Source organism: Macaca thibetana, chromosome 17 (genome assembly GCF_024542745.1).
Source record: "Macaca thibetana thibetana isolate TM-01 chromosome 17, ASM2454274v1, whole genome shotgun sequence".
NCBI lineage: Eukaryota > Metazoa > Chordata > Mammalia > Primates > Cercopithecidae > Macaca > Macaca thibetana.
This window is the reverse complement of record NC_065594.1, coordinates 89,333,067-89,405,155: the sequence shown is the minus strand read 5'-3', so window position 1 is coordinate 89,405,155 and position 72,089 is coordinate 89,333,067. Positions and strand designations below refer to the sequence as shown.

Below are 72,089 nucleotides of genomic sequence, written 5' to 3'. Positions count from 1 at the left end.
GAATGTTTATGACCTCAGTTCTCCTACAAGGACACGTTCTGCTGAAGGTTAATGGGGCCAGTGACCCAACCCAAGTAGGGGTGTGAGACGTGGATGGAGGAGGAACCACATGTCTTAGGTTTTCGGGGCTTATGGTTATAGCAAATTGTTTATTCAACCAAAGCTTAAGCAAAATAATAGAACAATTCTGGAGTGGGTATACTAAAGTTTCAGCACATTCTCATCTATATCTTCTGTTTTTTCTGCACTTCATTCCACAGTCTTTTATTTAATCTTTTGTCTGTCACCCATGCATATGCTTCTTACTCCTCTAAGGATTTAAACATCCCCCACAAGGACCCTCCCGCTACACAGGCAGGATTGTGCGGTGTTCACCACCAGCAGCCAGACTAGAATTCTCGAAGAATGACTATCAATGTGTTAACATGTCTGTGTACAAGTTTGGAAGGAAATATAGAATTCTTCTAATCTAGAACCATCTCTGGTCATCTATAACTTGCTTGATTTAAACATCAATCAGCTTAAACATGACGGAAACAAATTTGAAATGCAGTTCTTTCAACATGTCACCAATGTGTCTACTAATGATTATTTAGGACAGTTTGTTTTACAGAGCACATTGTAAGCATCAGGAAATATTAGAATAAAAAGTAACTTTATTATTATATCTATGTTCTATATAAATGTACTTGTCTTTCTCAAATTATACCATAAAAAGAAAAAAAAATCTACATTTTTAAATGTCTTTTAGTAATTTGGCAAAGACACAGTTACCAGGCCTAGGCGATGGAGGAGAGAAGGATGGGTGTGGTGAGAAGACATTGCATTCCCATACAGTAATTTGCATTCAAATGTATGCCAGATGCTTGGTGATAATGTATGGACACTGCATTCCCTTGGTTGTCAGGCACCAAAAGAGAAAGTATTAGTCATATATGGGAAAGTGTGCACTACTGGCCATATCTAATGTTCAATTTTATGTTTCAATAAGCTGATTTGGAGTGATTTGGACAGTTCCAGCATGGCTAGGCTTGCTGTTGGCCTTCAATACACTCTTTTTCTCAGCAATTTATCTATCTTTAAAATGTAAATATAAGCTTCATACTTTCATTTCCACTCCACTGAGACCACTGCAGCTGTAGACACCAAGAAACAAAGGCTAAGGAGGAGGTAGGACCTCATCTCTGCGCCTTGGAAGATGGCGGCAAGATGGGAGCTGCCACCTGGCAGTACTTCCGCCTCTTTGAAGCACAGCCCGGATCCTGGCATGCTCTGCTCTCCCACATCTGGCCCCACTGGCACCTCTGCTTGTGTTTCAGCCTCCAGTTCATTCATCAGGTCTCCTCGCAGGAGACAAATGTGATTTGATTGACCTGACACTTCTCTTTCCACTGGAGCACGTTTCCCTGTCATCCCACATGACTCTGGCTGAGCGACTCCTCTCTGGGACCCCCTAGTGTCCAGCCCCGGAAGGAGGTGTGCGACTGAGCCTGGTAAATCATGTACCCCATTAACCCTCCCCAGGATGGGCTCAAAGGGTGGAGACAAGACCAAGCAGGACCAGTCAGGTGAGACTCCATCTGTGAAAGCTGGCATGCAGGTGCTGGAAGAATAGGCTGCTTCTCCCTTGGGACCGCTCACAGCAGGAATGAGCGTAGTGTGGCCAGCAGCTGTCTTTCCACCACATGGGACAGTCCTTTTGTGGCAGCAGACAATAGAGCCAACAAGAAAAGTGAAACAGAAATAAGTTCAGAAATGAAGGGGAGACAGAGAGAGAGAGAGAGAGAGAGAGAGAGAGAGAGGAGTTCTGTTACACCATTATTTCAGCTCTGAATCCAAATATGTGTGAAGCCCACCCAACTGCTGACTTTGTGCTCAGGGCACAGGGTCCTCTTTTTGGACTGAACTGCCTTAGCTGACGGAACAGACCAGGGTCAGCAGGCACCTCTGCCTTCAAACCTCGTCTGCTTCTCATCCTTTCTCTGTCTCCTGAAGATACCTTAAGCTGTTCCCATAACATTTCTGGTCATGTTTGATTATTGGAGCACTCACAATCTCAGACATCAAAAATCCCACTCCAATCTAAATTAAAACATTGTTATTTTTTCTTGTTCAAAACACCTCTTCTTCCTAGTTCAGGAATTCCCTGGAACTCCAGGCACCAGCCAGGAGAGAGGGGCCGGATCTGTCCTCCAGCTTTTGGAGCTCCAGTCGAGCAGGGAGGAATGTCTGACTTGGACGTGCTTTTCTAATTTGGCTGCTTGTTCCTTCGGTTTGGCACATATCTGGATGCTGGATACTTCTCTCTGTACCTCTGGATCTCTCAGGATCCCCTTCCTCAGCAGGAGTCCACACTTCATTTTCCCTGTGGCCTTCCTAGGAGCAGCCTTGGAGCCAGGCTCCATCCCCTTTCATGGCATCCACCTGGTCAGTGGGGAAACCCTGTGTCCCTGCTTCCCCACCCCCACCCCCAATTCAGGAATAGCAAGTCTCTCTCCCTGACACCTTGTCTTTTGGTCCTGTCACTAAGGGCCACTCCAGTCTTTCTGCTTTTCTACTTTGTTAGGTAAGAGTCAGTCAATGGTCTCTTTGTTCAAATGTGCCCACCAATCCCAGGTGATATCCCCATCCCTGCACCCCTCCACCCCTCCCTACCATCTTCCATGAGCTCCTGGCCATGCACTGCTTAACCCAATGCAAGTCTGGTGAGATCCACCGCTCAGGATATCTCCTCTTGGAAGCACATCCTATGTTGCTTGATGATTCTCAAAGACACCCATTCTTGATTTGAGAGAGGGAGTGCCATAAACTCCTAACTCTCCAAACTATATCCGTAACTCCCTTTAAGGAAAGTTTCCACAATAACCAATCTCCTTTCATTCATTTTCTTTTTTTATATTGACTGGTGGTGAGTAATGGGCAAAGGATCTTAGGAATGGTTTTGGCTACTCTTTGCAAGTCCTGTGGTTTTTCCCATTACGGGAAAGGGCGATCCTGCCCCACTGTCCCCAGCCTCCAAGCCTCCACTGAATCTCTGGGGCACCGGGGAAGCTCAATTTATTTATTTATTTATTTATTATTTTTTTTTATTATACTTTAAGTTCTAGGGTACATGTGCATAATGTGCAGGTTTGTTACATATGTATACTTGTGCCATGTTGCTGTGCTGCACCCATCAACTCGTCAGCACCCAACTACTCGTCATTTACATCAGGTAAAACTCCCAATGCAATCCCTCCCCCCTCCCCCCTCCCCATAATAGGCCCCGGTGTGTGATGTTCCCCTTCCCGAGTCCAGGTGATCTCATTGTTCAGTTCCCACCTATGAGTGAGAACATGCGGTGTTTGGTTTTCTGTTCTTGTGATAGTTTGCTAAGAATGATGGTTTCCAGCTGCATCCATGTCCCTACAAAGGACACAAACTCATCCTTTTTTATGGCTGCATAGTATTCCATGGTGTATATGTGCCACATTTTCTTAATCCAGTCTGTCACTGATGGGCATTTGGGTTGATTCCAAGTCTTTGCTATTGTGAATAGTGCCGCAATGAACATACGTGTGCATGTGTCTTTATAGCAGCATGATTTATAATCCTTTGGGTATATCCCCAGTAATGGGATGGCTGGGTCATATGGTACATCTAGTTCTAGATCCTTGAGGAATCGCCATACTGTTTTCCATAATGGTTGAACTAGTTTACAATCCCACCAACAGTGTAAAAGTGTTCCTATTTCTCCACATCCTCTCCAGCACCTGTTGTTTCCTGACTTTTTAATGATTGCCATTCTAACTGGTGTGAGATGGTATCTCATTGTGGTTTTGATTTGCATTTCTCTGATGGCCAGTGATGATGAGCATTTTTTCATGTGTCTGTTGGCTGTATGAATGTCTTCTTTTGAGAAATGTCTGTTCATATCCTTTGCCCACTTTTTGATGGGTTGTTTGTTTTTTTCTTGTAAATTTGTTTGAGTTCTTTGTAGGTTCTGGATATTAGCCCTTTGTCAGATGAGTAGACTGCAAAAATTTTCTCCCATTCTGTAGGTTGCCTGTTCACTCTGATGGTAGTTTCTTTTGCTGTGCAGAAGCTTTTTAGTTTAATGAGATCCCATTTGTCAATTTTGGCTTTTGCTGCCATTGCTTTTGGTGTTTTAGACATGAAGTATTTGCCCATGCCTATGTCCTGAATGGTACTACCTAGGTTTTCCTCTAGGGTTTTTAAGGTATTAGGTCTAACATTTAAGTCTCTAATCCATCTTCAATTAATTTTCGTATAAGGAGTAAGGAAAGGATCCAGTTTCAGCTTTCTACTTATGGCTAGCCAATTTTCCCAGCACCATTTATTAAATAGGGAATCCTTTCCCCATTTCTTGTTTCTCTCAGGTTTGTCAAAGATCAGATGGCTGTAGATGTGTGGTATTATTTCTGAGGACTCTGTTCTGTTCCATTGGTCTATATCTCTGTTTTGGTACCAGTACCAGGCTGTTTTGGTTACTGTAGCCTTGTAGTATAGTTTGAAGTCAGGTAGTGTGATGCCTCCAGCTTTGTTCTTTTGATTTAGGATTGTCTTGGAGATGCGGGCTCTTTTTTGGTTCCATATGAACTTTAAAGCAGTTCTTTCCAATTCTGTGAAGAAACTCATTGGTAGCTTGATGGGGATGGCATTGAATCTATAAATAACCATGGGCAGTATGGCCATTTTCACGATATTGATTCTTCCTATCCATGAGCATGGTATGTTCTTCCATTTGTTTGTGTCCTTTTATTTCACTGAGCAGTGGTTTGTAGTTCTCCTTGAAGAGGTCCTTTACATCCCTTGTAAGTTGGATTCCTAGGTATTTTATTCTCTTTGAAGCAATTGTGAATGGAAGTTCATTCATGATTTGGCTCTCTGTTTGTCTGTTACTGGTGTATACGAATGCTTGTGATTTTTGCACATTAATTTTGTATCCTGAGACTTTGCTGAAGTTGCTTATCAGCTTAAGGAGATTTTGGGCTGAGACAATGGGGTTTTCTAAATATACAATCATGTCATCTGCAAACAGGGACAATTTGACTTCTTCTTTCCTTAACTGAATACCCTTGATTTCTTTCTCTTGCCTGATTGCCCTAGCCAGAACTTCCAACACTATGTTGAATAGGAGTGGTGAGAGAGGGCATCCCTGTCTTGTGCCAGTTTTCAAAGGGAATTTTTCCAGTTTTTGCCCATTCACTATGATATTGGCTGTGGGTTTGTCATAAATAGCTCTTATTATTTTGAGGTACGTTCCATCAATACCGAATTTATTGAGCGTTTTTAGCATGAAGGGCTGTTGAATTTTGTCAAAAGCCTTTTCTGCATCTATTAAGATAATCATGTGGTTCTTGTCTTTGGTTCTGTTTATATGCTGGATTATGTTTATTGATTTGCGAATGTTGAACCAGCCTTGCATCCCAGGGATGAAGCCCACTTGATCATGGTGGATAAGCTTTTTGATGTGCTGCTGAATCCGGTTTGCCAGTATTTTATTGAGGATTTTTGCATCGATGTTCATCAGGGATATTGGTCTAAAATTCTCTTTTTTTGTTGTGTCTCTGCCAGGCTTTGGTATCAGGATGATGTTGGCCTCATAAAATGAGTTAGGGAGGATTCCCTCTTTTTCTATTGATTGGAATAGTTTCAGAAGGAATGGTACCAGCTCCTCCTTGTACCTCTGGTAGAATTCAGCTGTGAATCCATCTGGTCCTGGACTTTTTTTGGTTGGTAGGCTATTAATTGTTGCCTCAATTTCAGAGCCTGCTATTGGTCTATTCAGGGATTCAACTTATTCCTGGTTTAGTCTTGGAAGAGTGTAAACCAGGAAATTATCCATTTCTTCTAGATTTTCTAGTTTATTTGCGTAGAGGTGTTTATAGTATTCTCTGATGGTAGTTTGTATTTCTGTGGAGTCGGTGGTGATATCCCCTTTATCATTTTTTATTGCATCTATTTGATTCTTCTCTCTTTTCTTCTTTATTAGTCTTGCTAGCGGTCTGTCAATTTTGTTGATCTTTTCAAAAAACCAACTCCTGGATTCATTGATTTTTTGGAGGGTTTTTTTGTGTCTCTATCTCCTTCAGTTCTGCTCTGATCTTAGTTATTTCTTGCCTTCTGCTAGCTTTCGAATGTGTTTGCTCTTGCTTCTCTAGTTCTTTTAATTGTGATGTTAGAGTGTCAATTTTAGATCTTTCCTGCTTTCTCTTGTGGGCATTTAGTGCTATAAATTTCCCTCTACACACTGCTTTAAATGTGTCCCAGAGATTCTGGTATGTTGTATCTTTGTTCTCATTGGTTTCAAAGAACATCTTTATTTCTGCCTTCATTTCGTTATGTACCCAGTAGTCATTCAGGAGCAGGTTGTTCAGTTTCCATGTAGTTGAGCGGTTTTGATTGAGTTTCTTAGTCTTGAGTTCTAGTTTGATTGCACTGTGGTCTGAGAGACAGTTTGTTATAATTTCTGTTCTTGTACATTTGCTGAGGAGTGCTTTACTTCCAATTATGTGGTCAATTTTGGAATAAGTGCGATGTGGTGCTGAGAAGAATGTATATTCTGTTGATTTGGGGTGGAGAGTTCTATAGATGTCTATTAGGTCTGCTTGCTGCAGAGATGAGTTCAATTCCTGGATATCCTTGTTAACTTTCTGTCTCGTTGATCTGTCTAATGTTGACAGTGGAGTGTTGAAGTCTCCCATTATTATTGTATGGGAGTCTAAGTCTCTTTGTAAGTCTCTAAGGACTTGCTTTATGAATCTGGGTGCTCCTGTATTGGGTGCATATATATTTAGGATAGTTAGTTCTTCCTGTTGAATTGATCCCTTTACCATTATGTAATGGCCTTCTTTGTCTCTTTTGATCTTTGATGGTTTAAAGTCTATTTTATCAGAGACTAGTATTGCAACCCCTGCTTTCTTTTGTTCTCCATTTGCTTGGTAAATCTTCCTCCATCCCTTTATTTTGAGCCTATGTATGTCTCTGTGTGTGAGATGGGTCTCCTGAATACAGCAGACTGATGGGTCTTGACTCTTTATCCAGTTTGACAGTCTATGTCTTTTAATTGGAGCATTTAGTCCATTTACATTTAAGGTTAATATTGTTATGTGTGAACTTGATCCTGCCATTATGATATTAACTGGTTATTTTGCTCGTTAGTTGATGCAGTTTCTTCCTAGCCTCGATGGTCTTTACATTTTGGCATGTTTTTGCAATGGCTGGTACCGGTTGTTCCTTTCCATGTTGAGTGCTTCCTTCAGGGTCTCTTGTAAGGCAGGCCTAGTGGTGACAAAATCTCTAAGCATTTGCTTATCTGTAAAGGATTTTATTTCTCCTTCACTTATGAAATTTAGTTTGGCTGGATATGAAATTCTGGGTTTAAAATTCTTTTCTTTAAGAATGTTGAATATTGGCCCCCACTCTCTTCTGGCTTGGAGAGTTTCTGCCGAGAGATCTGCTGTTAGTCTGATGGGCTTCCCTTTGTGGGTAACCCGACCTTTCTCTCTGGCTGCCCTTACGATTTTTTCCTTCATTTCAACTTTGGTGAATCTGGCAATTATGTGTCTTGGAGTTGCTCTTCTCGAGGAGTATCTTTGTGGCGTTCTCTGTATTTCCTGGATTTGAATGTTGGCCTGCCCTACTAGGTTGGGGAAGTTCTCCTGGATGATATCTTGAAGAGTGTTTTCCAACTTGGTTCCATTTTCCCCCTCACTTTCAGGCACCCCAATCAGACGTAGTTTTGGTCTTTTTACATAATCCCATACTTCTTGCAGGCTTTGTTCATTTCTTTTTCTTCTTTTTTCTTTTAGTTTCTCTTCTCGCTTCATTTCATTCATTTGATCCTCAATCGCTGATACTCTTTCTTTCAGTTGATCGAGTCGGTTACTGAAGCTTGTGCATTTGTCACGTATTTCTCGTGTCATGGTTTTCATCTCTTTCATTTCGTTTATGACCTTCTCTGCATTAATTACTCTAGCCATCAATTCTTCCACTTTTTTTTCAAGATTTTTAGTTTCTTTGCGCTGGGTACATAATTCCTCCTTTAGCTCTGAGAAGTTTGATGGACTGAAGCCTTCTTCTCTCATCTCGTCAAAGTCATTCTCCATCAAGCTTTGATCCGTTGCTGGCGATGAGCTGCGCTCCTTTGCCGGGGGAGATGCGCTCTTATTTTTTGAATTTCCATCTTTTCTGCCCTGCTTTTTCCCCATCTTTGTGGTTTTATCTGCCTCTGGTCTTTGATGATGGTGATGTTCTGATGGGGTTTTTGTGTAGGTGTCCTTCCTGTTTGATAGTTTTCCTTCTAACAGTCAGGACCCTCAGCTGCAGGTCTGTTGGAGATTGCTTGAGGTCCACTCCAGACCCTGTTTGCCTGGGTGTCAGCAGCAGAGGCTGCAGAAGATAGAATATTGCTGAACAGCAAGTGTACCTGTCTGATTCTTGCTTTGGAGGCTTCCTCTCAGGGGTGTACTCCAGCCTGTGAGGTGTGGGGTGTCAGACTGCCCCTAGTGGGGGATGTCTCCCAGTTAGGCTACTCAGGGGTCAGGGACCCACTTGAGCAGGCAGTCTGTCCCTTCTCAGATCTCAACCTCCGTGTTGGGAGATCCACTGCTCTCTTCAAAGCTGTCAGACAGAGTCGTTTGCATCTGCAGAGGTTTCTGCTGCTTTTGTTGTTATCTGTGCCCTGTCCCCAGAGGTGGAGTCTACAGAGACAGGCAGGTTTCCTTGAGCTGCTGTGAGCTCCACCCAGTTCGAGGAAGCTCAATTTAATACTGCATTACAATGATTTCAGCTGAGGTTGTGTCTGTTGCAAGCAAAGGAGTTCGGACATGTGGCCTCCTGTTTTTCATTCATTCCGGAGGCCTTTGGGTCCATTTCTATAGATGCTTTTTTCTCCCTGGAAGGCCCCTGTAAATGCCTGGTTTATTACTGCTATGTTTTGATTCCCTGCCATTCACTTGGCATCCCCCAGGAATTCCCTTCTGCATATGCAGAAGTCCCGAATATTCTCTTCCCCTGCTCCCTGGCAACAAGCGTGTGCATGAGTAAACAAGTCCACACAGGAATCAATATGCTGCCTTCTCCTGATGGACGCAGGCCAGTAATTCTCCATGTGAAAGTTCATGACCAATTTTCACCTTTGCTAATAATCAAACCACTTTCCCTACCCACACAGACAAGTGTGCATCTGTCCCTACAAAGACATATGCAGCATAAAGAGGTGAACCATATTAAACAACAATTAAAAAGATGGTGGGAACCCTCAAAGAAAAACAAAGGAGAAGAAAATATTCTTTGAGACAACACAGCTCCTACAGTAAACAAATGTAGAGCTCAGTAAATTGTTATAAAGCCAATGCATTTGCAACAGCTACTAGGTCCGTGTATTCAACTGTACCCGCTGCCCAGAAGCCTCTCTCTGTGTCCATATCCCAACCACATGCTCTTTTCTCCCTCCAAAGTAACCAGTACCTTCTTTTATACGAATCGCTTTCTTGCCTTTTTATTGTTGCACTTAGACTGGACATGTTTTTAAACCTATACCCACTCTATGCCATTATTTTTCTCATAGTTCACCTGTTGAGGAATTGGGCCATTTATCCTCTAGCGTTTCCCTCAGACTGGATCTTCCTGATTGTTGATAGCATGCAGCATTATCCAGTGCTTTCTCCGTGCAGCTGGATTCCGAGGTTTGATCAGATTCGGGTCCATTTCCTTTGGCAAGACGACAGGTGGCATCGTGCTCTCCCCTCAGGAGACACGGGATGTCTGCTTTTTCTCCTTTCTTGAAATAACAGCCATCGGTGCTCAAAGTCAAGATGCATAGATTCATCAGGGATTGGGAAATGCTTATATTCTAATTCTGTGTTTGTTGTTTTTATTTATTAGCTGGAATAAATATATAAGGGGACCTTTCCCCTCATCTAGTTTTTTGTTTCCCTATGGTACAGTTAATATAAGATAAGCAAAACTGTGCTTTATTCTTCCTTTTATTTATAAATATTTCAAGACAATGAACTCATTTCTTATGCTTTTCTGAAAGCAATCAAAATTTTAAGATATCATTACAAACACAAGGATGTAACCCTATGTGACATATGTCAGTCCATACCTTCTTGGACCTGGTACAGAGTTTGCCTTTGCTCTGAAGTCCACTCGAAATGGTAGTTATAAGAGGCACCATATATATGGATCAGAACCATTCCCCATTTGGACATATGCTGCTTCCAAAACCCAGAGAGCTGTGCTGATTTTAGCAATAGGAGGTGCAATTCCAATCTTACTCTCTATCTTAGAGTGGATGTCTAGTAGCATGCCTTAGATGACCGGACAGGAAGAGCTCTGCTGATGTGAACTTTATTGTCTGAGTCTTTGTAAGGGCTATCTTACACGCATGATTCTAGAGTGCCACTTGCCGCCCATGTTGGCAAGTCCAATGGGCAAGTCTGTTGTCATCAATATGGTAGACCAGCATGACATCTGCATGTACAACATCAAAATGATAGTGGTTCCTGTAGATTACGTCATAACAAAGACATCAGTATTAATGCAATTCTTTGATGTGACAGTGAACACACAACTATGTTTCCATCATAAAAGCAAACTGCTTTTGATCCTCCTTCTAATGGGGATTATGAAAAATGCATTTACCAGATCAATAGCTGCCCACCAAATAACAGAGATTCTGATAATCTGTTTCTATAAAGTGACCATCTCTGGCACAGGTGCTGTGATTAGGAGCCTGGTGAGTTACACTGTGGCGGTCCATTCACTATCACCTGCTGCTGTAGGGGCCACAGCAGTGAATGTGTTGGGAATGTAGTGAAGGCTGACATATCCTCATCCTGTCAATCTTATGTTGGCTTTAATTTCTCTAATTCCTCCAATCATGAGGCATGGCTTCCGGTTTACTATGGAGGCCAAGAGGAGGATGAAGATTTAGTGGCTTCCATTTGCCTCTTCCTACCAAGATGGTTCTTTCTCTACAGGTCAGGGTGCTAATTTTGGGGTTCTGTCAGCTGCTAAATCCAGGGTTTCTCAACACCAGATCAGTTGAGATTTTGATCTGAATAATTCCTTGTCCTGGAGGCTGTCCTGTGTGTGGAAGGATGTTTAGCAGCATCTCTTACTTCTACAGCAGGTGCCAGTAGCACCCCATCCCCAAGTCCCCAGGTGAGAATCAAAAATGTCTCCAGATAATGCCAAATGTCCCCTGGGGGACAAAATCACCCCCAATTGAGAACCACTGTGCTAAATATAGCTACCCCAATTATACACTCGAAAACGGGGGTAATTAACACAATGTGTGGGTCCCTGTAGCCACTAAACTTGCAGGGACTTTGGTGAAACACCTGGCCTCACTACCCCCACTGCAATCACATGGGCAAGATTGTGAAGTGACTTCGCTTTCCTGGCAGCAGTGTCTGTTAAACCTCTATAACCAAAAGTTATCAAAAGAGCAGAGCATTTATCTTTTCCCAGTATGTCATTGCCATTGAACCACAGCTGGTGACTTAGGGATTATTTATAGAATATTCTGGTGTTGGGGAGGTCTTTTCTCAAAGGTGCACTGTCTCCCCTTCAAATCAGAGGACTTTGGGTCAGTGGAAGTGGCCCAGACCTACAGCCTGCATTAGGGCCACTACTCTCCCCTGCAGAGGCTGATGTGAGTCTGCCCCTCCCCTTTCCCTTCTGGTTATGAAGCCACAGCCCTGCGTGGCCTGTCCATCATCATCCCTCAACACCATGATCAGTTACCCACTGTCACTTTGCCTTTCCATTCAAGGCCTCTGCTTGCCACCTGGCCCCACTGCCCATTCCCTTAATTATGTCTACTTGGTGATTAGGTGTCACTGCTTGGTTTCTGCCATTCCAGGATTTTAGAGTCCTCTCTGATGCAGGTGGGATGGTGGCGTCACCTCCTGTGGACTCTGCCTGGAGGAGGCATTCTACCCTGAGCTCCTCAGGGAGGTCACGTCCCCAACCAGTGCCTTCCTTGGTGTCTCATGAAGCAAATTCCCTTTGGTTCTCCTTGAGGAACAATAATCAGATGATCTACCCTTTAGTTCCAAGTAAGAAACCCATTCCAGTATTCCTACAACTCTGAGCCTTCTGAATACTCTCTCCTCCTCATTCACCGCAGGGATCACACAGCCCCAGATGTGAGAAGCTGTTCCAGCAGCTACTAAAACTGGCTCCAGGGTCCTTGCCAGTCATTACGTCCTATTTCATAGATGAATGTTCTCATGGAAAAAGAATCCCCCTGTATACCTCTATCATCCATAATCCCTTCCAACACCCTGAGGACCCACTCCATGTTTCTGCATCTCAGACAGGTGCATTTGCTTCCAGAATGGAAACTATTTCTCAGGTTTACCTGTTCAGAGCTCTGGCCCTGGTTATTGGCCTGGAGGTAATGCATGGAGGCGGTGGTGCAATTTGAGGAGGATGGGCACCACCTCGTAATAGATTCCCTTCTGGTGATGTTTTCACAGTGTCTAGGAAAGGGACGCCTGCTCTCCTCCGGTGAAGAGAGGGGTTCTGGAGGCAAGGAGCTCTAGGGAGCCTGAGAGTTCAAGTTGTTCAGGCTTATCCACCAAGGGTCTCCACTCCACTCCCAGGGACCCTCTGTTTCTCACCATGGCCTTGAATTTGGTGTAGGATAGCTGTGTCCCTGCTGCAGATTCAGTCTGCTTTGTAGTTCAATTAAACCTGGTGCCTAATTTTCAGCACAGTCTGCTCTGAGGCTGTAGGGAGCCCAGGCTCTTTGAAGTCTTGCATGGCAGCCTTCTGGATTTCCCAGTATAATTTAGTTGACAGTTGGCAAAACTGAGTTTGCTCAATCTTTTAAGGCTCCCATAAAAGTTAAACAAAATACAACCAACTCTATAAGAGTTTTAAATAACATTGCTTCTATATTGTTTAATAGTCATAGTTACAAAAAATAAACATTAAAAACCCTCACTGCTTTCCCTTCTCCTTGCTCTCAAATCAGAGGGCTGTGGGTCAGCGGAATGGCCCAGAGGTGTGGTCTCATGCCCATTCCACATAAGGGCGGTGACAGGAGAGGGGCAGCTATTCGCACACCCTCAGCTGGAACTCAGCGACTCAGGCACATCTAAGTTCCAAAGGCAGCAGGCGAGAGCCTCAGTCAGCTTAGCCAGGGGCTTGTGTGCTTTCCTAACATCCTGAGAAAGAAAGGACGGGAGAATGGATGTCGGTGGACGCAGACGGCAGGATCTACAGCTGGAGCAAGGCTGGGAAGGAATGCTGGCAGCAGGCACCTGCCATTCTGTGTCCAACAGGGGAGGGCTCTTCGACAGCTTCGGAGGGCAGTGATGCCAGTCCTGCTCAGACAGGGAGGACTCGAGGGAGTTAACAAATCGGGCTATGGACCTTTAAGATTGATGGAATCCCTTCATTTTTATCAATGTGGTCTCATTGCAAGGGAATTGGAGTTCTCTCTTTTCCATACTCAGCTCAATCTTTTGCCTGTTGACACTTCTCATCTTCTCTCAGGCCAATCCTCCTTTTGGGTTATAGCAGAATCTCATAATCATTTTTCTTCCATTCTACCAAATTGCCTGTGCAAGATAGAGTACCTGTTCCAAAGACCTCAGACAAAGAACAATAGCTTAAAAATATTTATACTTGAGTCAATTTTTAAAATAAATGTGAAGCCAGGCATTTCCAGGAACCCTCTTAGCCCAGTCATACTGGGTAGCAACAGACCGAGCCAAATGCTGGAAGCAGGGTATGGATGGAGGGAGGGGCTGCTGGAACCCACAGGCACAGTCAGACCAGACATCCAGTGGCTTTCCGCAGGGGACATCTGTCAGGTGCTTTGGAAGGATGCAAACGACAAGCCACATCTGTGGACCGGGGCGTCTGTGAGGCAGGATCTTCTGTGGTCTGGTTCTGGATCTGATTACATCCTGCCCTCAAAGAGGATGGATCATTCTCTAAAACCCAAGCTTGCCTGGAGCCAAACTCAGTGCCTTCGAGAGCTTAGGGCTAATGGTAGCCTCAGGCTACCCAGAACTGCCTCCTCCTGTCCTTCCTGGTAAACATCTTCACTCAGAGCTTCTCCACAGAGGACAGCAGGGAAAGGCACTAAGCAAGAACCTAATGCTCTGGGTCCTCGGTACATCATAAAACCATGATTGCGCAGACTCTTATGTCTATGTCCGATTCGACTGTAAGATGGCTGAGGGCAGAGGCCAGGGGTTGCTCTCACACTCCTCCCTCCTCCAGGACAGGGCACAAAGTGCCACACACAGGAGGCTTGCTGCCACTCTCTTTGCTTAGCTAACAATGGGAACACGACAGGAGTGAGTTTTGGGCCAGATTTCCTGATTAGCAGCTGCAAACGTTCTGGAGCTGCTGCATGCCTGTGTGCACCACATCACTCCACACATACACTGTGCACTCCCAGGTATCCAGCCTCTGCACAGCCTGTTCCTTCTGCCCAGGTGGCAATTCCTTATTTCCCTCTCTTAGGACAATTCCAGGCTCCTACGTATCTGTGGCCTGATCTCAGTATAGATAGAGCTTCTCCTAGGAAGCATATTCTAAATCCTAAGCCCCAGGGAAGGGCTTCTCTGACGGTCTCCCATGGCTTTTCATACCCCACTCCTAAAATAGATGTGTAATCACACAGCCACTTCTCCAGGACCTCTGACTGAAACCTTGTCAAGTCAGGGACCACATTTGTCTGCTCTCTGCGGTACTGGGCACCCACACTGTGCCTGGGCACAGCAGATGCCCCATAGATGTTTGTTGGATGAACATAAGAAATATGACGGCTACCACTTAGTGAGTGCTTATCAAGTGTCAAGTTCTGTGCCGGCCTCTCCACATAAAGCATCCCAATGTTTAAAACAGTCTTGTTAGGTAGACATTACCATGACATATGTAAAGACAAGAAGAACAAAGCCCAGAGAGATTTTAAAACTTTTCCAGAGTCACATGCCCAAGAAATAGTAGAGATGCAATTTTGACCTCGGTCCTTTGAAAAAGAAGTGTGTTCCTTCCACCACTGGTGACTGTGTAAGCTATGGAGCCAGTAGCCAGAGCAACTCATCCCTGCTGCTTTTTGAGAGATGGGCTTAAGTAACCTCCTTCCCTTGTGGTCCACACTGATGTTTCCAAAACAGCAGACATGAATTTCAAGAAGGCACAACTCAAGTCTTATTTCCGCATGAACTGTTTTCCTTTGCATATTCATAATTTATTTTTCACGACTCGTGGTTTTGCAATTGATTGTATACTGTCTTAATTCATTGCACACTCATTTCTTATTTACATAGGGCATATCCTCGAAGAGCATTTAAATGAATGAGCCTTGCACTTCTCCTGTTCTTACATGAGCCCCAGGTGCTCAGATGGCTGTGGTTGTCAGGAGGAGACAGAGTGGGGTGTAGAATCATCAAACACAACCGTTTGCGGGACAGGGCATCCAACTTTCTCTCATGCCACAGTCAGGACCTCACATTTAAATGCTTCTATCAAAAGGACAAGAGCAATTGATTCTATTTTTCTTCTTCTTCAGACCACGGAATATACTTTGGAATCAAGAAAGTGGTCCCCCAAGCATATCTCAAAGCCAGAAATGGGCTTCCGTGCCTTGAGTTTGTTGGTGTTTCAGATAACTGGGTGCGGCCTGCAGCAGAAAGAGTGCTTCCTTCAGGGGAACGGACAGCCAGGATGGTCTCAGGACGCCTTGACTTTCCTAATGAGGTGCCCAGGCCATCGTGGATGCCAACTGAGGGGTAAGGCAGGTGTTGGCCCACACCTGTCCGTGCCAGACTCCTGGGGTCCATGGAAATCCCTCTAGAACCGTCCCTGGCTATGCAGTCTCAGTCTTGCGCTTAGAAGCAGATCGTCACTAGAGCATAATGAACTCTGAACCACAGGAACTTTTGGAGCTCAGGAGATGCAGAGGCTGTGGCCCTGGCCCTCAGAGACAGCAGACGGTGTCTTTGGGAGGCTGGGGAGGGGACTCCTCACACACTGTGCCAGCCCGCTTCTTTACCTGGGCTCTTGCAGGAGTTGCAAATTTGGTCTGCAAAAGGTCAGAGAGTCAATATGTTGGGATTCGTGGACCATATGGTTTTTGTCAGAACCACTCAACAGGTGGGTTGGAGCCAGGATTCTAACTCAGGTTTATTTGACTCTGAATCCCCTGAGTTATTCCCTGTGGTTACCCGGATAAAATAGTGACTGTTCACACCTTATACACCATATATGCCAGACATTGTAAGCACGCTTCAAAAAATTAACTTATGTGATCCTCAATGATTTAAATCTATTTGAACCTCTCCATGAGATAGGAATTGGCCTTATCTTCATTTTACAAATGAGGAAACTGAGGCATGAGAGTTTAAGTAACTTTCCTGAGGACACACAGCTAACAGTGGTGGTGCTGGGATGTGAACCCTGGCAGATCACCTAGAAAGTCTGGGCCCCTATCCACTACACTAAAACAGAGGTGAATCAGATGTCCACAATAAAAGACACTGTATAATTGAATGCATAGCTTGGTGACCAGGACTCAAAGCGACTTCAGAGTTTACAGGGGAGTCTATCTGGAACAGGCCCAAAGTGCCCCCTAGCCCCATAAGAGGAGGACAGATATGACAGAGGAGGGCAGGAGAGGACAGTGCCAGTGCCTGTGGAACCAGACAATTTGCTCCTTGTCCAGACACTTTGCATCTAACCCATAACCAAAATTTATCGGGCACTTACAATGTGCCTTACTCCATTAAGCACTTTCATTTCTGTAAAAGACAAATTAATCTGTTTTACTACATAGATAATCGAGAATATTAAAACTAAACAAGGCTTTAAAAATCACCTAGAGAGTTCCAGCTCAGAGCAGGGGCCAGAGTTACAATCTGAAGACCAGGCTGTGGAGGCTGCACCACCATCTGCAGGGAGGCTTGGCAGGTGGGATTTCTCTTGCTCAGGTGGCAGACAATCCAACTTAAACTGGCCTACACCAAAAAAAAAAAAAAAAAAAAAAAAAAAAAAAAAAAAAAAAAAAAAAAAGAGACACATTGGCCGCATGCTGAAAGGTCTGGCGGTGAACTCAATACGCTTATACACAATGGTGCGATCTGGGCTCACTGCAACCTCCGCCTCCCAGGTTCAAGCAATTCTCCCGCCTCAGCCTCCCTAGTAGCTGGGACGACAGACATGTGCCACCAAGTCTGGCTAAATTTTTTTTGGTGTGTATTTTTAGTAGAGATGGGGTTTCACCATGTTGGTCAGGCTGGTTTTGAACTCCTGACATTAGGTGATCCACCCGCCTTGGCCTCCCAAAGTGCTGGGATTTCACGTGTGAGCCACTGTGCCTAGCCAGCAACTCATTTTTAAAGAAATTACAATCAATAACCAACCCTATAATGTACTGGGCATTTGGGTGATGAGAAAATTGAGACACACAGAGGACAAGCTGCTGGCCAGGGTGATTTAATAGAGAGGAAAACCACTGTTTTCAGGACGCCAGCACCCATTCCCACCTTGTGAGGACACTGACTTTTGCTTCGAGGGAATGGCTCTGACACCACAATTTGAAAAGCATCCTATAATTCATTGCTAAGTCCCGTGACAAAGACTCAAAATGGCCTGGAGAGGATGAATCCACACCAGCACCAGGGATGGCTTGTGTCCTAGACCCATCGAACAAGCGCAGGACCTCTGTCAGCTGGTCAGAGACAGCGAGTCAGCTCCAGACCTTCTGACTGAGGTACTGGGGTAATATTTTCTGATTCTCTCTCTCTCTGTTCAGCTGGTGGTTAAGAAGCAATAGAGCTCAAGCATCCAGGGCCACTGTTGGAGGCTGGGAGAGGGTGCAGCAGAGTCACAGATGTGGGTAAGAAATGGAGTCAGAGAGCCCAGATTTCAGGGGCCCCGGCTTGCGCTGTATAGTGTTTCACTTTGTGAATATATTCTAACTTATTGTCCTTCTATTTTTGATGGCTATTTAGCTTGTTTCCAGTCCTTTCAAAACTACTATTGAAATAGTGCCAGGAATATTTTTGTACATATTCTTTGGTAGAAATAAGTACCCACTTACGCTGGGTATTATACTAATGCCTACAGAAGAATTTAAATCATGACAACTTTATGAATAACAAAGTTTGCCAAAATATTATTTATAATTGAAAAAAATAATAAAGATCAACAGGGAAATGATAGGTCATTAAATACACAACCTTGGGAAGAAGGGTTTTGATTTTTATTTTCACCATTTACTAAAAGAAAAGCATTAAATACATAAGGACATAATAAATTCTAAGAAAGCGTAAGCAACAGCGGACAAGGAAGAAATTTCTAAGTGTGAAAATGTATTAAGTAAATCACAATGGAAAAATTTTGAGTACATAGCAACTTTAAACTTATGTGGGCCAACACACATAATTAACCAAATTATAACTTATCTAATAATTCAAGAAAAATATTTATAACAAATACATCACAAAGGTTTAATAAACTTCCTATAATCTAAGTTCACATACATTGGTGATAAAGATATTACCAACCCAAGAAAAGTTAGCAAAACTGTAGAAATGGATTTACACCTGTGCTTAATAATGAAAACACTTCAACATTTCTAGTAATCAAAGGAGAGAGGACTGAAACATAGGGACATAATTTTGCACTATTACAAGGTACAAATATTTAACGCTATTAAAACAGCGCTGAAGAGAATGGGAAAAAAGAGGCATGGTTATATGCTGTTGGGCTAACTTCTGCAGAAAGCAACTCAGCATTACGCATATGAAGCTTAAAAACATGCAGAGCTTCTGAATCAGTATTTCTACACTGAGAAATCTGTTCTTCCCAGGAATAATGCAAAACACAAACAAAATAAATGTATACCACATTCATCAAACCAGCATTTATCATTGAAAGAAATAAGAAAAAAAAAAAGGCAATACCTAACAATAAAAAAGTAGAGAAAAACGACTATTGACCGTGTGATGGAATGTGATGCAACCATTAAACGATGGTGGTCATTAGGTTATGCAGAGCAAGGTCAAGTGGCCAGGTGGCATGAGCATCACCACTCCTGCAGCAGCCTGGACAGGTCCACTGGGCAGAACAGACCCAGGACGACAGGCCTGTAGTACAGGACCCCACTGTCCATCACACCCCACCCCGCGCAGTAGCAGCAGTCCAGCTGGTGCAGATGTTTGTTGCCTGGAGAGACAGTCTGATCCCTGAACTGCAACCTTCAAACTGTGAGACTGGGGAGTGTCACTGGGGTGTCTTCAGGACCTTGGATAACTCCAGTGAGGCTATAAGATTAGAGATGGCACTGGGAGACAGTGGGAGACGGTTGTCCACCTGCAATTGAAATAAGGACATTTCTCATGGCTTCACAGGGAGTGAAGGTGTCTGTGGGCTCGTCAAGTTGAGTAAGAAAGATAGATGTGGAGAAGGGGCACAGACTAGGGGAGAGAAAAGCTGAAAATACCAACTCATAACCCCTTAGAGACAAATGTATGTGTTGGTATATTGAACCAGACACAGCGAGGGGCTAGGCATTCTTCTTTGGCAGATAGGAGAATGTAAAGCAATAGGAAGGGCAGTTACCATCCCTGTGATCCTATCTTTAACTTCATATTGTGCTGAGCTAATGGACATGTTCTATGTTTCAAAGAAAGAGAAAAAGAAAAGGAATCATGTTACCTAACTCACTGTTGAGATGAAAAGGGAGTGTATGGTGGGCAACTGGGAGGAGTCAGTTTCTTTGCTGCTTCCCTTTGCTTCAACCGAGATGTTTTTATGGCTTTATTCTGTAAGGTAAAGTTTTTAAGAAGTTAAATGAGTGGCAAAAATCAAGCAGAATTTGTAGCGATTGTATAGGTTCTTTCAAAGATGGGCATGGTGGCGATAATAACATTTATATCGTGATTTCATGCATATTATCCTTTTTGTTCTTTGCATGAACTTTACTATGATTCTGATGTCACAGGTGAGTAACTAAATGTTCAGGAATGTTATCTGCCACAGGATCAGGGCAGCCACACTGTACACAGCCAGGGAGCCCTGTTCAGAGTGTTGTATTTGTGGGTGGTGCTCCTGAAGTTGCGTGTGGCTTTAGGTGGCAGTCCTGACCAGCCAGAAGTAAATGGCAAAAGGTGCCTCTCAAAACTACGTTCTTTGTCGTCTCTCCCAGGCTGTCACATTACAGAAATCTGCTAGTTAAGGAAAGGAGGATTTCTCTTCTCTCCTTTGTTTTCCCATACTACAAAATATAATTCATACTGCAAACAAGTTTCCCTTTCTACATGATTTATTGAGGAAATAAGTCATCCTTTTAGGGTTCAATGTCTTCAAATTTTTAAGCAGCTTCTTTGGAATGTATTTTATTTGGTATTGCTATCTATTGCTGTGACACTGTATTCACATAAAATGTCATTTAAAGACTATATATAAAATAGTTACATGTTCTTTCTAGTACAAAAACAAAGAATGAACATAAAAAAAGGTTTTTAGATAGAATTCAAAAAATATTGAAAGCCTCTGGTTTTCCCTCTTGGGCAAAACTTCTAGTCTTGATACCCTGAAAAAATCTCTGCTATAAAATACCTCTATAGTATAAAATAAAATAAAAATCCGCATCCTTTTAAGTTCATAATGACCTTGCAAGAATGTAGGAGAAATCCCAGGGGACGAAACAAAAGGAGGCAGGCACGCAAGGAATGATGGCTCTGGGGGAACCTGGTAACGTCCCCACACCTTGTGCTGTGGTTTCAGTAGCCGTAAAAGGCAGAAGACAACGTGGAGGGCTCTTGGAAGGGGAGAGTCTCCCTAGACCTTCTCATGCAGCCAGAAACTCCAAGAGCCATGCTAAGTGACAGGACAAACACATACACAAGTCCCTGCCCTTCAAAGGGAGAGATGGCGACTTCAATATCATCTAGGCACAAAGGTTGGAAGTCAGCGAACAAAGCAACAGATGATGACTCAGTCACACAGCTCCACAGCCAGATGCTGGAATGATCAGACGCTGAGCCCTTCTCTCAAAGTCATTTTTTAGGGGAACCCAAAGTTAAAGAATGACCAAGTTAAATCTATTCCAGAAATGTACATTTTGGTTTAACATTGAAAAATCAATTAATGTAGTTAGCCATACTTAGAAATCAAACTAGAAAGGCCTAAGATCACCTCAGGAGGCACCAAAACATATTTGATTAATTTTTATATTCATTCAGCTTAAAATCCTTGGCATAATGGGCTAGAGGATAACTTCTTTAAACCGAAAAAAATTGAACCTACCAAAATCTTAGAGCAAACATGGTACCAAATGGTAGAATCTGGAACATTCCCTTTCAAAAAGGATTAAGACAAGGTTGCTTTTACACCATACATTGGGGGCTCTAGCCACTTCAATAAGATGAGAAAATCTGTAAGCAACACACAAAATGGTATTATTTGTGTATTATATTTATAAAATATTTCCTTCCAAACATCTTTAAAGCATTAAAATTAATATGAGGGTTTAACAAAATTATCAGATATAAGATAAATTAAAATTTGATTTTATTTCTATACCCAAGCAACAAAGAGAAAATGTAGTTTTGAAAAATGGGTACCTTTTACAAGAGTAACAAAATATATAAGGTGTTAGATTTATCTAGCAAAATATTTTAAAGATCTTTATGGGGAACATTATAAAACTTTATAAAAAGACAGTTTACAATTCACTAAAGAAATAGGGAAATGTGCCACATTCCTAGCTAGGAGAACTCAATACCTTAAAGATGTCCAATCTTTCTAATATTATCTCAGTCCTAACAAGGTTTATTAAACTTGTCAAACTGATACTAAATCATAAGGAAAAGAGTTACAAATATCCAAGACATTCCTGAAGGAAAGTGAGGAACTAGGTGAAGGAAATGGTCTACCAGAAACTGAGATTTGTTAATAAAATATAGTAATTAAGACAGTGAGGTATTGGCATAAGAAGAAGCAAAAGGAACATCAGGGGAAAAGAACAGAGGGCACAGAGGCTGACTCATGCAAACCTAGATACGTGCTATATCCGAGAAGCGCTATTCAGACCACTGGGAAAAAGTCAAATATTTAAAACATGCTTCGGAAACAGTTAAAAAAAAAACTGAAACTGAGCCACTATCAGACACCATGCACAATCATATAATGCAGGTGAATTAAAGCTAAAAAAAGAGAGAAAGGAAATACAGGAGTAAATATATGAAAATTTGGCGATAGAGAAAAAAATTAAAACAAAATGAAAAACAAAACTCAAAAGGGAAACTTGATACATTTCACTCAGTTAAAATTTAAAATTGATGTTCATTCAAAAGAAAACATAAGTAAACAAAAAGCCAGTAATAAATTTGACAAATCGATTTTTATAAAAGATTAACACACGGCATATGTAAACAATGCCTACAATCCAATGGGAAAAATTATGAAAGACAATGATACCCTGTTGGTGGAATTTTCAATTTGTACACTCACTTTAGAAAATGATTTTTATTATGCATTAAAATTAAAGGTGGGCAGAATTAACACTGGCAATTCTATTCCTCTGTCCAAAACAGTGTGCCTAAGAATATATATGTATGCATAAATGTTAAAAGGCACTTTAATTGTTAAAAGGTATGTAACTGTGAAACATACTTTTTAAAAAAACAAATAATGTTCAAATAGAAATTTTAAAAAAACAACTACAAATAACCTAAATTTCTATTGGCAGAAGTGAAAAACAGTTATATATTTATTATAACCGAAAAAGATAAACTATGACTTCAGACATCGTAATACATTTCTCTCAAAAACATAACAATGGACAGAAAGAGGACTTGTGACCACCAGAGGTGAAGGCAGGGGAACACAAAAGTGACTGCTGTGGGTACAAAGTCTCTTGAGGTTTCTTTTGGGGCGATGGAGATGTTCCAGACTTGGATTGTGATGACAATTTCACAGCCTTGTGATTATACTAAAAAATACTAAGCTGTACATTTTTATGGTACCTAAGTTGTATCTCAATATAAAACCCATAATGTTGAGCAAGTTGCAGAAGAATATTAACAGGATGATAATATTTCTATAATGCTTAAACTTAAGTACAATACAAAATGTTTATATACATATCTGGTAAAATCATGAAGACAGTCAAAGGATAATAATCACAAAATTTCAGTTCGTGATAAGGCTAATCAGTGGACCTCAAAATATTGATAATGTTCTACTTTTTAGGCTTGACTATGCCTATTTTAAAGTATTATTATTTATAATTTACATATATGTTAAATATCTTTTTGAATGTGTGTACTATGTTGCACAATATAAAATCCAAAAAGTAAAAAATAAATTTCTTAAGGTAAATAAACTGAATTTCATCAAAAATTTGAGAGAAAAATTGGAAGGAGAGTAACAATAGGGTAGGTGTGAAAAATAAAAGATAATAAGTACCTAGTATATTGCTGAACCAATAAGGAATTAAAAAATATTAGGGCAAAAATATTTATGAGGGGTGGAAAGAAGTGAATAAGCTTAATAGATACTAAGAATAGAAAATTGACAGAATTTGGCAATGGATTGGGATTGGAGGTGAAAACTATTGCAAGAATGATTTCCAGGTTTCCAGCTGCACAATTGGATAGATGGTGACCTACTTATCAAGGTAAGAATCACCTCGCAAATAATCATTAGCAAGGGCAGTTAAATTTTTATTTGCAAGAAATTAGAAACACCAAAAATGAAGCAAGCAAGTATTAAGATGGTGGAAAAATGAATCATGGTACAATGGTGTGGAGGAATGGTATGCAGCCATTAAAAATCATGTTTTAAGAGACTGATGACATCTTGCATTTTAGGAGCAGATTAATATCTGCACATACAGTACAGTTTCCATTCTGCAAAATAATATTAATATATATGTATATTAAAAAATGACCAAAATGTTTTAAAGTACTAGCAATGGCTGTCTCTGGGAGATGCAATTATAACTAATTTTAATTGTCTTCTATTTACTTTTGTGGAATCTAAAATGTAATTAACGTCCTACAATAAACAAGCATTAATTTAATATTATAGAATATGTGTGGCATTTCAAAATGCAACTAAAATCACCATGAGTCTCTTCAAGTCCATCTCTTTAGGACACTGATGTTACATGGAAGGCTGCAAAATCACACATCGTATCATGCATGTGCTATGAGGTAGTCTGGGAAACTGATGGGGAAGAGAAATGTTCCTGGTTGTTTGTTATGAAATAATTATGTGGCTGGGGTTAAAAGCCTCTTAGGACAGCCAAGTGGCAGCTTTCACTCAAGACACTTTTAATGCATTGGCAAAATGCCTTCTTTTCAAGTGCACCCCAGGTGATTCGGGGTAAAAGCTCAAAACAGCACCTTTTTTCCCAAAACTACCTTCAGAAAGAAGGGTTGTCAATTTGCTGGAAATAATTTTTGTCATCTTCTAGGGTTATAGGCACAACATGGTTATTCTCCTTCCTTTAACTTTGGGATGTTGGAGTTTTGCATGTCTATCGCTTCTCGTCCTTTTTTCCATTTTCTCTACTACTTTCTTCTACTTTCTTTCTGTTTCATCTTTTGAAATAAGAACTTTTTGGAATAAATATTATGTTTTTATTTATTTATTTATAAAAGGACAGTAGTTATGGTATTGTTACTTTACCCCTCTCTGCGTAGACATAATGTCTTAATCATGGCAGTTCTATTATATTTTTTAGGTAACATTTTCATAACATGAAATGATTCATTTTAAAATATGCCATTCAGTGACAATTAGTACTTTCTAGTGGTAGATTTTTAATACATTTATGTTTAATATATATGACTGAATAAATAAGATTGCACTGAATTAAATAGGCCTCCAAACAACAAAACGCAAATTGAAAACATTTTCTACTTTTTTTGCCAAGATGCTCTTGTTTCATTTAATCTAATACCTGCCTCATTTGTTTCATTCATCTAATACCTGCTTAGATATAAACTTCCTAAATTAATACAAATATCCTTACATAGTTAAACATAAGTTTAGGAAGCAAGCGTTTAGGTAGCAAGGGATAATTCATTTCCATTATATGTCATTAGCTCTTGGAAGGTAGACTTCCGAATATGAAAACACACTGATTTCATTGAAATGAGGGTTTTCTACTCCCTAAACAGAGAGCCATGGGAATAGGTGGTTTTATTCAAGTGACCAAGTATAGCTGGAATCACCTCTCACCTCTCTCTCCGCCTTAACCCCACAGATGCAAGCAGACTTCTCTCTAGCTCTAAAGATTACACACTTTATCTTGATAGTGTTGGGAAATGAAGAATTAGAAGAAACAAATTCTAGATCAGTAGCACATCTATAAGATGAGATTTTACAGATTAATCCTCTTTGCTGCAAAACTAGATTTTCTTTTTCCTCTAAAAACCTTCAGCTTTCTTTGATTGGCTTTACCTGTTTTTTCCCCTCTAGCAATGGTCAAGAGACAAATTGTACTCTTCCAGAACCAAATCTTGAAATATTTAATAAATACCTAATTTATCTAAATCATGTATTTACACATATTTGTTCAGAATACATAATATGGTATAACTTGTCATTTTTCAGTCATAAACCTCCTCTGACTCCTTCACAAAGGGCTCAGGTTTCCTTGCCTTGGCCAACTCTCTTCACCTAGAGACTCTAGGATTGGTACTTTCAGAAACCTGAAGGCCAACTGGGTTCCCTCTTCCCCTTTCTTATACTCCCTTTTCCACCTTCCTGCACCCAACATGCTTTGCTTTTCTCTCTTCCGGGTCATTCATTCCATCACACCCTCTGGAATTTCCACGTCGTTACAACAGAAGCTTCTTTCATCCTCAGATACCAGCTCTTCACTGCCTGAACAGAGAGGATCCGTAGGGCCCCATCTTTGTGGCCTGTAAACCAATCTGGTACAGAACACAAACGACCATAGCCAATATGTACTGGCTGTGTCTACTGTGCCAGGCAGGAGCTTTCAAAGGTCTTTAATGTGTTAATTTATGTGAACTTATCAGTAGCTCTACAAAGAGTACTTAATCAGAAAAATATATATATAAAAGTGTAATCTAAAACATAGAAGAACAATCCTGAAAAGAGTATGTTGAGCACTTATGATGCAGCAGGTTCTTTGAGAAAGCCTATCAAGCATAGAGAGTGAATCAAAACACATCAGGGCAGGTTCCAGAGGCTACCAGGAATGCCCCTTGAGGAGGTGCAGTGGAGAAAGGACAGCCTGCAGGACTGAGGACCAGAGGAAAGGCCAGACCCCAGTGTCCGTCTCTGTTCCAAGATGATGCCAACATTTGGTCTCACACATCTGGTGGCATCTACAGTCCTCTAATGGAGAAATCTCTGGAAAGGTTTGAGCTGAAGTCATTGGGAGGGAGGTGTTAAATGTAAATGTGTCGCATTCATTTCTAGTTGCTACATGAATGCATTCTAACAAGCTGTTAGAAAGGGAGTCAAGGAAAGGAAAGATTCTGATCCATATTCCAAAAATGCAAAGCTGAAGAGATGTTGCAAGATGACATTCAATATGGGGAAAAGCCCAGTAATGGGGCTTCTCCACTTTGTAAGAAAACCATGAGATTAAGAGGAATGATGGACACCCACCACCCAGACATGATGGAATCCCCTAGGGTTTCATACCTGGGCTCCCAGGGACTTTGACTCAAGCAGAAGAACCCTGGGCACACCTACCCTCTCCCTGTAGGCACCACAGGGCCCCTGGTTGGAGCCTCTCTGCTCACTGATGACAGCTATTGCTGCACTCACCATGGATGCCAATGCAAGCAACACAGAACAGGCGGTCTGCAGTGCTCCTCTCAGGTGCCACGCCACACTTCCAGGTCACAGCTAAACTTGCATCTTCACAGACATCATTAAAACTCAACCTACTGGCCAGGTGCAGTGACTCACGCCTGCAATCCCAGCACTTTGGGAGGCTGAGGCAGGTGGACTGCTTGACATCAGGAGTTCGAGACCAACTTGGCCAACATGGTGAAACCTCATCTCTACTAAAAATACAATAAAAATTAGCTGGGCATGGTGGTGCATGCCTGTAGTCCTAGCTACTCAGGGGCTGAGGCAGGAGAACTGCTTGAACCTGGGAGGCAGAGGTTGCAGTGAGCCAAGATTGTGCCACTGCATTCCAGCCTCGGTGACGAGTGAGACTCAATCTCAAAACCAAACAAAATTTAAAAACTCAACCTACCATGAGTCATATTTCTGCCCACAGTGGAAGCCCTTAGAGCTATTCACTTTCTCCCATGGGGTTATCCTAACTGATGTTTTCCTTTCACCCAGTCCTTTTTCACTCCTTTACCTCCCAAACACTTCCAGAGTCTTCTCTCAAGTGTCCTTTCCATTGCAACACTACTCCCGTGCTTTCTCAGTCTTTTCTGAAAGCTGGCTGCATCCTGGGCACTCTGACTCTTTTGCTTATTTTGCCCCTGGGCTTTCCTTGGGATTCTTCTCGTTCTTCATTGATTCTGTCAAATAGTACTTTGAATCCATAATGCAAAGTCTTCATTTATTGAAAGTTCATTCTCATGGATCCTGCCCCATCTGTCATGCCTTCTCCAGGCTGCATTCCCCTCTTCCTCATACCAGGAAACCAAGCACTAGATCAACATGGCTCGCATGTCGCCAGGTCCCCTGCCTGGACCACTCATCCACTTTACCCCTGGCTGGCCAGTCCCTGCTGCAATGCTCTCTTCTGTCCACTGCCGTGGTTCCTCAGCTGGCTAGTCTGTGCCCCTTCATTGCGTTTTCTCTGCTAGCTTACCTTTCTGTCCCTGACTTCTAAAAGTTAGAGTAGTTGGGTCCGATCCCAGGTGCTCCCTTCCATCTCACCTCTCAAGTCACTTTCAGCAAATCCTAGGGACTTAAATGCAGCTAGATGCCCATGAATCCCAAATTAACATCTCCATTCCACGCCTCTCCAACAGCCTACCCAACATCTTCTCTCATATTTCTGTTATGTCCAACCTCGTATGTCCAAAATAAATCTCTTAACTCTCCCTCCCCCATCTCAGGAGAAGACCTTGTCATCACCCAGTGACAGTGCAGCACACTGAAGGTTCTCCCTTCCTCCCCGACTCCCAAATCATCACCAGGCGCTACTGAGCCTTTAGAAATGAAAGTCGATTATTTTTACACCGTTAAATATTTAATACATATGTGTGCTACAAAATTCAGGAAGTCCAAAAAATAACACGATGAAATGTGAGTCCTCTCCCCAACCCGTCCCTTCCCCAGGAAGTCAGGCTGACTCCTTGCGTTGTCATATTTTTGAGTTCACTTGCAGTAGGTATCTGTGCACATCGTTGTCACATTTGTGAGTTCACTTGCAGTGGGTATCTGTGCACATACCCACACATTTTAAAAATTTTAAAAAAAATGGTTGTACTATACCATACACACTGTTCTGGAGCTTGTTTCCCCACCTCACACTATACAGTCAAATATTATTCTGGGTCAGTATAAACAGAGCTGCGTCGTTTGTGTTAACAGTTGCATAGGATTCAAACCTTCGCCATTACAAGACAGTACTGTAATAAGCATGTGTATAAGCTTCTATTCCTAACAATAATGCAATGAAGCCCCTTATAAAGAAATCATTTCCCATCCACATGAGTAATTCCTGGAAATTAAATTCTGGGTCAGGGAACATAAGGCATTTGTCATATCGATAGATACAACCAAATTGCATAGATGCTTGCTGTTCAGTCTGTACCACCAGCAGCCTTGGGTGGGAACCCGTTTCCCAACATTCTGGCAAACACACTGTGCTATCAAACTTCTTGATCTGTGCCAATCTGATAGGTGAACTATTCTACCACACTGTGGTTTTCATTGCATTCATCTTATTACAAGAAAGGTTAAGCAATCTTTCATACATGTAAGCCTTTCTTGCATTAATTTTCATGATTGTGAACTTTGTATTCAGGTCATTCACCCATTTTTAGAATGTTTTTAGTTTCTTATTTTTTATAGCGCTCTTTTCAAGTATTAAATAAGCATCATTAGCACTTCATCTATGATATTGGCTGCAATTTCCTTCCAGCTTGTACTTTAATTTTGTTTTTACTGTTTTTGTTTTGTTTTACTGTTTTCCCCCTACAGAATCCTATTTTAGAAAGTCAAATTTATCAATATTTCTTTACTTTTCTACTAGGTTTTATGGTTTCATGTTTTAATATTTAATTTTTTGCTTCACCTGACATTTTAGTGAAAGGAGACAGGCATCTAACTTTTAGGTGTCTCCAGGTATATTTTCTGGCTCTGCCTACTCCATTTACTGAATAATCTATCTTATCCTCCAATGAAATAAACTGCCAGCTTTATAATATGTTTTGTCCTTTGTATCTAGATTTATTTCTGTACTAAATACAACTGGCCTTTTGATTTGGCTATGTGCATGTAGGTTCTCCACTTCCACCGGTTTGTGAGCTTCCTAAGCACACTGTCAGGGTCTGAGATTTTATTCCCCTTCCCTTAGAAAGTAATGTTAGCCTGTCACCGTTAGGTGGATGCTGGCAGAGGATGCAAACCTTTCCGGTCAGAGACTCATGGCACAGAAAGCGGCATGACTTGCCTCTATTCCTCTTGCTCCCCAGGCAGCATGGGGCAACAGGGCGGGGCCTGTTGGATGCCACGTCTGCAGTGGGCTGTGTTTCGGCTGACACAAAGGGCTTGGAGAATCCACCATTTTTGCAGCAGGAAATAAGCAGGCCTGCTCTTTGTTCTGGAATGCAACCTCACCTTTTAGTGTGGTTTGCTGCAAGCACAACCCCTAGAAAAGGCTTGAGTAAAGCGAAACCAGGGTCTTGCGTATTTAACTGAGCCACTAAGAGGCATGGGAGCAGGAGAGAGGCACGGAGTAGAGTCCTTCCCAGCAGACACAGCTGGGTGGTTGTGGTCGGTTTGCATTTTGATGTCCACAGGATCACACAGTGTCTAGCACAAACCAGATGCTTAAGACATTGATAAATTTGACAGGATCCAACGTTTCATGGGGTTAGAATGAATTTACCACCACATAGCATAACTACGAACCATCTATTGAGTATTATTCTCCTCCACACAGATAGTTCCTCACACTATTGACCCAGGCAGCGTGGAGTCTAAAACGTTACCTTTTAAAGGAATCAACCTAAAAATAAATGAAATAGAATTACTATTTGACTCATTAAAACTAATTTCTGTGAAATGAAATTTAGAGACTTTATTTACTGTCTTCATTTCCTGTGAAATGTTGAGCTGATAACTTGGAAGCAAGCACTGAGTTGAAGCACCCCTAACCGTTTTTTAGTAGCTGTACCATATTTGCCAAGGGCCCTTGGTTATTACCACGAAAATGTTTTAATTATGCCTTATTATGTTTGAAATTACAATCTAACCAGGACCAGGAATACCATCTAGTGAAGAAACACGAGGAGATAAAAAAGCGTTTTTCCCTCTTACGAAATTAGCTAGAGATTGCAAATACCATTTAGAAACTAGAAAAACGAACTTGTTGAAGAACTTCAAGGAAAAAAGGCCCAATGGAAAACAGTGAGACAATTGGCAAATAGTTTAACTGTACTTAAGAAACATTTGGAAATGAATGACGGGATGCAGTCACATTAAACACGTAGACTTGTGACTCTGTGCCTGCACACTGAGTAAGAATTGAATGACACGCATGACGCGCTCTGTGGAAGCACAGTAGAAGACAGTTAACGTCACAGGTGGATGTGCTGCAGACCTCACTGAAGCTGGCACACTGAAAACAGCCCTCTGGATCACTTGCAAATCAATTTAAATGTTAACATTTAACATCGATACATTAAAACAAAGGTTGCCTCAATTTCCCTTCTACTTGTTTTCATTTACCTCCTGTCTTCTAACTGCAAACATAACTTCAATCAGAGGATAAACCTGTTTAACCAAGATGGAGTTCCATTCTTTTTTTTCTTTTCTTTCTTTTTTTTTTTTTCTTTTGGAGACAGAATCTCGCTCTGTTGCCAGGCTGGAGTGCAGTGGCGGGATCTCGGCTCACTGTAACCTCTGCCTCCTGGGTTCAAGCGATTCTCCTACCTCAGCCTTCCGACTAGCTGAGACTACAGTGTGCCACCACACCCAGCTAATTTTTGTATTTGTAGTAGAGGTGAGGTTTCACCATGCTGGCTAGGATGGTCTCGATCTCTTGACCTTGAAATCCTCCCACCTCGGACTCCCAAAGTGCTAGGATTACAGGCGTGAGCCACTATGCCTGGCCCATTCTTGTCTTCTTACCTTATCTTTATATCACTTTTTCCTGGAATTTCCCTGAATATGTAATCTGATGTGATATTTGATACTTTGTGAAACTTCCTCAGCTCAAAGATAAGTCACTTTCTCTACTATACTACTATATATAGTAGTAAGAAGAAGCTAAAATTGCAGCATTAGACATTAAAATTAAGCACTAAGAAAGTTAAAAAAAATGCCAGATGATGGTTATAATACATGGCAATTTTTATCTTCAAATTATGTGTGGCAATATTGTAACAAAAGACACAAGAAAAAAATATTTGAGGAAAGAAATATTTGAGGAAAATAGTGCCTTATTACTTAGATAGACAGCTAATGGGGCAAAGACCTATGTTTTGGTAATTCTTAGTATATATTTGAGGCTTAACAAATATTTAGCACATTTTTAGTAACAATGTTTGCTGATTTTTATATTTTGAATTGAAAAAGCCATAAATGCACCTTCATAATAAAGGGTGAGCCCACTTTTCTATTATTCTGTAACTAAAACATGATGCTATTTAAAACAACAGAGCAAAATAATGAACTAGATATTAATTTCCTTTAAAGTTTATATTGTGAGAGACAAGGGTGCCATTTTGAAACTGTGTTGTACTTTTAGTAGGAAGAAACTTTAAAACTAGGTACAAGTTTATCAAAATAAAACAGGTATCAAGTCTCAAAAATACCATCTATTTCATTTTCTGTGTGCTTTTAATGGCAGTGAGAATCATGTTTTTAAATTCTCACTTTTACTACCTAAAAGGAAATTTTTGTAGTATAAAATATAATTTTAAGATGTTTTCAATATATAATACCTTTTTTTTTTTTTTAGCAAGACAGCTTTGGGCTGACATTTGAAACTTTTACTAAAGAACCAGCAAATATTAAAATGCAGGCTGATGTTTACACTTTCAGTAGTAATTCTTAGAATGTGTTTATCTGAACTGAAATCTCCACTTAACAGTCAGCGGGAAATGGCAATAAATGGCATCTGCCCTAAATTTCACAAGTTGTTGCTTTATTTATTTTCTTGTGAACCTCATTTATCCATACTCCCTCAAGTCACTTTAGTTTAATGTTATTTGTGTGACAAAAGTGTTTTAAACAAGGAAAAATGGAAAATTCATGTGTAAATAGCTAATCATTGCTTTTAAACATAGCATATACACGGGGGCTCAGAGGACAGGTTGGTGAAGATTACTCAGAGAATTTAAAAACCTTACCTCAATTCTCAGGTATGTCATAATCATATCTTTATATTACATATTATAAAATATTTTTTACCTATCCCTCATACTGGTCAGAGTCAAATTCATGATCTTTGTGAGTATACTGACAAACTACTCTCACAAGCTATTACTATTATTGATATTTTATATATCAACTGTTTTTTTTTTTCATCCATAAAAGCACCTCAACGACATGTTCGGTAGCAAATAAGTTTTCAGATCCCTTCACTCCATTGAATAACAGCTCTAAAAACACTTTGGCTAACTTGAATATCTTCTATTTGCAATGCCTAAAGATTGAGAATAAAGCGGTTAAGAAGGAAGGTGTAATTTGTAAATATAGAATTGCCAAATTAGTAATGAGTACATAAGTTCAAATAATTTTACTCAATCAAAAAGATAGTGACATTTGATGCTGATTAATCACCATTTTTGTTATGTGTGATTTTCAGAGTATGTTTTCTTTCCTATCTTACTTTTTCAAATTTTGCTTTTCAGTATCTTTCAAGATGACTTTGGCTTATCCTAAAAAGAATTTGAGACCTAAAGGTCAATGTAGGGGAGAAATACAATTAAAAAAATCTTTGCTTGCCAGACAAGCAAATCTTGATTATAACTTGTTTGATGAGGTAAACATTCTAAAATAATACTGAATTTAGGTTCTTGTTTTTATTTTGTTGGCTAGTTTTCTAAACTCTTAAGTGGGCAGTGATATACATTTCTATTAAACTGTATAAGTATGCAAACTGGGATATAAATTGCATTAGAAAATGTGAACGTATTTGCTTGATATTTAATTCAACCATAAAAAATAAATTATTGCACTTATTACTGTTCTCTTTCCTCATTTGTCATCTCATATTGCTCTTAGTCACTCACTATCAAAATTTGTTTAATCTTACTTCTATTAATTTCCTTAAAGATTCATGCAAAGCAAATTTATGTCAGGTTGTAAGCACCTTTCTCTCAAAGCAACCACCACTGTATTTGTGACAACTCATGCCAGAACCCTGAATCTGCCTTGGGAAGAAACATTGCCAGTTGGTGGCAGCATTCACAAGAGAGGGTCACATTTCCTCTGTTATCTTTAGGTTGAATTTCAAAACAACTCTAGAAAACAGACTCAGAAGGCTAGCCTTGGAAACAGCATGCAAACAACTGCAGAAAAGTGGAAGGTTTCTGACTATAATACAGTTCTACCAAACAGCAGGGCATGGGGCAAAAAAGCAGGCTGGCTCCCTTCCTCCTGTTTACCTCCTGAGCAGTGTATAAAACAGGGTGAGCTTGCTCCTGGAATCAATACGTGAATCAATGAACACAGGCTGATCTTCCCCCCTTCATAAAATCTGTGCTCTGTACAAGGACACTCCGGGCCACCCTCACTGAGCATCCTCCCGCCCTCTCCCAGAAAATATAGCTGTGTCATCTTAGAGACATTTTTAATGTCATCTGCTTATGATGTGCAGATTGAGAAGCAGACAATTTTGTTCTGCTCTGGCATGAAAAAACAAAACGTTTCAGTCGGCAGCTAGGATATCAACATGAAGCAACACACAGGACATCAAATTTCATCATGCAAAATATGGGTGTATTCTATTACAGGGGCCAAGCATTCCAAGGAAAAGTAATGGTCTAAGAAGATGCTCTTGCATTTTAAAAGTATCTACTAGTGTTATACAGTCATTAATGTGTAATTTCCATTTCAATAATAGGAAGCCTTCTGGAAAAAAAAGCCTGTGTTGCTTCTTAAATCTAGAAACACATTCCCAAAATTCAAACACAACAAAATCCAGAGGCATATTAATAAAAATTTTAAACTCCTAACTGCAGTCAGTTTTTAATTGGGCATTTATGTATTTCTTCCACATAATTATATTTATAATGAAAAATGTTGCAAATATTGGATTAGCTGTATTTGTACCTACAACATATTTTTCTAAACAGTATTAATTTAATTGATAGACTTTTAAAAAGTTACAGTAGTTTGTTCTATCATATATGCACATTAAATAATCATTTATTTTAGAAAATCCTCCCTCATCAAATGAACATTTAGGAAAGAGACTGATCCATATTTTTAACAAGAATAATAAACACTCAAGTAGAAAGCCTTTATAATTTCCAAGGGGCTGATCAATTCCATTAACACATCCTGATACTTTAAATGTTTGCAATGCTGCACATAGCAAATGATCCAAACAGCAGTTACATTCTGTCATGTAAGTCATTCTGTTGCACATACACAGACTTAGCAAGTTACAAAACTCTTGTGAAATTTCAGTTGAAACATTAGCAAATAAATTTGCTGGTAAAGTGCAAGAAGTCTCCTTATAAATCCTAGATGAGGAAAAGTCTGTCCACAGTTCATTCATCAGAAGAATGGAATTTCTCAAATGAGCTACTGAACAACATTATCTAATAAAATGAAATATAACGAAACGGTGCCACTCATTTTAAAGATTAAATATATCCTTTGACAGAAACCTGTGAAGTTAAAAATCTTTCCCTCTTAAAATACCTTTTAAATTAAAGCTATTCTAACTAGTTATATAGCATTCCACTTCATCTGCTTAGTTTTTAGATTGAGTTCACCTAAATACAAAATACTATCAAACACCTACAGGGCAAATAACTAAAAAAGAAAGACAATTTCACAAGCAATAAAATGCTATCCACCTTTCTCCTCCCATACTTGCCTCTCCTATATGAAACAAAGAAAAGAATTAGTGATGTTCATTATTGGTAGTGCTACTAGTATTTGTATGGTGAACCTGTAACATATTTTTAAATCTCTACACTTTTATATAATTGACTCTTTCTTCAAAAGTAATTGTTTCAGAAGACTTCTAATAAAATAATCATTATTATATATGATTCTGTTAAAAATAGAAAAAACAAACAAACAAACAAACAGAAAAAAATTCCTGCTGAAAGATATCCCCATTTTATTAGCCGTGAAAGGAAAGAAAGCTTCCAGGGAAAGATCTTGGACCATGAGAAAAAATTTCAACCAGGCTGTTTGCTGGCAAGAGGCCATGCCGGCCCCAGCCAGTCCTGCGTGCAGAGCATGTTGGCAGATGTTATTAGCTGACTTTTGCTGAAAAAGTATGGAAGAACAGTTGGAAAATCACAAGGTGTAGAACAAGCTTTAAATAAATAAATAGCTTATCTGGCAATAGAAAGGGGGAATGAAAACAAGTTCCTCAGTTGAGGAAGAGGACTGGGATACTTCTAATCACACAGTTTCTTACTGTTGGTTTGTTTCATGGGCTGACTCTCAATGAGAATTGAAATTGTATCACCCACATTTGTATTTAGAGGTTCTAACTGCAGAATTGCAATTAATTTCCAGTTTGCTGTAGGAAATTTATACTCTCTATGACAGAATACCACAGATAGAAGTGATAATTCTTTAACCTTCTCTCTTTTGTCCCCAGTCTGGTAACTGAGGCAATACATGGGGAAAGTGCTAACTGCCGATCCAGAGCTGCTGATACTTTAAAAACACTGGCCTTTACCACTAGGATGCCCCCAAGAAACAAGCAAACAGGAAAAGATGACACTTGCTAACGTGTGACGGGCACAGCAAGTAAATGTTCAACACGGACATGAAAATGTAACTTCATATTAAAAGTCAAAATGAAAAAGAAAAAAAATGCAAAATATACTTTCTCAGAAGAAACCATGACATGATCTTTAAAAGTGGTGGTTCCTTTAGCATTGTCTACTGATGGCTGGCAACATACAGGAACGTAGAGGTGGCCCATTTACATCCTCATAAAAGTGGGATGTAAGTGATCACAAAGCCAATAAAACTATACTACATTTTTTTCAAGTTCCAAGATAAGAATCCCTTCATCTTTCCTGAGTAGACATATTGCTAGGCAACATTTGTGAACATAAAAAAAGGTAACAAGATCTAAAAAGAACGCCAAAGCATAATGTTCATAAAGGTAGGGCCCCCAACACACACAATCATACACACACAATCATACCTATACACACACAATCATACACGATCTATTATATAAACAAACGCACACATACAGGTGCACAGACTTCAAATGGCATTTCTTGAGGTATTATTTTTTAAAGATATGATTTAAAAATGGAAGATCAACTTTAAACACACCTCTTTGAGGCACATTGCGTGATATATGCCACACTGATTATTCTTCCCAAATTCAGGCTACTAATCAATAATCCTAACTGTATACATGCTAAAAATAAAAACGCCATAATCTTTGTACTAGTTAGGGCTCTCTTGGCACATAAAATTAGCCAACACAATCTTCAAGTCACTTGTTACAAAAATATATTAAAATATGTATCACCCTTTCAAAAATTACAATCTTATTTTCTCTTAGATTAAGACTTTATTACATTTAAAACACTTCTATGAATTATACAGGACATCCAAAAGTAAACATCCGGGACTTAAAAACAACCAATATTGTAAGACAAATTATTGCTGTAAATTATTTCATGAAGACATAATTAAAAATAAATAAATAAATAAGCAGCCAAGGCCGGTTTTGTTGAGCTTTCTTCGTTGTACAGGATCGGCAGCCCGCTGGGATCTGAACTCAGGAAGCCCTCACCTCACCCTGACTTGGTCACTGAGGAGAGGCAATTGTAGGGGTGCTTATTTGCTATAGGCTTTGAAAGTCACAAAAGCCCCGCAGATATAAGAATTCGAAGCAGTGCTCCAATGGCATCTCCAACTTGGCCGTCACCGCCCGCAACGCGCACACAGGTAGTGGACGCCCGCCCACCTGCCCGTCCGCTGGGCGCGGGCCGCTCCACCGGGGGAGAAGGGGCGCTCCTGCCTCGGAGGGGGCGAGGACGCCCCTGTGGAAAGAAGGGGGCCCCTGCCGCGGAGGGGGCGAGGACGCCCCTGTGGAAAGAAGGGGGCCCCTGCCTCGGAGGGGGCGAGGACGCCCCTGTACAAGAAAGGGGGGCTTTTGAAGCGGTGTGGTGAGAGGACGCTTCCGAGGAAGGAAGGGGGGGGGCTCCCGCAGCGGTGCAGGGAGAGGACGCCCCTGCGGAAGGAAGGGGGCGCTCCCGCGGGGGCTGGAGAGACGCCCGCGCGGTCTCCCGGCTCCGGGGCCGCTGGTTCGCGGGCCCGCCCTCTCCCCGGCGCTATGGAAACCGCACTTTCTCCGCCAGCCGTCCCCAATCTCTTTCTCCTATTACCTCCCAAATGCGATTTCAACTTCCCGAGAAGCTGACAAGGGAATGGCGCAGAGGACGCCCCGTAAGGCGCCCGCGAGCCGGTGGGACACGGGCGCCCCCTCTGCGACCCTCGCAGCCCCGCTGTCCTCCAGGGAAGGGCGCGCGCCGCTCTCGATCTGGAGCGCGGGGCTCGCGAACCCGCGGCCGCGGGCCCTGGAACCTCCCTGCGCTCACCCGCTACGGGGGACCGAGACGGGGACGGGGAACGGGGAGGGGGCGCGCCCACCCCGAGCGCGGGAGCGGCCGCCCTCGCCCAGAATGGGGACCCCGCGCCCCGAGAGCAGGGCCCAGCTCGCCGCCCAGGCTTCCCCTGCGAGGCCGCAGCCCCCGCCGCCGATCCAGATCCCCCGCCCCGCCCCGCCGCGGCCCCGCCCGGCGCCCCCTCCCCGGCGGAAGCTCAAGCCCAATTAATTGAGTCCGAGGCGGGAGGGAAGGGCCCTGCGCGCCGTGGCCCGCCCCGCCCCTCCTCCGCGCCCCTTTTCCCGCCCTGGGTGGCATCTCCTCCGCCGGCATCCACAACGAGCCGCTGATTAATGAGGCCGGGGCCGCCCCCACCCCGCCCGGCCCGGCCGGGGCCTCCGCGGGAGGGGGAGGGGACGGCGGGAAACGCGGCCCGGGGAGAAAGGGGGGCGGGGCGGGGGCGCGCGGCCCGCCCCCGCGAGCGCCGCGCCGATTGGCCGAGCGCGCCGTCCGTCGGGGGGCGCGGCGCCAATGCGAGGCGGCGGGGCGGGGCGGCCGCGCCGTGTGTGCCTGCGTAACGCCGAGTCACATGTTGTTTTGCTCTTCTTAGTTCAGTCACTCGGTGCGCGATGTGTTACTCACTGTGCGGCGGGGACCGCGACGAGCCCGGGTCGCCTTTGGCAGCAGCAGCAGCAGCACCAGCAGCGGCAGCAGCCCCGGCGGCGGCGCGGACCCCGAGCGCCCGGGCGCACCCCGGCTCCCCGGAGCGCGACGCGGCGGCAGCAGCCCCGGTGCGGCCGCGCGCGCCTTAGGCTCGGCCCCGCGGCTCGGGGACCCCGACTCCCGGCCCAGTCAGCGCGTCCCCCGGCGCCGCCCGAGAGCCTGAGGAGGCAGCGGCCGCAGGCAGCCGGGGCGGGGGGCGGCCACCGCCCGCGCCGGGCATCCTTGGGAGCCCCGAAGCGCGGAGGGCGCGGCGCAGCCGAGCGGTGCTGGCCCCCGCGGGCCTCCCCGGACCTTCCCCACCGCCTGGGCCCGAGGGACGCGTGCTCGGGCGGGCGGCCGGGCGCAAGGGTGGGAGGGAGCCGCCCCCGCCCGCGCCCCCTCCGCCCCTCGCCCCAGCCCCTGGGCGCCGGGCCCGGGCGGCGCGGCCTGAAGCGCCCGGGATGGCGAGCCCGCCGCGGCACGGGCCGCCCGGGCCGGCGAGCGGAGACGGCCCCAACCTCAACAACAACAACAACAACAACAACCACAGCGTGCGCAAGTGCGGCTACCTGCGCAAGCAGAAGCACGGCCACAAGCGCTTCTTCGTGCTGCGCGGGCCCGGCACGGGCGGCGACGAGGCGACGGCGGGAGGGGGGTCGGCGCCGCAGCCGCCGCGGCTCGAGTACTACGAGAGCGAGAAAAAGTGGCGGAGCAAGGCAGGCGCGCCGAAGCGGGTGATCGCGCTCGACTGCTGCCTGAACATCAACAAGCGCGCCGACGCCAAGCACAAGTACCTGATCGCCCTCTACACCAAGGACGAGTACTTCGCCGTGGCCGCCGAGAACGAGCAGGAGCAGGAGGGCTGGTACCGCGCGCTCACCGACCTGGTCAGCGAGGGCCGCGCGGCCGCCGCAGACGCGCCCCCCACCGCCGCGCCCGCCGCGTCCTGCAGCGCCTCTCTGCCCGGCGCCCTGGGCGGCTCTGCCGGCGCCGAGGACACCTACGGGCTGGTGGCGCCCGCCACGGCCGCCTACCGCGAGGTGTGGCAGGTGAACCTGAAGCCCAAGGGTCTGGGCCAGAGCAAGAACCTGACGGGCGTGTACCGTCTGTGCCTGTCGGCGCGCACCATCGGCTTCGTGAAGCTCAACTGCGAGCAGCCGTCGGTGACGCTGCAGCTCATGAACATCCGCCGCTGCGGCCACTCGGACAGCTTCTTCTTCATCGAGGTGGGCCGCTCGGCCGTCACGGGTCCCGGCGAGCTGTGGATGCAGGCGGATGACTCGGTGGTGGCGCAGAACATACACGAGACCATCCTGGAGGCCATGAAGGCGCTCAAAGAGCTCTTCGAGTTCCGGCCACGCAGCAAGAGCCAGTCGTCGGGGTCGTCGGCCACACACCCTATCAGCGTCCCCGGCGCGCGCCGCCACCACCACCTGGTCAACCTACCCCCCAGCCAGACGGGCTTGGTGCGCCGTTCGCGCACCGACAGCCTGGCCGCCACCCCGCCGGCGGCCAAGTGCAGCTCGTGCCGGGTGCGCACCGCCAGCGAGGGCGACGGCGGCGCGGCGGCGGGGGCAGCGGCCGCGGGCGCCAGGCCAGTGTCGGTGGCTGGGAGCCCCCTGAGCCCCGGGCCGGTGCGCGCGCCCCTGAGCCGCTCGCACACCCTGAGCGGCGGCTGCGGCGGCCGCGGGAGCAAGGTGGCGCTGCTGCCGGCAGGGGGCGCGCTGCAGCACAGCCGCTCCATGTCCATGCCTGTGGCGCACTCGCCGCCCGCCGCCACCAGCCCCGGCTCCCTGTCGTCCAGCAGCGGCCACGGCTCGGGCTCCTACCCGCCGCCGCCGGGCCCGCACCCGCCCCTGCCGCACCCACTGCACCACGGCCCCGGCCAGCGGCCCTCCAGCGGCAGCGCCTCCGCCTCGGGTTCCCCCAGCGACCCCGGCTTCATGTCCCTGGACGAGTACGGCTCCAGCCCCGGCGACCTGCGCGCCTTCTGCAGCCACCGGAGCAACACGCCCGAGTCCATCGCGGAAACGCCCCCTGCGCGAGACGGCAGCGGCGGCGGTGAGTTCTACGGGTACATGACCATGGACAGGCCCCTGAGCCACTGTGGCCGCCCCTACCGCAGGGTCTCGGGAGACGCGGCCCAGGACCTGGACCGAGGGCTGCGCAAGAGGACCTACTCCCTGACCACGCCGGCCCGGCAGCGGCCGGTGCCCCAGCCCTCCTCCGCCTCGCTGGATGAGTACACCCTGATGCGGGCCACCTTCTCCGGCAGCGCAGGCCGCCTCTGCCCGTCCTGCCCCGCGTCCTCTCCCAAGGTGGCCTACCACCCCTACCCAGAGGACTACGGAGATATCGAGATCGGCTCCCACAGGAGCTCCAGCAGCAACCTGGGTGCAGACGACGGCTACATGCCCATGACGCCTGGCGCGGCCCTCGCGGGCAGTGGGAGCGGCAGCTGCAGGAGCGACGACTACATGCCCATGAGCCCTGCCAGCGTGTCCGCCCCCAAGCAGATCTTGCAGCCCAGGGCCGCCGCCGCTGCCGCCGCCACCGTGCCCCCTGCGGGGCCTGCGGGGCCAGCGCCCACCTCTGCGGCGGGCAGGACATTCCCGGCGAGCGGGGGCGGTTACAAGGCCAGCTCGCCGGCCGAGAGCTCTCCCGAGGACAGCGGGTACATGCGCATGTGGTGTGGCTCCAAGCTGTCCATGGAGCACGCGGACGGCAAGCTGCTGCTCAACGGGGACTACCTCAACGTGTCCCCCAGCGACGCGGTCACCACGGGCACCCCGCCCGACTTCTTCTCCGCAGCCCTGCACGCCGGCGGGGAGCCGCTCAGGGGCGTTCCTGGCTGCTGCTACAGCTCCTTGCCCCGCTCCTACAAGGCCCCCTACACCTGCGGTGGGGACAGCGACCAGTACGTGCTCATGAGCTCCCCCGTGGGGCGCATCCTGGAGGAGGAGCGGCTGGAGCCTCAGGCCACGCCAGGGCCCAGCCAGGCGGCCAGCGCCTTCGGGGCCGGCCCTACGCAGCCCCCTCACCCCGTAGTGCCTTCGCCCGTGCGACCCAGCGGCGGCCGCCCCGAGGGCCTCCTGGGCCAGCGCGGCCGGGCTGTGCGGCCCACGCGCCTGTCCCTGGAGGGGCTGCCCAGCCTGCCCAGCATGCACGAGTACCCACTGCCGCCAGAGCCCAAGAGCCCCGGCGAGTACATCAACATCGACTTTGGCGAGCCCGGGGCCCGCCTGTCACCGCCCGCGCCTCCCCTGCTGGCGTCGGCGGCCTCGTCCTCCTCGCTCTTGTCCGCCAGCAGCCCGGCCTCGTCGCTGGGCTCAGGCACCCCGGGCACCAGCAGCGACAGCCGGCAGCGCTCCCCGCTCTCTGACTACATGAACCTCGACTTCAGCTCCCCCAAGTCTCCCAAGCCGGGCGCCCGGAGCGGCCACCCCGTGGGCTCCTTGGACGCCCTCCTGTCCCCTGAGGCCTCCTCCCCGTATCCGCCGCTGCCCCCGCGTCCGTCCGCATCCCCGTCGTCGTCCCTGCAGCCGCCACCGCCACCACCGCCCCCCGGGGAGCTGTACCGCTTGCCCCCTGCTTCGGCCACTGCCACCGTCCAGGGCCCAGGCGCCGCCTCGTCCTCGGACACCGGAGACAATGGTGACTACACCGAGATGGCTTTCGGTGTGGCCGCCACCCCGCCGCAACCCATCGCGGCCCCCGCGAAGCCAGAAGCTGTCCGCGTGGCCAGCCCGACGTCGGGCGTGAAGAGGCTGAGCCTCATGGAGCAGGTGTCGGGGGTCGAGGCCTTCCTGCAGGCCAGCCAGCCCCCGGACCCCCACCGCGGCGCCAAGGTCATCCGCGCAGACCCACAGGGGGGCCGCCGCCGCCACAGCTCCGAGACCTTCTCCTCCACCACGACGGTCACCCCCGTGTCCCCGTCGTTCGCCCACAACCCCAAGCGCCACAACTCGGCCTCCGTGGAAAATGTGTCTCTCAGGAAAAGCAGCGAGGGCGGCGTGGGCGGCGTCCCTGGAGGGGGCGACGAGCCGCCCACCTCCCCCAGACAGTTGCAGCCGGCGCCCCCCTTGGCACCGCAGGGCCGTCCTTGGACCCCGGGTCAGCCCGGGGGCTTGGTCGGTTGTCCTGGGAGCGGTGGATCACCAATGCGCAGAGAGACCTCTGCCGGCTTCCAGAATGGTCTCAACTACATCGCCATCGACGTGAGGGAGGAGCCCGGGCTGCCACCCCAGCCGCAGCCGCAGCCGCAGTCGCCGCTTCCTCAGCCGGGAGACAAGAACTCCTGGGGTCGGACCCGAAGCCTCGGGGGTCTCATCAGCGCTGTGGGCGTCGGCAGCACCGGTGGCGGGTGCGGGGGGCCAGGTCCCGGTGCCCTGCCCCCTGCCAACACCTACGCTAGCATTGACTTCTTATCCCACCACTTGAAGGAGGCCACCATCGTGAAAGGTGAGGTCCTTTGCCTTGGCGTCTGGCGGGAAGCAGGGGTGGGGCGGTGAGGGAGCCTCTTGGGTTTCACTGCTCTCACTTCTTTGGGACCTTGACCCTGAAGCCAACAGCCTGGCTCTGGCTCCTTGTTTTGTTTTTCTGTGGGCTGCCTTGTTCTCTTCCCTCAGAGAACTTGCCAGAAAGCTCGTCTTTGAGTTGAATGACGTTTTCCGCGTGGGAGGGAGACTGATTTTTGAGGCCCCACCCATTCCCCCATTCTGTGCGTCCCACAGTCCCCTGTCCCTTAACACAGTGGAAGTTCTCCCAGACCGGCCACACTAGAGGCCGTGGGGCACCCGACTGTCTTCCCCTGGGTGCCTGGGTCCGTTCTTCCGGAGGACCTGCGGGTCCGGACCGCTGCCCGCAGCTGCAGTTTTCACCTTTCTCTGTGTTCCCGGAGCTGGGCTCCGCCTGATTCTTGGTGAGCTTGAAGATTCAGACCTGAAAGTCATTTAAGAAATGAGCATCCATTTTGATGGCTGTTAATAGTGACAGTTAACTATTTCCATTTTACACATAAACTGTAGGAGCTTTTCCATCGGAGGCATTGTTTTTCTCTGAAGGGTGAAACGGTAAGGCTGCACACAGCCTAATGCAGTGGTGTTCAACTTGAGCATATGTGGGAATTACCTGGCGGGCTTTGCTGAAACATGGATCTCTGGCCTGTGTTAACCCCGCAGTTTCCGATGCTGTAGCTTTGGGGCGCGGCCCGGGCTGCGCATTTCTAGTGAGTCTCCACATAATGACGATGCTGCTGGCCAGGGGACCACCCTCTGAGGACCCTGCCCCAGGTGAGACTCACCTGGGGAGGATTCAAAAATTACCTATTGGGCCTCATGCCAAGACACATTGAAGTGAAACATGAGATGTCTAGGAGGCAGGGATGGGTGTTTTTCAGACCTGTCCAGATGATTTGAATGTGCAGCCAGGATTTACAATCAGTGCTTTGGAGAAAACAGGGAAAGACAAAAAAACACAGGTCTTTTCAAGAACAATTGGATAGGAGGGTGCTGGTATTGTTCTTCGCGTTCTCATCAAATATCCGTGAGGAGACAGAGCTGGGCTGACTTTGCAGCTGGTGGTGCATTCTGGTTGTCTAAACTTTGAATGGTGTTTGGGTGGGGGAGATGAAAGGGAAAGGTGAATGTTCAAATCGGGAGACTTTATTTAATTTCGTAGCTGTTTTCTTTGTGGGGTTCCTAGCAGGATAGAGGCTTTATGGGAACAGTGAAACATATAGTAAAATTTGGATGGTGGACTAGATGTGAGCCTAAGGTGTAAACAATCTTCAAGGGTCATAAGATGAGGATCAAGGTGGGCTGGGGATTCGCAGCCTTTTGTTCTTAAATAGACCAGTTTAGTGCTATCCAAATCTAGTATCTGTTTTATAGTATACTTAGGACTGTTGGTCCATGGGATTTAAAATTATAGCTGTGGGGTGAATACCCTGTTATTCCAGTGTAACAGAGAAAAGCTCTTTCCTTTATTAAAACCGTAGACTAGAAGATGAAAAGAGTCACAGAGAATTATCAGGAGCGTGGTGCTTCAGCATCCAATTAAATCATTGGAAGTCGCCAGAATGTGTCCCATGAACAGTGATTCTCAGCTGAAGGTCACTTTGGTTGGAGTTACTTATACACTATTGCTAGTGTGTCAGAAAGTTGAAGGATTAGCTGCCTTTAAGACACAGACCATTATAAACACAGCAGCAGTATAATTGAGGAGGGAAACACACACATATTTATGGTCTGCACAAATGGGTATATGCTAGTGTGAACATGAAAGTAAACTACATCTTGCCGGAATCTGATTCTAATCAGAAAACAGCCTAAGAACATAACACCTTTTCCTGCTTTCAGTGGAGCCAGGGGGACAAACCTGGAGTGGGTGGAGGTGGGGCCTCAGCAGTGGGCTCTGCCATAGCAGGGGCCATAAGCTGGAATTTGTGCCTACAGGCCTGGAGGGACTCAAGGCCTTTCTGATGAAGCTGATACATTCAGAATTGGGGTCCAAATAGGAGACAGTGCCCTTTTCAGGCTAGTGAAAATGTTGAACTCTAAGAGATAAGTTTATTTAGAGACTGGATTGAGCTTTCATTTAAGATTTCCCACCCACATAAAATTCCTTTCAGCCGTAGGATTCTCGATTGTGAAGTCCACACAGAAGCCTGCGTTCTATGGCTACTGAACAAAGATGAGAGATCATTAGGGCTGTGTGTTTCCGAAGTTTGTGTGGGTATCATGATGAACCCTCTTCTAAGATGTAAAAGGACTCTTTCAAATCAAAATGGACAACTGCAGTCAGTCCACCACGCCAAATCACATTTTAAAAAAGGAAATATCTGCCCCACTGGGTTTCTAGTAAAGTAAGTTGAACACAGAGAACAGCAGAATAGGAAAGACTAGTGTCACCTTAGGCCACGTAGCACCAAAGTTGTGGTCTGTTGAGACAGAAAGGAAACATTTAGGAACTTGGGATGAATATCCACTTTTATTTAACTCACACATGCACTAGAAATTTGTTTGTGATGCTCATAAATACAGAGTTCACAGTAGATAAGTGTCCTTTAAGGCAATGATTTGTAGAAGGCAGACTCGCAAAGCATTTCTTTGAAGACAAGTAGAGAAAGCACTTACTAGGCGGCCCCCTGCCCTCCCTAGCTCTTCAAAGTGGCCTGTGTTTCCACCCTGAGCTCCTCCTGTTCTGCCTGGGAAGACCTCATTAGTGATGCTGATGCAGAATAATTTGGGGTTACTTGGGTAATGTTTGGCATTTGCATAAGTGATAGCAGAGAGGTAAGGTTCCAGCCATGTCTGGCAGTTGTTTACAATAGAATTGTGAATGGGGATGGGGTTTCAATGCAAGAGCCAATTAAAACGTGTATCTCAGGTACCTCTGTTTTTATTAGTCCAGAGCAAACTCTAAATTATGCATCTTATTTTAGGGCAAGTTAAAGTTACTTATCATGTGTTTTTGGTGTGTATGCATGTGGAAACTCCAACCAATTTGTTAGGTTTTGTTGTTTGGGAATTGGAAATACGCTACTGAATTTCCTGCGCTTTAAAACTGATTTTTACAATTAACTTTTTATGTTTTTGTGTTAGGATAGTAGATTGATGAATGCCATAAAATATGCTGTTTTAGTGTTCCTCTTTAGTGATTTTAGGGATTTTGTTCTAAAATTGGCACATATATATATATATATATATGTATGTATGTATAAAACAGATTAGATCAGAATTACCACTGAAAGTATCCATATTTAAGTTTTGTTGGATACAAGGACTATCAATTCTTATCCTACGGTGAAAGAATGGTAAGAGACATGTTTCCAAAGGGACAATAAAATCACGATTTATGTTGAAAAGTTTTGCCTTTTGAAGTTGTAAAGAAGAGAATTTTCCTAAATTCAGAAATCCAGTGAGATGATTGACAAACCACACAAGCTTTCTGTTTGCTGTGGCGGGCGCTGGTTTGCTTTAGTTGGCTGGCTCTGGCCATAAGAAGATAATGGCACGCACTGCTGCTGCCCTCTTCGCAGGAGCAGACAACTAAGGTGCTAGTGAAAACACACACGGGCTTTCATGAATGAAAGTCACGTGACTTGTTCTGTTTCCTTTATTGAAAGAGAAACCTTTACAAAAATAGTACTTCATAGAAGGAAGCATAGTATGTGGAACACTAAACCAGGAATCAGGAAACCAGGTTTCTAGTTGCTGATCTTAATGAGTCATTGTGTGTCTATGGGCGAGCCACTTAATCCTTCCTTCTCACTTTCCCTGTCTGTAAAATGGGGGTAATTATAACCCTCCCCTTTCTGTGTCACAAGGCTGCTGGAAGGCAAATGAGATCATAAACATCAAGAGTGTTTTAAGCTCTTCTAAAGGAAGATGCTAATAAATCCAATTGTTGATACTTACTACTTTGAAACCATGCATGTATTCAGAAAAGACACTTTTGTAAATGGGTACTCTTACATTGAAACAAACAGTAACAGTGTAGTCTGAAAATGGAACCAGCACCTTGAAAATTGCTTACCTTTACTGCTTCATTGCTAGTTCCACTCCAGGCTCCCAAGAGCTATTGTTTTCCCCCTTTGTTTAATTTAAGATCTGTTCATAGATATTTATGAACAGATTGTAACAAAGTGGTGTTCTGAATTACATAGTAAAGTAACAATTAGGGAAAACAGTATGGTAATCCTGAAACTATATTAAGACTGAACTTCTGACTACCTTTTATGACTTGTTTATGTATTAAGAGATGTTGACAAGATGAAAATGTATAATTTGAATGTACATTTTAAAAATCGCCTCTTAATGCTGAATGCATTGAAGGAAAAACAGAACACTGCGGTTGTTTGACTACTCCTTGTTTAGTCTGAGCTTTCATTCTTTGGGGTTGATTTAATTAGGATGGTCATTCCTGCAGTTTTGATGGTAGCACTGTGCTTATCAAACATAGTAGGAAAATGTGTGATTATTTTGTGTTTCTACCCCCCAAAAGGAATCTTAGTAGAGAATTGATATTTTATTTTCTTTAGAAGTATCAGTATTAAAAATGAGGCTCTTTTTTCTGAAGAGAAGAACTTGCAAAAGTTTTAGTAACAGCATGAGTATAATGGGTTTTCTGTTAAAATTCCCACTAATGCATTTTCTTCAGAAGCATAGTTCCAAGAGCTAGTTAATTTTGGTATCAGATTTGGCAAGTAGAAAGGGTTTTTGTTTGTTTGTTTGTTTTGGGTTTTTTCTAGGGGGAGTAGCACAGAATTAAGTGTTCCCATTTCACCTTATAAACTTAAGGGAAAATGTAACTTTATTCTTTTATCTGCATTGCCAAGTAGAGTGAGGAAAACACTGGGTGAAGCAAAGTGCTGTGCCACCCTGTCCTGCATTTGGACAGCTGTAATGCAGGTGGATTCTCTGTTTAATTTCTCTAGTATGGATGAGAGCAGAATGTATATTTCTATACAAGATGAACAAAACATTTTAGTGTTGGCATTTTAATGAACAAATGAAGACAAAATTTTCTGAATGTCCAAAAGTATTGGTTATAAACATACTAACTGTCAGATCATGGTTTTTGTGAAAATAATGCTGTCCAAGTTTAGACAGGGACACTGTTTCTATATTTAGTTTGAGTGGGTTCTTCCAGATTGCAGTGGTTATTCTGACTCACTTAAGGTAGATTATTGTAGACAGAGTTCAGTGCTAGACTTTTCTGAAGAAAAGTAGTAAAGTCATCATTTGGCATGGAGGAGATGATGAGGTTGATGATTGCTATTTATTTTAGTTTCTTTCAAGATAGCTACAGAGACTAACATTAAGTGGGTGCTAAAATAAAATGCATAGGTGAAGATTAGTATAGAGAGAGTTGGAGTATATATTGTGTGCCAGCATTTTGCTCTGCAGGTGCAAATAATGCAAGATGCTTCTGTGTTATAGCTTTATTACTTAAGTGAATTCATTACATAAGAATTCCGAAATAGATTGGATTAAAACTTATAGGTTACATGTTTACAAATGATAAAATAGTCAATGTGGTGGTTCTGATTAATTTTCTATTAGACTAGAAAAATACTAAGTTTGTATAGAGTCACTTTTATGTGTCCAAAGACACTGTAAAACTTGAGTGGGTAGAGGTGAAACCTTGGAAACTTTGTCTAGTTTTCTTATGTCTTATATGATATCTATATACACAAGGTTTATAAAATATTCCTTGCTTACTGTGTTTTTATTGAAATTTGGAATATTTGATACAATATTTTGACCCACAATATATTTTTTAAAGATAAGTGATCACATGCATTGCACCCTGTAAATGCTGGATTTTTTTTTTTTTTTTTTTTTTTTGAGACAGTCTCGCTCTGTCACTCAGTCTGGAGTGCAGTGGCGTGATCTCAGCTTACTGCAACCTCCACCTCCGGGTTCAAGCTATTCTCCTGCCTCTGCCTCCTGAGTAGCTGGGACTACAGGCGCGTGCCACCACGCCCTGCTAATTTTTTGTATTTTTAGTAGAGACAGGGTTTCACTGTGTCAGCCAGGATGATCTCAATCTCCTGACCTCGTGATCCGCCCGCCTTGGCCTCCCAAAGTGCTGGGATTACAGGCGTGAGGCACTGCACCCAGCCTAATGCTGGATCTTTTAATATTCATTTTAAAGAGTATTGGGTTTTCCAGAAATAAATATTTGGGGCTGGTGTGTGTGTGTGTGTGTGTGTGTGTGTGTATGTGTGTATGTGTGGTTCCATAATATCTCATTCAGTGATGCTCTGGGAGGCTCAATGTGATATTTTTCTCCATAACCGAAATTCAAGTATTAATGATGTGTTTTTTGTTTGTGTTGAAACTTTATAACTTAAGCTTAGTCTACTGTTACTTTACCCCTATACAGTTAGTACAAATACTTGAGTCCGTTATTATGGTGTGGTATGAAATTTCAATTGTTTTCAATGCATTAAAGCAGATACTATGATATAGTTCATTATACTATGTGATTTTGTTACTTTACAATCCTGTTATACTGTGTGATTTTGTTACCTTAAAATACTTATGTTTATGTTAAGAATGAGTCATTCTTGGATGGGCGTGGTGGCTCATGCGTGTAATCCCAGCACTTTGGGAGGCCGAGGCAGGCGGATCACCTGAGGTTGGGAGTTCAAGACCAGCCTGGCTAACATGGTTTAACCCCGTCTCTACTAAAAATACAAAAATTAGCCAGGCATGGTGGCGTGCACCTGTAGTCCCAGCTACTCAGGAGGCTGAGACAGGAGAATCGCTTGAGCCTGGGAGGCAGAGGTTGCAATGAGCCGAGATCGCACCACTGTACTTCAGCCTGAGCAACAAAGAGTGAAATTCTGTCTCCAAAAAAAAAGACTCATTCTTTTGCATAGTATTAATGCTTAATCTTTAATATTTAAGACTGTGATATAGTGCTTTCTCTGTGCATTCTATGGACTTAAATAAGTCAATCTTTGGCCTCCAAAGTGTAAGTGTAACAGATAATCCCATAACTTGGCAGACAACTGACAACTGAAGATTTTGAAAGAATGTTATTGAAGTTGAATGCAATGACAATGTACCATTATTCTGATCAATATGGACAGATAACTGTCTGCTATTATCCTCTTGGGGTTAAAAGAGTTGTGTAAAATTCAAAAGGTGTTTTTATTCCCTTTATAGTGGTAAGACATTTTCCTATATACAATATTGTACCCTATTCCAAAAAATCCTGTGGCATAGGCAGAACCACCATGAACCCCATTCTTTGGAATTGAGAACCTACAGTGTGGAGAGGCCAGATGACTTGCCCGAGATCTCTGAGCTAAAAGGAGAAGGAGTGTGCGGTTCAACCTCATAACATCTTAGTATCCCTAGCCCAGTTCTCGAATGTCGTATTGTCTGCTCGGGAAGCTCATATGCAATAATTACATTAGGATTTTATTCTAGACCCTTGCCTTCAAGTTAATATTTTGCTGGAGTGATAGTTACTTACCCCCCACCCCTTTTTCTTCCACTTGGTATCAATTCAAAGAAAAATGGGGACAATTGAGGAGGAAGACTGGTAGGAAAGCCCTCTATTTATTTTAATCAGTTTTTACATCCACCAGTTTGGAGAGTTTAGTATTTGATGCTATTTTCAAGGCTGTCATGTTGCTAGGGAATTTTAGAGTTGACTGTTAAGTTGGTGATGGATCTGTTCTGGGGACTCCAGTCATGCTTCCTGGACCTCTAGATGTGTCGACAAAGTGGAAAACTTAGATTCCTCTCGCTGTCTTTGATTACATCTTAGTAAAGCAAACAGTTTATGATACTTGGTAAGATACCTCCCCACCACCACCATCAAATACATTAAAACTCTTGCAACTTAGGTGGTGACAATAAGAAAAAAATATGCAAGGGTGTTCTGAGAAGGAAGAGTTGAGAACTGTTGATAGAATGTAACTTACTTAAGTTGTGAAAACAGGCTGTGTGAGGTCGGGAGTCTTAGTCAAGGTCACTGATTTAATTAGTGGTAGAGTTGTTTGTAGATATCATCAAGAAAGAATAGGAGAATGTGATACAAACAATGACACATCTCAGTTGGTTCTTTGTATCCTGATGAATAACTTTCTCCCAGGATACAGCCTATGCTCTTTAGAACAACGTAGTATTTGTAGAAATGATATTGGTCTTTTTACTTTGGAACATTTTAGTAACTTTCTTCATCCATAGACTAAAAGATACCCTGAAAGCCAGAAATAGAGAATGCTGAATTCCTAAATGAGGAAACGTGTTATAAATCAGAGAAATATGGCTCTTCATGACTATGTGGACAGTGTTTACTGAGCGGGGAGAAGATTTGACAAATGTTTTCGGTCATGTATTCACTTTGTTAAAGAAAAGGAAACAAAGTTATTGGGATGAGTGAAAAAGGCCTACATTATCTAGCAGAATTGAAGTCTTTGCTCTGTGTAACAGGTTCAGCCTGCGGGGGGGGGAGGTGACACAGTGATTGATGAGTCAGTGGGTGCGTTCAGTCACTGCTCTCTGTGTCTCTAAGGCGCTTGTTCTATAAGTGAAATATCATATATTCCCCATTATGGATAAGTCCATTAACATTTTGCTAAGAAATGAGTCATTAACTTATTTAATGAGTTTATTTGAAAACTAACCAATTTAGAATCTGCCTAAGGACCAATAAGTAACTAGTCAGTCATTGCTAGGTGGTTATCTTCTGGGGTTTTGAGTATTTCGTCAGTGCCTTTTTATTTTTAACAGCCTTTGTTGTTTATTGTTTCTTTTTTATAATTCTCAGGGAAAAAAATCATTTAGCTGGATTTTTATATGAAGATAAATAGTTTTCATACAAATTTAATTTCACAGAAGCTGCTGTCTTTCTAAAGACGTGACTATAACCTCACTTTCAAAAGCAGAAAGAAACACTTTAGCAAACACATAAAAATTCTTAAGATATTCACACTTTAAAACACATAATAGGCAAACCTGTGGCCTGGAACTCTTGTGGGCAGTGCAGTGTTTGGTTTGTGTGAGCTGTCAGGCCCCTCAGCATCAGGGGAGAGTACCTCCTTCGTGGCCAGCACCCCCAGCGGTGAGCCCCGTGACTCACCAGACAGCAGGTGAGATTGGAGACCTGGTTGAATGAGCAAAGCAGGAAAGCAGTTTTGCTATCAGGGCGAATGGACTTACGGACCCCCTTCGAGGTTAAGAAGAAAGCCACATTCCCAGCACCCTGTGTTGCAGTGATGGGTTTGTTGAGCACCCACCAATTTAGTCAGGAAAACTGATCCAGGCGTGTGGTCTGGGGGTCTTCATGAATAGGCCAGAAGCCCTTTCCCCAGCGAGATTGGGTGACAATGGGAACTTTTGCCCTCTGCAGAGGACCTGGGAAGAGCATATACCTATCTGCACTGCTCTGTGCTGTGAAGCCACCGAAAATAGGGACTGAAGTCAGAGACCATCTGATCCCTTGAATTCCCAGGTCTTCGGTAGAAGCCGCCCCTGATCCCAGCATCTCAGTGGCCGCCCTCACCCATGACTGCCCGGCGCTGCCCGGGCCCAGCGCATGCCAGGTGGGCCTCTCTGCCCTCCTTTGTTCGGCCTTCCCATACTCAGATGGGTGGATAAGTAAGGGGAATTGTGAAGTAGGGAGAAAAGTTTTGGAAATAGGCCAGAATTTCCTTACTAAATTTAAAAACCATGCACATAATCCTTTAGAAACTCCAGGCAATAAGCAGGATTAAGCAAGTCATGGATTGGAGTGTATTGAGCAGAGACTGTGTTTGTTTGAAGAGGTCAGAAATGGAGGTACTGGGACCCTAGTTTACTGTGGACATTGCAGGGTTTCTGAACTTCCCAGATGGCAGAAATTCCTGGAAAAGTAGAGTCTTGTGGTCAGTTTTTTACCCCACACCTTGGGTGCATTTTTAAAAAATAAATTACTAAAGTGCTTTGCTTCAGTTTTATGAAGTAAAATATTTGGTATACCATAAAACTATTTGGTATGATAGTAGATATTCACTTTTTATTGTCTTCCTGCGTAAAAGCAACCTACAGTAACATGTCACATCTGCAAATGAAACAGAAAACAAATCCGTGAGCTACCCATGCCCTCTTCCAGTTCTATATGTCAGATGAGTGTGCGGAGACTTGTACAAATAACTTTTGTTATGTTGCCAAGTAGACATCTACTAAGTGTATAGTTGAACTGAAAGTATATTTGGGTGTGCTTTAGCAAAATGTATTAGTTGCAAAAGTACCAAATCTCTTTTTCTCTTTTAGTGTATTATAAATCCAGGATTGTAAATTTATTTTAATTGCAGTCAGTTTCAGAAAACTAACTTTAATTTAGCTGGCTGAGAAAGCAAAAGAGAAAATATTGGAACTTTAATATTGAACTGTATGAAAATACCAGATACAAATGCTACACAAAACCCCTTTAGATGTAAGCATCAATGAATTTGCAGACATTGTTGAGATTATTTGTTTTGACAAGTTTTTTAAATGATAATTTTCTCCTAAAGGTTTTGTAGCTTCCACATATAAGGGCATTTTGGTGTTTGGGGATAGATGAAAGTTTCAGTGGTCCAGTAGAAAGGACACACCTTGGTTCAGTTTGCAATCTTACTATTATTTGCAGCTTAGCTTATCAGTGGTCCTAGTTCCAGATGAAACAATCACTGCAATAACATGTCCAAGTTTTCCCAGCAGGGAGCATTTAATTAAGTTCTTAGAACAAGTCTGGGTGATACGCATTCATCTGTGTGAGTCTTGGTCTGTCCAGGTCAGCTGGACTGTTTAGAATTCACTGGGTCTTCAGCCATTTCCTAAAGGCGGAACGTAGTTGATATTTTAAGCCAATCAATGTATTGAGAGTTCAGTGTGTGTCAGCACAAGAGTAGATGTCCTGGGAGATGCAGAAGAAGTGTGAAGCAGGGCCTCTGTCCCCTAGGTGCCTTCAGAGTCAACTTGGCAGCATCCCACCATGCGCCATTTTCTGGGCAGCCCCTCTGATCCTTTTCCTAAGTGTCCACCCTGTAGGCAATCTTGGCTGAGCACAGATAATGGCATGTTTCATGGGATGTCACTGCTGCAATTGTGGATGTCCTTGCTGGAACATTCACAGTACTGGTCCCATTCACAGCTGGGACCACTCAGATGTTTCACCGCTTCACCCCTGCGCGAGCCTGGGGTGCATCAGATGAGGTGCTGGTTGTGAGTTTTCTTCTCTGAAAAATAGTAGCTTTGATTCTGCTCCTCTCCCGATTCCTAGATGTTAGCTTGCCCTGAGCTGTTCGGTGGCCTTGTGGCCATACTCTCCTGGTATTTCATTCTGTGCTCAGTCTCTGTCATACACGGTAGTATTCCAGAAACTTCCCCATTGTTAGGTTTCTTGGCTCCTTTTCGTAGGCGGCTCCGAAGCCTGCGTTAAGAGTATTGATCTCATTCTTTGTACAGGCATCCCTGGCCTGTCCAGGAAAGCCCCCTCCCTTCCTGCCAACCACAGCCCCCCCCCGGCTCAAAGAGCTGCTTCCCACTCTTGGCCCCCCTGCCCACCATGGTGGTGGCCAGTGGAGGAGAAAGAAGGAAGTCCCATTGGGTTGGAGAGCTCCAAGTCACCCACCCGTGAGGCTGATGGGAGAATTGGTCACAGATGAGTCTTGTGTCATTCTCAGCTTTTGCCACCTTTTACAGTTCTTTTAGGCACAACAACAACAACAACATAAAAGGAACTTTACTTATGGGGTGTTTGAGAAAGGTAGAAAGTTGGAGGCAGAAAGGACGATGGCAAAAATGGTGAGATCTCCCTTTAATTTTTAAATTTATTCAAACCATTAAATTTCTGCATGTTTTCATTACAAAGATGACAATTATTACATATAGACTGTCTCAAAACTACTTCATCCATTTGAGCAATAGTAAAGGATAGGCTAGAGAGAAACAGATTTGGTTTTTCAAGCTAAAAAGAATAACAGAAAGTGGGCAAGTCTTCAGTGGACTGTCAGCCTTTGAAACCTAGGAAGTAAACTTAATTTTGTTGTGCATTTAGGACATGAAGCACTACAGGTGGTGAAACGCTCTAGAAATGAAGCAGGAAAGGGAGGGGGGGAAAAGGAAATTTGAGCCAAGCAACCTGAAGGTGGGGAAAAGCCAGTCTTCTTGATGTTAAGGGAAGAATCCAGGTAGGCAAAGGGGATGAACAGCAGTGCAAAGGCTCTGGGGCAGCAGGTTGCCCGGTATGTTCCAGAACAGGAAGGAGGCCAGTGTGGCTGGCATGGAGAGCTAAGGCTCAAAGGAGAAGGTAAAGAGAAAGAGGTAGTAAGGGACCAGGAGGAATCCAGCCCGGCCAGCCATGCTACTGACGTTTCTTCACATGTCACAGTGTGTCAGGGAGATAGAGTCCTTGGGAACAATAGGCAGAGCTCTTAAAAACTTTCATACTGTGGCCATCAATTCCATCATCATGGTGGTGGTATCCCTGGGTGGTGGTGGCTACTTGGTAGAGCATCTGTCAACTCACATTTCTTCCTCAAAAGTATATAAAATTGGAAAGGACCTAGTAGTGATCTAGTGGAATGAAGACACTGAGCTGTCACTGAGGTTGGGGAAACCACTGGGACATGCTTCCAGGATCAACTGCAGAACGAAAGCGCATGTCTGTAATCAGGGAGTGACATGCCTTATTCTAAAAACTTTACGTTCGTAGCGTACCTTATAATTTTAAGACATTTAAAAATGGTGTTGAATCCCGATAACCTATGCGTAGGGTTGGATCTTGTTGTTATCCCTGTTTTTTAATGGAAAGTCTGAGGCCCGAAGATGGTAGGCCACGTATATGCCTGCCCCGCCGTAGAGCCTGACTCCTGCTGTTGGAGAAACTTTCCCAGTCTGTAGAGAGAGGATGTGGTCCTGGCAAGCCTGGCTCCTGCCTGATTCTGTATCTTCTGGGTAACCCAGAGGCTTCATTTTTAAAAAAAAGACAAAGTCTTTCCCTCTGACAAACTAAACGCTGAATCCGCTTATTTTGAACTCCTGCCTTGAGGCGGGGTGACCCATGCATTACGGTTAACTGTAGGACCTGCTAACTCTCGGCTTATCAAACAAATCAATTTCACTCTTCAGTTAACTTGGAAATGAAAATTATAGAAATTAGAAAAACTGTGCAGAAAATGTGTTATTCCAATGTATTATTCCATTTGTTTCATAGAGATCCTGGCTTCACAGGAAAGAGCTGAGGGCATGGGTTTTGCTGACGGTGTAAGAGCTTGGGGAAGGTGAGGGCTCGGTGTGGACGGGCGCCCTGATGTCCTCTTAGCCTGCTGGTGAGGAAAGTGCACGTTTAATAAATGGGCTCCAACCAACTGTGTGCAGTTATTTGTAGGCTGCATAATTTTAAAACCGTGGTGGGGCGTTTAGGTCTATCTTTAGAATTTAGGCTCAATTTGACTGACTTTTCCTGAAATACGTAGAAAACTAATGGTGAAAGAGGACCTCATTCTTGAATCATCTGCTTGAACTGTGTTGCTAGTTATTCCTTCCAAGTAGAAATTATAAAATGGCCCATCATTCTCTAAGCAAAATGAGAGGAATAACAATTATTTTATAGGAATTTCATATATATTGAATGTCACAAAATCATGTAACTGGAAATGTTGAAGTGGTCGAGCTGGGCCAGGCACAGTGGCTCACACCTATAATCCCAGCACTTTGGGAGACCAAGGCGGGTGGATCAGGAGGTCAGGAGTTTGAGACCTGCCTGGCCAATATGATGAAACCCTGTCTCTACTAAAAATACAAAAATTAGCCAGGTGTGGTGGCGTGCGCCTGTAGTCCCAGCTGCTTGGGAGCCTGAGGCAGGAGAATCACTGGAACCCAGGAGGCGGAGGTTGCAGTGAGCTGAGATCACGCCACTGAACTCCAGCCTGGGCAACAGTGTGAGACTCCATCTGAAAAAAAAAAAAAAAAGGAAAATGGTCGAGCTGATTTTCCAGGATGGAATATCACTGCGTGAAGCTCTCCAGGAAGAGAAGGCATTAAGTCTGTAACACACAAGATAGAACTATTGTCTATTTTGTGTACATCTGCTTGATTCTGAGTTTTGTCACCTTGGTTACTAACAAGATGGTTAGAAAGGTATGTCTCTCTTAAATCCATTCTTAAAGGCCGTAAAGGAACTCAGGCACAGCCTTGGGAAACCTGGAAATGTGACTGTGTCAATCATCACACACAGTCCAACTTCCTTTTCATGTAAGAAATGTTTTTTTTTTTTTTTTTTATCATTAATTGATCGTTTCTTCCCTTTCCAAACTTCTGGCAATTTGGGAAATGGAATCTTTACGTCTCCAGGTATTTTCTTCTTCCACACCTCCTCCTCCTTGCTGGAAAGGAGATGTGTTTGTGGCCACATTCCCAGTGTGGCCCGCCTGGGCAGGAGCCAGGGTGCACACTGACCTGCACAGCCTCTGGCCTCTGTCCCTGGGCCTGCGAAGCAGGAGCAAGGGGCCTGTGCTCACTCTGAATCCAACTGCTGGTGACTCAGGGCGCCCTGCTGGACCCTCCAGGAGAAGTTGGGGCCCACGTTTCTAGGCTGCCCGCTCATCCAAACCTCCCTCCATGTCCCCAGTCAAAGCATTTCGGGGATCTAGGTCCTCTGGTGTGTGAGGCTCCTCCCAGCCCGTGAGCATTTGAAAATGTCTACAAGATCTTTGCCATTTTAGGTTCTACGGAGGCTAAAGAATGTATGTTTCCTCTGCTTAGACTTAAGTTTTTGAGTAACTTTATAGACACTTTGGCATTTTGGCTGAAAGGGCATGTGCAGTAACTTAATATGACTTGTGCACTGTTTCACTGCCAATCGGTCACATGCGGGGGAGTCAGAGCCAAGGTGGGTGAGGTTGGGATAGCTACATGCTTGGTGGGGAGGAGGAACCAAAGACATGGATTTCCTCTGTCTCCACATCCCTGGGCAAGGCCTGGTGATCAGCTGCTGCTGTCTTGTTTTATTTGCTTCTTCAGTAAATGAACTTATATAGTTGGTAACTTGGCATTTTCCATTTTGCATTACTGAAATTTCAATAAATAGTGCTTTATTTAGATGTAAATCTCTGTCATTTGTGGCAGAGGAATTTAAATGTCGGCCTGCATTTTAGTGCACCTTTTGGTATAGAGCAGAGAGAAGAGAAGTGCTATCCCCCGACGGCCGGGACCAGGCGGAGTCCAGCCTATTGATGATGCATTGTGTGTGCTTGGCATGTCTGTGATATGGTGAGGGATTCGTGTTCTCTACGGGCAGCTGCCTGCGTGGTAGACATGTGTGACCCCTTCCTGGGCGTTTTGTCCTGTCCTCAGGACATGAAGAAAGCAGCTAGGCAAAGGCACTCTTTGCAGCTTTAAATGGCCTAGAGTTACCCCCAGAAAAACAATTCTACTTCTGTTCCACTTCTGTCCACTTAAAACAGGTTCGTTCATTTTATTCTGGGAGCTATTTGCCATTGTTTTTGTGCATTCGGCAGTTGTTTATTTGCTGCTTGCAGTTGTGGTTGTTCGTGATACCATTCACGAATACAATTTTGAACGAGGAAGAACTGTGATGACAAGTGCACTGGGAGACACCACCGTGGCTCTCCGCAAATTAGCCAGAACAGGAGGGTGGGAGGAGCCGGTCTTTCCCTCGCAGCACAGGGCTGCCTGGTCTTAAGAAGTCTGTAGTTGAGAACACAGCATGTGGTTACATGTATACATTATTTGAAGGTGCACAAAGAAAGCAAAGGGAAGCCAACCGCAAAATGCCAGTTGTGCTAGTAGCATGTGCTTCTTTATGAATGAACATACATATTTTTGTATTATTTATATATTTTATACATGAAATCTCATTCGCCATATTCCCTGTGACTCCACTGGGGAATTCAGGGTGGGAGAGGTAGTGCCCCCATCTTCATAAGAGGGAGCAGACTTAGAGACATAGCTGTAGAGATTACACAGCTGGTAAGAGGTGGTTCTGAGATGCCAACCCTGGGGACCTGGCTGTGGTGTGGCCACAGTGCCTTTCACACCAGTGTCCTGAGAGTCGTGGGAATGGCATGTAGTTTAAAGCACAGAGATGGTGGCATGGAGTCATTTCCAGGGTCCTGGGGAAAAGCAGGATGTTTCTGATATGGCCGATTAGGAAGAATGGGTACTTTGATCTCTACAAAGAAAGCCTGCACTTCAGTGACTAAGTAGGATTTGACCCTTCAACTTTGACTGTAGTAGATGCTCAGTTAAAGGCTACATGGTCATTCTTATGAGGCTTTGAAATTAGATAGGTGAATTTGTCCCCAGAGAGACAAAGCTGAAATCCTATATCACATAGATGTTATAGACCGGGGAGGGGGGATTTACCTACAGTTATTTAAGCTTTTGAAGTAGAAGAAAGGTCCAGTTGAATTGATATAACAACAGGCTATTTGGAGATGGATATATTTTGAATAAATAATTATTCTACATTCCCTTAATTTGGTAGCAAAAATATAATTAGGTTTTATAATTTCATGTATAAACAATATAAACATTGTTATGGTGTACATAAAATTTTTTAGATTAGTAAAAAAACCATACGTAGAAGCGTGTTAAATCTGAGAAAAGAATTACATCGTTCATTGGCTATTTGCAATTTTAATGCACATTATATCGATTGGCCCAAATACTGTTAGGGCAGAAGCATAATGCTTACATTCACATTCTCAAATGACCCAAGAAAGAAAAGATTTGGACCCTTTATGAATTGCAGATCTCACATGTAAACCTTTACTTTTGTTAAAGGAGGAATGCTAGTGTAGGATGTATTTAGCAATGATTAGATTATGAGTGAAAAATCAAATAGAACAGCGGTAGCTAAGAGAAATTCATTCCAAAAGTGTGCTGGCTTCATAAATGATTTTGTGATGTGCATCCTCTTTTTCAGTAGGGTCTGTAACAGGATAGTGTGGTTTTTAGTAGACAGTATTGCATTTCTAAAGTACGTAAGCTTGCAGATGATTTTCAAAGGGGTATCAATTAGTTTCCCAGTATAACACACAGATGGAAATATATGGTGTTATTCTGACAAATTTTGCCTGTTTTTCTTCGCATTGTCTTTCTTAGTAAAGGTTGCCATGTTCCTGTGCTCCTTGAAGGGTTAACAAACTTTCTGTGAAAGGTCAGGTAGTAAAGGTTCATTGCCACGCAGTCTCTGTCACAACTGCTCCATTCTACTTATGGTGTGAAATCAGCCATATGTAAATGCATGAGCACGGCTGCGTTCCAATAAAACTTTATTTGCAGAGACAGGCAAGCCGGATCTGGCCTTACTTTACTTACCTCTGCTTAGAACGTCACTCTCCGAGTGGGCTGGAAAGGATTTTCTTTTCTTCTGGGTCTTACGCAGTCCTAAAGCTTTGTTCTTTTTTGAAAACTGCTTGAGCATTTCTGCCTGTGAGAAATGGCATGAACCACATGGGGTTTTTGCTTCAGTTTAATACCTATAAGCTTTACTAAGGATCTAACCAGCAGGGTGCCAGGTGCTGGGGACAGGGAGGTGAGAAGGCAGAGCCTGGGCATCGCCTGGCAAGGAAGACAGACCATGGAGCACACCCACATCGACTCACAGGCTTCACTGAATTGTGTGACATGCTAGTGTGCTGTTTAATGTCCTTCGAGGAGAGTTTTATAAAGAGCTAGTGGTTCAGTGTGGAAGTTGACACTCTGGGGCCCCAGTTGACAGTTGCAGGTGTCTCTGCTCCTGCCCCGTTCCCACCCATCTCATTGTCACCAAAGGGGAGCAGAGAGGAAAGTGTTCTGGGAGAAACTGAGGACTCTGCTTTTCCACAGACCGCCGGGGAGGCTTTAGCAAGTTGTTTATGCTTCCTGGTCTGGGTTTTAACTAAAAAAGGGTCTAACATTTCATAATTTAAAAGAAAGGGTCCACCCGCAATTCTTGGGACTTCTTGTGTCTCAGGTGTTTGTGCGGAAGAATCATCGATACTGTTTCTCGTATGGCACTGGCGGCTGCTGCAGGGGCAGCGGGCAATTCTTGCCATAGACGAATAGCTCGCATCATGCACATGGCAGGGTTTTTAACAATAACATTCAGAAAAGAACCATGTACGTTCTGTGTTATACAATCTGCTGTAGCCGTGCACTGTAAAATTTATACAGGCTCCTGTGTAGGAAAGTTGAACGTGTAGAGGGAATTTGAAGTGCAGTAGATAAAAGTTTAGGAGGCCTGATTTTCCTAGTTTGGGATGATTAAGATCGGGTCTTATGTGAAGGACTAAACAGGAGTTAAAGGGGGAAGATACCTTTTACTAAACCCAGCCTGTGAGACACCCAGATTGTCTCATCCTGTTTCATATTGTGTCATTAACATCAAGTTGCAACTTGATATTAGGAATTTTTTTACTAACAAGCATTCAAAATGAAATTATTTTAATTGTCAGTGGAAGTGATGAGCTCATAGAAAAGAATGTTGTCAGTCTTTGTCAAGGAGGACTGGAAAGCAAGTTATTGCCCCTGTTTGTCATGGGAAACTTATTCTTCCATATTTCCCTTTTAAGTTATTTTTTTTCCAATTTAAAAGAAAAGTTCAAGTAACCGTTTTTCCTAGAATCTCTGGCTTTTGTTATCATACCCAACCTCACTTTTTTTTTCCCCATATTCTTAAGAGTGTCTTGCTTTAGTAAAGTCTGGAGATACTAAATTATCGGGGTTCTTTTTTTTTTTTTCTCAGAATTGCTCCTGCAACTGAAAAGTTAATTTTCCCTCGTAATTCTGTGTTTAACATAAAGGGGTGAAACTGGGCACTGAGATGGACCTGTATGATATGTTTGAGCTCATGGAAGGTTTCATTGCTTTCTGAATCACATTTGCTACTAGAAATACAAATTTTAATTTTAAGAAGTGTATGGTTTCATTTTGTCAAGCACATCAGTATTTGTAACACTCCTAATTCAGCTACGGCTGAAAATGGGAAAGCATCTGTATCTACTCCATGAATCTGGCCCCTGGGCGGTCCAGTGTTGCTCCCCAAAGGCGTGTGAGGCCCCATGTCCCACAGCCTCTCTGCAGAGAGGACTAGGGCCTCCCTGGGCAGAGCTGCCATGACCCCGGTGTATATCCTGGATATTGAACTTGGAAATGTGACGTTGGAGGCAAACACGTCCAAACCCAAACTGTCATGAGAAATCATGAAGAAAAAGGATTGGTGAGTCAGACCGTGTGCCTAAAATGCTGCCTGATGTTATTGGCTGGAGCAAATTGACCTTATTTCCAACATGTTCTAGGCTTGATACCCACTTCAGTTTTCTGTAATGTGATTGCAGTCATGGTGCCCAGCTCCGCGTGACATGTCATTGTTGGGACATTGTTCCATATATTATAAGGAAGCTTTCCTCCTTGTAATCACAATGTTTTCTAGTGATTCGTTTTCTCCTTTCTCTCTTTTGGGAGAGTCAAGTTGAGCAGTTTGAAGGTGGAGCTTTTACTGACAGCTCTCCTTCATTTGCATTCTGATTGCTCTTTCAAGTGGAGGAGAAAAGGGGAGGAATTATTGCCCATCTGCAGGGCATTATGGTGAGTGGCACAGGGGACTGTATCCCACGTATGAATGTCATCTGTCACAAGCGACAGCAGAAAGGAAATGCGGAGTGTCCACACTGCATGACAGGTCCTGTGGAACACTCTCATCTCTGCTAAAAGGGTTTTTGTTTGTTGATTTTGTTTATTTGCTCAAATGACTCTACATGGATACGTCTGTGGATGGATTTCTTTACAAAGCAACGTCTAAGGGACAGAGTAGCACAGTGTGTAATGAATGGTGTGACAAATTCAGCGAGTGTCAGTAAGTTTACATTTTTGTATCTACGTTACCTGTAGTGGCAGAACTGGTGTGTGGTGTTCTGTCATTGGGTTCATGAGCAACACGTGAGTCTTACTGTTTTCTTTTTGGTTTTGCCATTACAGCTGATGGTTTCTGAAAATGTCTCCCTTCTTAGTGAATGTTCAAGGTAGAACAGCCACAAAATTAATAATTCTTTGCTTCTACTAAAATTAACACAGATAATACAATAAATAAATTTTTGTTGGAATCTCATCTTCAGGAAGCCTGAAGTTTGATCATATGTAAAGCTTGAGGATGTCAGATGATTAGTGTTAGAAAATTGTTGGTGTATTTTTTTTCCCTAGTTGGGATGAACCAGGCCGATTTACAGGGTGAGGGTTAACTTCGGTTACTTTGAAAGTAAATGACTATAAAGGCAAATGTTTACTCTCATTCCTAGGTTTGAATCTACAAGAGTGTTTTCCAGCTTTCTTCTTCCTCGGGTAGGGGAGTGTCACTGATGAGTGGGTGGCTGTCAGGTGGATGGCAGGTATCGTGTTTCCGTGGTGGCTTCAACCAGGGGCACTAGCTCTTGGTGTTTGGTGTCTGAAAGCTGTGTGTGAACTACAGAGAGCCCTCCTGAGCCATTGCCTGTGTTAATCATTTTAGGCCTATGCCTGTGGGGCCTTTAATAATATGCGTGGCAAAGATTCTACCACCGGCTCAATTGGAAAAAGGTATTTGAGACATCAGTTCAGGCAGATGGCTTCTGTCTTAAGCCTTCTTTCTCTAACAAATGAATAAGAACTATACTTTGGGTTTCAAAAAAGATCCCTTTTTGCCACCATGCATTCTTAGTACTGATGCTTCTTAGGTCTCCGTTGTATCCCAGTTCCTCTGCTGCGGCGGGCAGGGTCCAATCTGAGGTGTGCTCCAGCCTTTTCCTCACTGCCCTTTGGCACCTCCACAAAGGATTGTTTCTGCTGGTTAATTCTGTTTAAATCACCGTGAGTGCTTCCAAGCATCCCTAAGGGTCACCTGGAATCAGCTGTGGCCTCCTGGGGTGGGGGGATGTCTAAACAAGCAGGTCTGTGAGAGGCAGGGTGCTGAGGGGCAGGAACTCAGGCCTGTGCCCGCTGAGCACACCCAGACCACAGTTCTTGCTTTACTGTGAAAGGCGGCCGTAGAAAGCGATTGTATTTTAACCTAACAGGAGACAGGCTAGGTGAGACACATGCACGTTGTGCTTGCTCTGGTAACACGTGTGTGCATGCAGATGGATGTGAAACGCTGCACAGCTGACGCCCCCATGACTGGCTCTGAGCGGGTGGTCATCCTATTTCTGATCTCCCTCACCTCAGCTCTCTTGCGTCCTTTGAGTGTGCCATTAGCAGGTTCATCTTCCTGTAATAACCCTTCCTTCCTCCCTTCTCCTTCCCCTTCCTCTTCCCCTTTTCTCTCCTCTTCCCCTTCCCCTCCCTCTTTTTTTTCCTTTCCTCTTTTTTCCTTTCCTTCCCCTTCCTCTTCCCCTTCCCCTTGCCTTTCCCTTTCCCCTTACCCTTTTTTTTTTTTTTGTCAGCCATCTTCCTCCAAGTTATCAGTGAGGCCCTGCACCAGTGTAGAATTAAAAAAAGAAAATTGTTGAAAGGTCATTGCATGAATAAATGCATGGATGAATTATTTCCTTGCCATTTATCAGCTCTTTTCTTGCATAATGCTAATGCTTAGAAATTAACGTTTTGATAACTATATTCTACTTCCAAAAAATAAAATTACATGTTCAACTTAATTAGAGCTCGCAAAGAGATGTAATGATAAGAATTGAGTTTTACAGCGATACAGCATCCTAAAAAAACAATGAAAATGTCAGTGGCCTCATGAAATCACAAATGAAAATGGAAAGTGATTTTTTTCAGCAATAATTTATCTGCCATTTATATGACAAAGTACTTAAGTTTGAGAAGCTGAAGAACTTACTTGTTTAGTTGTTTTCAAAATAACAGACTTAGAGTTAACATGAGATAATTCACCCACATTTAGCTAATTGTTAGTGTCAAAATAAAATAAGCAATTGATTAGAAATCTTTCTGTCAATGGATTTGCAGACTCTCAGTTACCTGCTTTATGGTGGCCATGGGATTCTTCCCAAATCAGGGCCTCGGGGACAAAATGCAAGCTCATTTTAGAGTGAATTACAAGTCAAGGTGTATGTTAGCAAATGCCTGCTTTTTTTTAGGGGATACAATTAGATTCTCACTGAAGTCTCCTGGGATTGAAAATCACAACAATAATGAATCAGATAACTCAAAGACAGATCTTTCCTTAGGAAGAAATTAATTCTGTTAAGGTTCATTGGCAGAACATTGTTTACTTATTAAATTTCTAATGGACATAAGCTTTATAAAAATAGTAAGGTAGGCCGGCCGCGGTGACCCACTCCTGTAATCCCAACACTTTGGGAGGCCTAAGTGGTTGGATCACCTGAGGTCAGGAGTTCAAGACCAGCCTGGCCAGCATGGTGAAACCCCATCTCTACTAAAAATATAAAAATGAGTCAGGCCTGGTGGCACGCACCTGTAATCCCAGCTACTCGGGAGGCTGAGACACGAACATTGCTCAAACCTGGGAGGCGAAGGTTGCAGTGAGCCAAGATCATGCCACGGCACTCCAGCCTGGGTGACAGAATGAGACTCCATCTTAAAAAATAATAATGATAAATAAGATAGAGCCTCAGAAAAAACAGCCTCAGAATGTCGCATTGTAGGGAATTTAAAAATGTATACCTTGTATATTGACAAGTATTTTTTCTGTAAAGCTTTTGGGGGGCTATAGAGCGTAGTGCCTCGAGTTCCTAAGGAGATGTGGTTTTGAGGGACTCACTCAGCTTCAGGGCACACTGGAAGTTTCTGTCTTGTTGAGTTCAGTCTTCTAAACTTAAGATGGATAGAAAAGAATTTGATTCACAAAAAAGTAAGTCAGGGAGTATGGTAAAGAGTCTAGGATCAAAATTCTAAATGATTTTAGAAGAGTGTCCAGAAATGCAGTTTGTATAAATGCATCTGCAAAGGAAGGAAATGTACCTGTTTGAGAGCAAAGCAGTGCTCGCCATCATGGAACTGAGTGATCAAAATGAACAGTATGTCATTTTGGTTAAAAAGCCAAGAAGCTTCGAAGGAAAAAAACAACACGCTGTGAAAGGTCAGAATCTTCCAATTTGTTCTGTCCCTTGAAGAAGGAATATATCAAGTAAAAATAGGCCTAAAACCCTGGAAATTGAGAAAGGTTAAAGAATTTTGATCCTTCATCCTGGAAGGGAGGAAGCAGTTAGATCTGGCCAAGTGTCCTCAGTCCCTGTCCCCTCTGAGCACAGCGAAAGGGTAAATTACCTAAACTGGAACATATGAAAGTTGAGTGGATAAAAATAACCCTTTCCTAATGTTGAGGGTTATGCAACCACACGTGAGACAGTGCAGGAGCCTTCCATTGCTGGACACGTTCAAAAAGAGATGGATGATCCAGTTGGAAGTTTTCTGAGGACAGAAGTGTGGAGTTCTTAGTTATTCCACTTTCATAACATAATGCACATTTGTAGGATAAACATAGTTTACAGAGCATTGTAACGTGTGTCATGGTTTTTCATCTCTGCAGCCCTGGGAGGAAGGTAGTGGATTCTGTGTATCCCACACAACACAGGGAGCATCAAGGCCTAAGGAGTTAAAGGGGTCATTCCATCACACAGATACGCAGTGGCACCTGGGAACTGGCCCTTCTTTTTCTATCTTGTTCGACAGAATGATTCACAAAAACACGTGTGAATATTTTTCTTAAATTGAAAACATGAACCTCACTGTATAGACAACTCACCGTGAACCTAACAGCTCTGCTTCCAGGAAAACTCAGAGTTTTCCCACCGAACTCACTTCTGGAAAACAGAATGAATACGTGTTTCTTTCTCAAAGGGCATCAGTTTATGAAAATAACCCAGGTCTTAGCCGTGGGTTAGAGGGGCTTTTTCTGGAACTCCAGAGATTGCTCTTTTCTCCTGAGGATCTCTGCTAACTTCCCTCCTTCCTTTTTCAGAGTGAAGATCTGTCTGGCTTTATCACCAGGATGTCACACGTCAGAGAATGTCATTAAAAGAAGATGCTCAGCATTGTTTCAGCCCGCAGCTGCTTACAGTTTTCTTTTGGATCTGAGCAATGACTATGTTTGGAAACATCTGTGGACTCTGTTAGATGAGGCACCAACAAGGCAAGGTCACCTGCCTCTCTCCCTTGTTCCCGGATGGGGCATTCGTCATTGTGCTGTTTGCGTTTTGTTTTGTTTTGTTTTGTTTGAACAAAATTAGCTGAAGAAGTTATTCTCAAGAAAATTGGATGTTTTCATTGGCCTTCTTAAATTGTGGCCGGTGTCTTAATTTCTTCTTTTCCTTTTGGCAAAGCAGATGTAACCCTCAGCATGCTAGGAGAGTGCACCCACACCTATGAAAGTGGTAAAATCTGGTATTTACTGGCTTACACTCAAAACGACCACAGTCCTACCTCAGTTCAAGGTAAAGCCGGATTTCCGTGGCAGGGGTCCAACAGGACCTCCTGTAGTAGCCCCTGCGCTGTGTGTCTGGAGCGCGGTCCTCGGCCTTAGTGAAATGGTCCAAGTATAGACAGCTGCTTGTTGGATTCCAGTGCAGGTACCTGCCATGTTTACGTCCACACCGAGCCCAGTGTGGGACTGACATTTCTCGATGGAAGTGAAATTTGGGATTGGACTTTAAAGACGGATTACAAAATAATAATTACTATATGTAACTGAAGCAACCTACTTTTGAAACAAATCAACTGTATTGGGTAGTGGGGGGGTGGGAGGGAAGGGCTTTGGGAAGGGGATGAGTATCTCTTTTTACCTTTAACAGACTTGTTTAATCTTCTCGATGTAGATGTTTATGTAGGTACTTCACATTGCAAACGCCTTTTATTCTATTTACAAGCTCAGATGTCTCTGCTCTCCTGAATCTTGGGCATGCCTTTCTGTAACCAAAAATCCCTGTAGGTGTGCTAGCAATTCCAGGGTGGTCCGGGTGTGGCAGATTTAATTTTTTAAAAAATGTATTATCTTTAATAAAATGTTATTATGTCAACCAGTGAGGCTGCCCTGAACAAAAAACGGAAAGAAAAAAAGAAAAGGAAAGAAAGAAACTGATAAAAAGAGGCATTCCAGCCCCTATGTTGCTGATGGAAAAAGAAAAAGAAGAAAAGCAATCTCGCAGTACATGTTACTTGTCGAAAAAATTCCTGACAAGACTACCCTTGTTTTATGTTTTCAGTATTCTGAAAATACCAGTGTTGTGGCAGTTCTCGCAGACGTTACCTAAAACCGCTGAACTTGACCGGCACAATGATCTGCCGTTTTCTGCTCCGTCGACACTCAATTGGAGGGCTGTCGACCTCTCCTCCCGTGGGGGCTTCCCCAGTGCCTATCTTCTCTGATAGTCATGGAGAGGTTACACTAATTCATTGGAGATGTAAGTTGTTGGTTTCGTTTTGTTTTGTTTTGAGAAAAATATATATAAATATATAGATATATATCACTATAGAATAATGCATTAATAAAATGAGGCTTTTTTAGAGGAAGACCAAAAATTTCAATGTCTTAAAAATATATTTAATGGCAATGCAAAAGTCTTCCTGCTTCCGTGCTGAACTTTAGAACAGAGGATTGTATTGCAAGACAAAGTTGAATGTAAAGTGATCTCCCTGAACATTTTTAAGGTTTTACTTTTCTGAAATTATACATCACAGCAGCGCCTAGGCCATACAATGTTAGCTGGAAGGTCAATTTCAGTGTATGATGTACTTTATTAAGATGTATAAAACATCCTGAAGTTTTTATTTAGTTTTGGGAATAGGCATCGATGGGTGGTATTTGCTTTGTAACTCCCCCCAGGTACGATAGGGACTGAATATGGACCCTGCTGAATGCGGTGTATTGACGCATATTTAACTCGCCCTCTCTCCTTAGAGTAGTCATGACACTATACAGATGGTTCATGTTCATACTGCAGCTTAAAACAAGCAAAATACACAGATGATAATATACTAAATTTTCCTCTATCCTGTACATTTCAAAAAAAGGCATATGCAATATTTACATTTTTAATTTAGTTTACAGAATGGAACCAAAATGTATAAATGTTATGTTTGCTAAAACTTCACAATGTATATTGGGTCTTTGTACATTTTGCCTGACTTACCTTAAATTTAAAATATTTTTTGCTATATAAACTTTAACAGTTATTAAACAGTGTTTTCTTTTTGGGTACGTATTGTTTCTGGATATCAAGATGTTAAATATATTTCTTGCTATTGTGATATGACAAGAGACTTAACTTATCTTGCTCTGTCTTCCACTGTACACGCTGTATATAGGGGTCAATGTGATGCTGCTGGAGACGAGAATAAACTGGACTAGAATAGTGCATTGTATTTAGTCTGTATTGATCATGGATGCCCTCCTTAATAGCCATATGCAATAAAATAAAGTACATTATTTATGAAATGAATACAGTCCTGAAGATTTTTTCTGTATGAATTCTCCGTTTAACATAAAGCCAATCTACTTTTAGAGTTTAAACGGGAGTAGTTGAGGAAATAACTAGGCTCCTAAAAATACTTTGATACCTTTTAATTTTAAAACTTTTATTCTGGAAGCCAAAAAATACCTGCCAGATAACAACATTTATGAAAAACAAATGTGTTATAACAACAAAAAAGAATATTCTATTTACAAAACACAGAGTCCTTACGATGTGCTGGATGCTATTCTAAATGCATGACAAATATTAACTTCTTTCTAGCTCATGACAATCTTAGGAGGTAGGAATTGCCATCCTCATTCTGCAGAGGAGGAGCCCGAGGTACAAAAATGCTAAGAGACTTGTCTGAGAGCATGCAGTCCGTGAGTGGTAAAACCAGGACCACTCCCCAGCTCTGCAGTCCAGAATCTGCTTATGCACCTCTGCTTAGTGCTCCCTTCCTGATGTGCACACAGAAGATACACCAGTGTGTACATCAGGAATGCTCCCTCCGTGACATGCACACAGAAGAAGATGTACCAATGCATACATTAAGAATGCTTCCTCCAGCCGGGTGCGGTCACTCACGCACCTGGCCACCCCTGGCCGGCACTTTGGGAGGCCGAGGCAGGCAGATCACCTGAGGTTGGGAGTTCAAGACAAGCCTAACCAACATGGAGAAACCCTGTCTCTACTAAAAATACAGAATTAGCCGGGCACAGTGGCACAAGGCTGTAATCCCAGCTACTTGGGTGGCTGAGGCAGGAGAATCGCTTGAACCTCGGAGGCGGAGGTTACCATGAGCCAAGATCACGCCTTTGCACTCCAACCTGGGCAAGGAGCGAAACTCTACCTCAAAAAAAAAAAAAAAAAAAAAAAAGAATGCTCCCTCCATGACACATACACAGAAGAAGATACACTGAGGCATACATCAAGAATACAAAGAACAAAATCATCAGATCCAGGAAAATGCAATTCAGGAAGCAGAAAATATAAAACTGATGCCGTGAATTTTTATCCAGGACAGTTTACCTCCTCGCTTGAAACATTTGTCCATATATCCACTTTGCCCTAAAATGATAGTCATGTAATAACGTGCGTGTTATCTTTTGAACAAATAAAATCAGTGCAATTTGGAAAGGTGACTTTTAAATGATGGTTTTTAAGTCCGCGAGATGAGCTCACACCGTGGTGTGGAAACCCGTGGTGGGATGGCCACGTGCTGCATCCCCTGTTTGTGCCTGGATGGTTTGTTCTGGGGGAGCCTGTAAGAGGCCTGATCTGCAAGGCTTGATATACCTGAAATCTGATAACCATTTTAACAACGAAAGGGCAAATGATGCAGTCATTCCACAGGCCTCATCTAAGGCAGGAATGGACAAGTGATTCGCCTGAAAGAGCCACCATGGAAAAGTACAGTGACATGGAGTTGTTTCAAAGGTCCACAGATCCTGGAAATATTACTCAGAACCAATGCAGGGCCTTTTCCAGAATGTTAAGTATTACATGACAAGATATGATGACTGCAGACTGCAATAATTTTGGAAGAATTTGGTTCTAACCCACTGATGGCCTCAACAGGCAGCTTGCAGGAGGCACCTTAGCTCATGGTACTGTCATGATATTTGAGTCCCATCCTTGAGCTGATCTGCAGCTCGTCCTTCCTCAAACCTTCCTTAAGCATTGCTTCACAGGTTAGACGGGTTGTTCATTACTGTGAGTTGTGAGATAACCAGGGGTAATAGCATTTGAGTGAAGCTAGCATTACTTGACATAGCAACTTTTGGATGGCACCAGTTGAAGGACAGAGCGGATGATTCCTCCACTGAGAATGTGCAGTGTCTCTTCCCTGTCGTTGCCCCAGCAGTTTTTCTCTGATTTCTATAACTGAGTGAAATCTGATGTTTATGGTTCTTGCTTTGGCGATGATACACAGATGATAGACCTAGCATGCCGCAGTGGATAGCTTGAAAACATTAAGCGTCCCTTTAGGAGTTTCTTTTAGATTTCGACCCTCACAGCCGTGTCTTTCCTCTTGTCTCTTCAGCCTCGTTTCCCTCTGCAGATCCCAGTGACCCTAAATAGCAATTTGATGGTTTCTTGTCTGCTTATCATTAGTGCCTCCTTCATTTCACACTGGTCCCACTTTCCTACCTGAGCTCTCAGATTACTCACAGCCTCTCCGCTGCATCTGGAAACTCTCTGTCCTATTTTAGGCACTTGGTTCCTCTGACAGGAGCTCTGCCTGAGTTTGTGCCTCTGAAGTTTTCTTTTTCTCCATTTCAAAATCCTCTCCTTTCACGTTGGAACTCAAAAAATTCTAAATTTTTATGAAAATTACTTACACCCCAAGAAACCTACCCCCAACTGTTTTGCAACCTGTCTGGGTGTGTCAAACACATATCAGAGACTGTACAACATGCTCCTATCTCTCCAGACCTTTCTGGCTATGATACTGTTAACTCTCAGATGACATTGACAGAAAACATACCGCTTGATAGATTTTTCTAGAAAAGATGCATAAAACAGTA

The 72,089-nt window shown here is 43.8% G+C and overlaps 1 protein-coding gene and 1 long non-coding RNA gene across 2 annotated transcripts; one reads left to right on the top strand and one right to left on the bottom strand.

Annotated features, from left to right (window-relative positions):
• Window positions 1-18,535: 18,535 nt before the first annotated feature.
• LOC126940156 (uncharacterized) lies at window positions 18,536-21,462 on the bottom strand. Its single transcript, XR_007720631.1, has 3 exons — window positions 21,295-21,462; window positions 19,702-19,808; window positions 18,536-19,356 (listed from the first exon to the last, which is right to left on the bottom strand). It is a non-coding gene; the product is annotated as an uncharacterized LOC126940156 (long non-coding RNA).
• A 17,125-nt stretch (window positions 21,463-38,587) lies between these two features.
• Window positions 38,588-69,546, top strand: IRS2 (insulin receptor substrate 2). The gene is made up of 2 exons (XM_050765901.1): window positions 38,588-43,118; window positions 67,071-69,546. The coding sequence occupies exons 1-2, from the start codon at window positions 39,119-39,121 to the stop codon at window positions 67,073-67,075; spliced, it is 4,005 nt and encodes a 1,334-aa protein (XP_050621858.1). The 5' UTR covers window positions 38,588-39,118; the 3' UTR covers window positions 67,076-69,546.
• Window positions 69,547-72,089: the final 2,543 nt, after the last annotated feature.

Excerpts from the sequence above, each read along its gene's own strand:
- IRS2 (XM_050765901.1), top strand. The coding sequence starts at position 39,119 with ATGGCGAGCCCGCCGCGGCACGGGCCGCCCGGGCCGGCGAGCGGAGAC.